Here is a 67,037-nt window from a genome sequence, read left to right as displayed (position 1 = left end):
GGGTCTCGATTGACTCCTGTGTTCAAGAGGACTGTAAAACAACCATAAAAACAATCTTGTGTTGTTATGTGGTGGTGGTTTTGCTGTTGTCTAGCATCTACCCGTAATTGGCTTTATCAAAATGCACCAGAAACGAGCATGAGTTTGTCGGATTAGTGAACTGTTTGAAAAAACTTTAATGTATTTGTGGTTGACAGGTTGTTATTATTTCTATATTGTGTTCTTCTTTTTCTCAGGTGGGCTGTCTTCTGAAACATATGAATCGGGAGCGTCACATCTTTCTTCCTGAGACATCCCTCTTGAAAATGGTGTGGCGTTTAGCTGAATGGAAACGTGGCAGTGTCCTGTTTTTCATAGCTTCGATGCGCGAAGTGGGGATTTCAGCAGAGAATTTATTGATTGATTAATTAATTAGTTATTTAAGCTCACCTCACTCCTTAGTGTTATTTAGGGGGATGGGGGGGGGGGGTGGTGGTTGGCCTGGATCTTGTTAGTGAACTTTCTTTCTGGCAACTCGCATCAGAAATTCCAGGTTTGCTTTCAAGGCAATAGACGGTTTTTGAAAATAATTCTGTTAGGATTATCAGCAGTCGGAGGTGTAAAAATCCCTGTACTGCAGTCAGGTTTTTCAAAACATCTCGAGCAGCTCTACGCCTCTGACGGGCTGTATCCCACAATCGGGACAAACGACCAACTTGGATGTGTATGCCATGCGCACAATATGATACCCCTTGCCTTTAAAAATCAGCGGTCACGAGTTCATCAGAGTTCAGAATTTGTTGTGTAAAAGATAGCCGCTGTCAGCTAGCCATTCGTGGCTCAGGTGATTATATTTAATACAAATTTAAAAAAAGGTTTCTTATGTAGCGCACGCCGCACAGCATACACATCACAGTCAGTCGCTTGTCTGATCGCAGGATAGCGTGAAACATGCTCCGGGAGACTGCCAATAATCCTTACATAGTTATTTAAAGAAATTGTGTATTGGTACAGCATGTTATGCATGTACTAAGATAGCTATTTGTAAATATTTGGTAGATATTTATGGTGGTGTCCCGAATTGCTCCCTCCCAATTTGCCCCATCCCATATGGTCCCCAATTATTCTTGCATTTTGCTGTGAGTAACATAAAGGCATTTGTCTGAAGCGCATTTCCAAAAAGACCCCCCGCGGGTTAGGGGGAAGAATTTACCCGATGCTCCCCAGCATGTCGTAAGAGGCGACTAACGGATTCTGTTTCTCCTTTTACCCTTGTTAAGTGTTCTTATATAGTCAATGTTTGTACAGATTTTAGTCAAGCAGTATGGAAGAAATGTTAAGTCCTTTGTACTGGAAACTTGCATTCTCCCAGTAAGGTAGTATATTGTACTACGTTGCAAGCCCCTGGAGCATTTTTTTTATTAGTGCTTTTGTGAACAAGAAACAATTAACAAGTGGCTCTATCCCATCTCCCCCCCTTTCCCTGTCGCGATATAACCTTCGTTAAACACCAATTAAAGAAAGAATTTCCAAAAAGCATAGTTACCATTTGTTTTTTTAAATCTGAATCCGTGACTGTTGTTCTTGAATACTCTTTCGTTTAGGTTTCCAAAAATGCTGATATAAAGGGGAAGGATAGTTGAAACTGTAACCGTTTACATTTTGCTCCCAGATTTGCAGTTGTTGTTTTACTAGGAGTTTGGACGGGCTCGGTGTTCTTGTGGATAAGACATCGGCCTCCTATTCAGAAGGTCATGAGTCAAAATCGCGGCCGCCTGGTAGGTTAAAGGTGGAGAATTTTCTGATCTCCAAGGTCATTGCTTATGTGCAGACCTGCTAGTGCCTTATCCTCCTTCGTGTGTACACGCAATCACAAGACCAAGTGCGCACGGAAAAGATCCTGTAACCCATGTCAGAGTTTGGTGGGTTATAGAAACACAAAAATACCCTGCATGCTTCCCCCGAAAGCGGCGTATGGCTGCCTGAATGGTGGGGTAAAAACGGTCATACACGTAAAAATCCACTCGTGCAAATTTGTGAGTGAACGTGGGAGTTTCAGCCCATGAGCGAAGAAGAAGAAGAACTATGAGTTTTACTCTTTTAAAAAAATTATTTTCAAATTCGAAGATTGCCACAACAGTAGTCTATCTCATCCGACTTGAACCCTTCAGACTCCCTGTACATGTACTTGCAGTTTAAACTCATATTTTGTCTGAGAATAGTTTTCAAATGCAAAGTCCTTCAGAAAAACTGCGAGATAAAAATCTGGAGTGCTAATATCGTGTTGGTGTATCGTGTCAGTGGCCGAGTGGTAACGCACTTGCGCTCGGAAGCGAGAGGTTGCGAGTTCGACCCTGGGTCAGGGCGTTAGCAATTTTCTGCCCCCTTTCCTAACCTAGGTGGTGGGTTCAAGTCTTTCGGATGAGACGAAAAACCGAGGTCCCTTCGTGTACACTACATTGGGGTGTGCACGTTAAAGATCCCACGATTGACAAAAGGGTCTTTCCTGGCAAAATTGTATAGGCATAGATAAATTTTCATAAAAATGTCCACCAAAATACCCGTGTGACTTGGAATAATAGGCCGTGAAAAGCAGGATATGCGCCGAAATGGCTGCGATCTGCTGGCCGATGTGAATGCGTGATGTATTGTGTAAAACAATATTACATCTCACACGGCATAAATAAATCCCTGTGCCTTGAATATGTGCGCGATATAAATTGCATAAAATAAAATTAAAATAAAATCCCCGAGCTTAGAACTGTACCCACAGAATACGCGCAATATAAGCCTCATATTGATTGGTATGTAAGAAATGTTAAAGTCCTTTGTACTGGAAACTTGCATTCTCCCAGTAAGGTAGTATATTGTACTACGTTGCAAGCCCCTGGAGCAATTTTGATTAGTGCTTTTGTGAACAAGAAACAATTAACAAGTGGCTCTATCCCACCCCCCCCCCCCCCCCCCCCCCCCCCCTCTTTCCCCGTCGCGATATAACCTTGAACGGTTGAAAACGACGTTAAACACCAAATATAGAAAGAAAGAATAATCTTTGAACAGCATTTGGTTGGAAAATGAAAGTCTTCACAAAGCTATCTTCTTCTATTTGTGTGGGTTATATAAATAGGATTTAACATAACAATGTGGTACTGGTATGGGTTTTGTAAAGTGATTACTCAACTTCTGTGAATTGTACCTTCGTGGTGATCATGCTACACACTGGGTAATTCAAGCACAGAAAATAATATTTCTTAATAATTTGGCCTTATAAATGTACTCCGTGACTGTATTTGTATATGGTGAAAAGGAGAAGATATAAAATTTGTGAAATAGGACTTCGTATTTGGTTTTGTCATAATGAATGTTGTGTGTGTGTGTGTGTGTGTGTGTGTGTGTGTGTGTGTGTGTGTGTGCGTGTGTGTGTGTGTGTGTGTGTGTGTGTGTGAGAGCATGCATGCGTGCTTATGTGTGAGTGCACAATTGTGTGTGTGTATTAATCCAGCAGAAACAGCTTCTCTTCCATACATTTGAATCATTTATATTGATACCACATGGAGACTATTCTGAACACACAAGCGTGGTTTTTCTCTACAGTGCTTTTCCTAAAGTTAAATATTGAATTTTTGAATTTAAAAGTTTTTGGCACACCACTTTAAGATAATGCTCAAGGAAAATAAATAGTCTTCTTTTTTCATTAACGCTTTTTCTCACAGTGATGTGTCAATATCTCAGACGCAAATCCAGAGTCATGCACCGTTTTATGCTTGGGAAGCGCACTATACTCACTTTGGTAACGGTCACTGTTAGAAACATGCATACCAATCAATCAATTAAGCGAAAATGAATGATAAGATTCGATTATGTCTTCTTTTTGTGCACAGGCGGTTATATACAAACGTGCATAGTGTCAAAAGAAATCACACACACACACACACACACTGAAAGTATGAAGAAGCCCCTCCAACTTTTGGTTGAGTTTGACTGCATTACCTTGAGGAGACTGACGACACTTCACAATGGAAAAAATAATAACTTTTACATTTCAGTGATTTGTTTTAAGTACAAAAGTACAAGTGAAAGTAGAAATAAATTAATGTGACACTATCCCGTAATCACATATCAGGGTCAACTATAATCAGTCCATTGGTTTACAAAACTTTATTCAATTTGTTATCATGACAGAAACAATGCATTGTTTTTTTAAGATAACTCAAGCATAAATGCTTATTTTAAGTCATCCTGGTATGTACATAACAAAGTTTAGCATGATGGCGGACTAGATACATTTACTCATTTCAGACAACGAAAACAAACAGACAAACCTGATGCGCAAGCAATCAAAAAAGGGAGGGGGTGGTAGTACAGAACTTGGTGGGGGTAAAAACAAGAAACAAAAAGAAATGGGGTACGAGAGAACAGAATTCAGCATAAGGGGAAAAAAAAGGACGACGAAGACTTGGAGCGCCAGAAATGTTGGAAGAGTGGGTCACGTCACAATAATATTAAATGCACAGAAGACACACACGCAAAGTTAATACATTTTGTGATCGGCGAAAATGGCACTAAATTACATAACGATTGGGCCATAATCGATAAGTCGAAACAAGGACACAAAACACGAGAGAAATTACGAAGAACAATTGGTCAGGCAGCATTTGTCTCATGACAGTGTCAAATGAACATTACATGAATAAAATGTAGAGGCTCATGTACGGAACATGCCTGGTTGTCTTAATAAATTCTTGTACAGTTATGAATATGGTCTGATTGACATTCCGGGAATATTGCGGGATGCCTTTCAATAATATTTCAATAAACTTATAATCAGTTATCAATTGACAATAATCGTACATCTCTACACAAGGGTCAATGCAACAAATAGTGCTCAGCAGTCTCCCTTGGGTAACCGCACTCACATTTGGGGCATTCCTTGAGGTGCCGCTGACATAAATCAAAATTCAAATCACTCATACCAATACGCAGTCTGCAATTATGGACTTTTTCAAATCTATCTCCAAAATAATAATGACATGGTACTTTAAAATCAACGTTGATTGCAGTAAAGTAATTGACTGACAATTAGGGTTGTATGTGGGGTGCCTAAAATTTGAACTTTTCTTATTCCCGAATATTTTTTGTGGGCGCAGAAGCACGGGGCAAATGGTATTGTTTTTTTCTGGAGGGGGATCAGACAATATAAAACCAATTAGAGGCCGAGTTGCCTGACAGAAAGGCCAATTCTAGCCCCAGTCCATGCCGGTTACATGTAATTAGCTATGCACACATTTGAGATCGATACCCAACCTTACTGAGCATCAGTTCTTTGCGTTATTTTAATTTTCTTGTTTTTCTTTAAAATAAAAAAGGGAATGGTTTTATTGATGTCATTTTATTATGTCATTATCTAGTCAGCATAAATGACTTTTGTGGATACAGGAGAAAGTGTTAAAATGTGAAGATTTCAAGTGTGGTTTGTGGTCATCTGCTCAGTTGACCACTTAAAATGTTGTTTCATTTGATGATACGTTTTGTTTGGTGTTCCCGCTTGAATGTGACAGTAAGTTGTACAATGTTACTCTGTGTGTGTGTGTGTGTGTGTGTGTGTGTGTGTGTGTGTGTGTGTGTGTGTGTGTGTCATGTGTGTGTGTGTGTGTGTGTGTGCGTGCGTGAGTGTGTTTGTGTGTGTTGGTGTGTGTGTGTGTTTGGTAACCGGCTTTGTACAGCGGGACCACCTTATTTTGTCATGTATTTTTTATTCATTCTGGAGCTTTATTAGATAAACTGCCCATTTCAATCACAACTCTGGTCTGGTCTTATTGTCAGTGTTGCATAAATGATTGTATGTGAGCTTGTGAACATACAAAGAAAAAAGAAAGAAACATTCTGTGTCGAAATATCTTGACTAAAAATCAGGCGGAAGACTACACCTGTTGCATTTCCTATTATGCTCAGGCAATTATAACTGAGGGCGGAAGCGACAATGATTCGTTTTCCCCCCAGATAACATTAATTTGTAGAGACGGAAAAGGAACACGCACATTCTGGAACTGATTTGTGTAAATAACTGAGAGGGTGTTTTGTCTGTTTTGTGAAACGGTCCTCACACATTTGCAAAGTTCCACAGTTAGGCAGCTGAATTAAAGCATTACATAATGCATAGTGTAAACTCTAGGCCTACTTCAAGGTCTTATTACTTCAAGATGCATACACGTGCTGTTGTATCTGTTAGTGCTTGCCGGACACCAGTGCTGATTAAAATGGCTTAGATTGTTACTAATTTGAAACTACAGTATGTCCTTTTACGCGTTGTGGCAACTGAATTTTGTTGGTACCGATGATTTATACAAAGACTTTTATCACAGGTTTCTTCCATATCAAACATTTATACTTACCTTCAAGTTCGAGTTTACCTTTACTTTCACGAGGAGAGTCTGTGTGTGTGTGTGTGTGTGTGTGTGTGTGTGTGTGTGTGTGTGTGTGTGCGCGTGCGTGTGTGCGCGTGCGTGTGTGCACGTGCGTGTGTGCACGCTTAAATATTCTTGATTTTTGAACATAAGCAGTTTATCTGTCATGGAGTTGTGTGTGTTTTCATGTCTGCGTGTTCTTTTCCCCCTCCTTCCTCCTCTCGGCAGTCCGGCTTCAGTCATTTTATTCCTCCCCTCAAAGCAGACAGCAGCATTGTGTTAATGTTCAGAACTTTGCCAGGTTTTTTGTTTGTTTGTTGTGCTTCTTTAATTTAGGTTTGTTGTTTGTTTAAAACACTCAAACATACGCACACATCCACACGCACACTTTTACTTTTTAAGTTATAATAAGTATTGCATTCAGCCACGGTTTTTTTTTCTCAGTTGATATTCTGATTTTTGCCATTTTTTTGTGTAATTTGTTTTTGTTGTGCTTGTTTGATGTAGGTTTGGTGTTGTTTGTCGTTGTTTGTTTAACACACACTCAAACACACACTAACCAGACACACACACACACACACACCACCACCACCACCACCACAAGAATAGGTTTACACTCACTTTTTCCTCCACGTTTTAATTTTGGCAATATCATTAACCCAGGATTGCAAAGCAGGGATCATTTGTCAATTTCATAACAACGTACATACAATTTCAGCTGGTCACTTCAATAAAATGTGCATCATCACAGGTTTCTGCTGGAATGACAGTGTCTTATCTGTCAACACAAAATACACACACACAAAATGAGTGTGATGCTGTATGCCTCCTAACAGATCCTAACTTCACCCTCCAAACCTCCCTGCAGATGTATGTTCTGTGCACAAAAATAACCTTTTAAAATATACAAAATGCAGACAACATTTCTACATTTGTAGTTGTGCTGCAGACCTGTTTACCCCCATAAGTGTTTTGGAGTAATGCTCAGCCCCAAAAATAGTAATCCTGGTACAAAAATAGTAATCATCCAGCATTCGTCGCCAATTACAACGCACATGACAACTGTGTCTGCGAAACGCAATCATGCACATATATCAGGCATGGGAATTGAAAATTGTATAAAAGGCGGAAAATTTATAACTGAAGACGCGAAGCATCAAGTCGACGGCGCGAAGCGCCTAGCCTTACTAGGGGGGTCCGGGGGCATGCCCCCCCGGAAAAAAAATTTCTCCAAAGAACCCAGATGGTGCAATCTGGTGTCATCTGAGCTCCAAGTTTGCCATTAAATTCTGTTTTTAGAATCAGATTTTTTAGTACAAAAATGTACCAATTTTTGCTTTTTTGAAGAAAAAAAATATATACATGTATTATATGGTTTAAATTTGTAAAAAAATTGATCTTCTTGAGACAAACAGGAAAATGTAACTTGTAACACAATCTGTGCAATCTGGTTTACTTTCAAGACATAAAAGTTCAATAACTGAGGCGGGCGGTAGCAGTGCGTGAACAAAGTACGGACAGTTTTCGCGGGCTTTTGCGCAAAGGCCAAAGTAACCGGTGCTTTTTTTGTGTGCCTCCCCCCTTTATTTTTTCGGCGGACACTTTTGCATTTTCGGCGGAACAAAAAAAAAATTCGGCGGAAATCCGCCGTTCGGCGGACAATTCCCATGCCTGATATATCCATCATTCACAAACAAAACACATCAGTCAGTTTTTGTAGTCATCATAATGTCAAAGAAGATTACATCAAAAGCACATGCATCACTGATTCTTTTTCTTTTGCTCGTAGTAGGCCTTTTTCAGTGTGTCAAGCGCTTCTCTACTGTACTTGCGCTTGCTGAAGGTACTGAACTTGTCAAATTCAGGTGCACGGAGCCCCTGGGGCTTTTAGTCATACCTCAGGCAGCTATCTATTAGAAGAACTACCAAGTTTCATTGACTTGCACCCAAAGAGTCAAGAACTGCGATTTTTTTACGAATCAATTTCGTACTCGGACCCGGCTGGTCTTGACCTATTTTTGGATCTAAATTTAGATCAGGTAGATCACCACATCATGCACAAAAAGACACGTCACTAGCAAACTATGTCAGACATCATCATGAGTTTGTATAAAACAAAATGGAGGCCGGAATCACTCAGTTGAATCGAACTCCGACCAAACACCACGTAATAACTAGGTTAATTTATGCACTCGCGTGAACAAGAAACTGTCGAGCTTCACAGATGTCGTCGTTGGGTAGTTTTACTACCATAGGAGGATTTTTGAACTGTAAATGCACTCAGCTGCAACAAAAACGCAAAACGAAGGCTGTAAGCTGCACTGTGCCTTTAAGTAGCTCAACACAATGATCGCAGCCCAGGGTGCTAACACAGTTTGGAAGGTCAAGGTTTTATAGTATGCTTCACTAACGGGATCTTATAAAAAAAGCTAAAACATTTACCACTGAAGAAAAACCATCTCTGAACAATTCAAAATTGTCACACTACTAGTTTTACATTTTAAGGATCTTGCCTAGTGCACATCTTTTTATTATGAAACATTTGTATTGTAAACAAAAGAAAACACAATGTCTTGTGATCTGTAAATGTTCTTAATACAGGGAACTTTATACATTGTTCAAGTGAAGTACTGTACAGCCTATTTAGCTTGTTCATTTTCTCCCTATAATCTGCTACAATTCAATAAACTGCTGTAAACTTGTGTGCCCTAAAGTAGATTTATGTCCTTCTGTGTGGGCACCTTCTTCTTCTTCTTCCTCTTCAGTGTTCAGTGTTTGCATTTGGATGTGTGCTCTCTGGCCAAGTCTTGTTGCACAGGGGTACGGGTGGCAAGAAAAGGCCACCCTCTCAGAACGTGTTGCAGAGTCTGTTCTTCCTACCCTAGCCACAGTCGCACGCTGTAGGTGCAAAACCTATCCTTTTGATGTGTACCTTCAGACAGCAGTGTTCTGTGCAAAGGCGAAAGATGGCTGTCTGTTCTGCGTGAGTAAGATGGGGCTATGGTCTTGAATGAGCTGGTAGCTGTCTGTCTTTAAAAAAAAAAAAAAAATAGACATCAAAGAAGCTGCAGCACCAGCCAAGTGTTGACTGTTTTCTTTATGCGTAACCTGGTCCTGGCAGTAGCTGTTGTCCATCTGTAAACAAGCAAGATCATTATTATAATATATTGATGGTGTATTTGTTTTACCCAAAAGACGATTAAAATAACATTTAATTTTTGTTTTAGTTATGTGGCATACATGCAGTGGAACGATCATATCTTGTGATATCTTCCCTCTGAGAAAAAAACTACTATTCAAAATGTACTTTTACATACTTTTTTGTTAACTTAGGCTTTTGAAGATCCACATCCAATCCTGCCACAATGTAGGCACAATCATAGGCTAAAATTGTCAGGGTTATTTACCATCGAACTGTCCTCAACATTCTATGCTGACACACACACATGCACACACACACTGGCACAGACACATAACTTGACTTCACTTAGGAAGGTTATGTGATGCTTAAATCATTTGTCTTGCCACTAGTTCATCACAAGTAACCACTGTGTTTATTGCTGGTATGTGCTTAAATGGAGGGATAGTCTTATCCCATGGTAAAACATTTTTTTTTTAAAAAGCCTGGCAGGTGATGTGAGATGTGAGCCAAATTGTGTTCACGAAAAGCAGCCGGCCTTTAATAACACAAAGCTGCCTCTGTACACAATTCTGCTTTTACACATGCTATCCCTTAACTTGGATTCATACCAAAAATCAAGCCTGGTTTCATAGGAAACAGTCAGAATGTTGATTCAGCATTTAGAATGATAATCTTATTTCATGTACACGCCTTGGCAAATCTGACAATTAAGTAAGCAGAAGTTTTCTTCACGGGACGGATTTGCTCATTTTATTATGTAGCAATGCACTTCACTTGGTCACATACACCCCCCCCCCCCCCCCTCTGTGCACAGTGATAGTTTTAAACAAGGAATTCTGTAAACACAGGGGTGGTCAAATACACCCCCCCCTTCCCTCTGTGCACAGTGATAGTTTTAAACAAGGAATTCTGTAAACACAGGGGTGGTCAAATACACCCCCCCCCTTCCCTCTGTGCACAGTGATTGTTTTAAACAAGGAATTCTGTAAACACAGGGGTGGTCAAATACACCCCACCCCCCCCCCCCCTTCCCTCTGTGCACAGTGATAGTTTTAAACAAGGAATTCTGTAAACACAGGGGTGGTCAAATACACCCCCCCTTCCCTCTGTGCACAGTGATAGTTTCAAACAAGGAATTCTGTAAACACAGGGGTGGTCAAATACACCCCCCCCCCCTTCCCTCTGTGCACAGTGATAGTTTTAAACAAGGAATTCTGTAAACACAGGGGTGGTCAAATACACCCCCCCCCCCTTTCCCTCTGTGCACAGTGATAGTTTTAAACAAGGAATTCTGTAAACACAGGGGTGGTCAAATACACCCCCCCCCCCTTCCCTCTGTGCACAGTGATAGTTTTAAACAAGGAATTCTGCTGTAAACACAGGGGTGGTCAAATCCACCCCCCCCCCCTTCTCTCTGTGCACAGTGATAGTTTTAAACAAGGAATTCTGTAAACACAGGGGTGGTCAAATACACCCCCCCCCTTCCCTCTGTGAACAGTGATAGTTTTAAACAAGGAATTCTGTAAACACAGGGGTGGTCAAATACACCCCCCCCCCTTCCCTCTGTGCACAGTGATAGTTTTAAACAAGGAATTCTGTAAACACAGGGGTGGTCAAATACACCCCCCCCTTCCCTCTGTGCACAGTGATAGTTTTAAACAAGGAATTCTGTAAACACAGGGGTGGTCAAATACACCCCCCCCCCTTCCCTCTGTGAACAGTGATAGTTTTAAACAAGGAATTCTGTAAACACAGGGGTGGTCAAATACACCCCCCCCCTTCCCTCTGTGCACAGTGATAGTTTTAAACAAGGAATTCTGTAAACACAGGGGTGGTCAAATACACCCCCCCCCTTCCCTCTGTGCACAGTGATAGTTTTAAACAAGGAATTCTGTAAACACAGGGGTGGTCAAATACACCCCCCCCCCCCCTCCTTCCCTCTGTGCATAGTGATAGTTTTAAACAAGGAATTCTGTAAACGCAGGGGTGGTCAAATACACCCCCCCCCCTTCCCTCTGTGCACAGTGATAGTTTTAAACAAGGAATTCTGTAAACACAGGGGTGGGACTCTCTTGTGATGAAAAAGGAGGAAATCCCTTTTTTTCCAGGGGGTTCGGGGGCATGTTACCCCAAATTTTGGTTAAATGGTACATTAAAATCTGTGCAATCTGACAAAAAAGACATTCTCCACACTCCCCAACCTCCCCCCCCCCCCCCCCCCCTCAAAATTACTATTAGTTATCAGGAGTTTTCAGTCAGCACAATTTAACTCTCAAGCCTCCAGTGTTCTGTTTCATCTCCACGTCACTCCAAATCATTCAGTCAACAAGTCATAGATATTGTAATGAAATGTGACGCGGAAAAATAGATTACTCCAGCAGAATTCGTAAGTTGTGTCCGCGGAAATCCGCGGAAAAGTCCCACCCCTGAAACAGCACTGCATGGTGCCTTTTCCAGAAATAAATTCATCAAAAAATGTCAACTCACAACAGCAAGAGTCAGTGTGTCGATTGTTCATATGTGACAAAGTTGAGGGATGAGCTTATCCTATCTTAAAGCCTGGCCAGAACTGAGACGGTGACGAGAAGTAGTGTGCCTATAATGACACAATGCTTTCTTCGTAACCAATTAGATTCAACATCTCAGATCTGGTCAGGCCTATACAAATGCCATCTCTCAACTTGGTCCATACAAAAATCATGAACCTGGCTTAATTCTGTACAGAGTGGGAATTTGTTTTTCTCTTTTTCGAAATCCAAAATAAGCAAAATCAGGTCTTAAAATCAATCAATCAATATGAGGTTTATATCGCGCGTATTCCGTGGGTACAGTTCTAAGAGCAGGGATTTATTTTATCTTTTTATTTTATGCAATTTATATCGTGCACATATTCAAGGCGCAGGGATTTATTTATGCCGTGTGAGATGGATTTTTTTTTACACAATACATCACGCATTCACATCGGCCAGAAGATCGCAGCCATTTCAGCGCATATCCTACTTTTCACGGCCTATTATTCCAAGTCACACGGGTATTTTGGTGGACATTTTTATCTATGCCTATACAATTTTGCCAGGAAAGACCCTTTTGTCAATCGTGAGATCTTTAACGTGCACACCCCAATGTAGTGTACATGAAGGGACCTCGGTTTTTCGTCTCATCCGAAAGACTAGCACTTGAACCCACCACCTAGGTTAGGGAAGGTGGGAGAAAATTGCTAACGCCCTGACCCAGGGTCGAACTCGCAACCTCTCGCTTCCGAGCGCAATTGCGTTACCACTCGGCCACCCAGTCCAAGTCCAAATGGAGCAAGTCTTAAAATGGGAGTGAATTTACAGATGTTATGAACAAGAAGTCTGCGAAAACAGGGTCATTAATAGGAAGGAGTCTTAGATTGGGGTGTCTTAAAAGGGGCAGGGGTGGAGGCCACTGTAATGACCATGAAATAATCAAAATAATACTATCAGTCATCTTATTCTCTACCAAATTTCTAGAGGTCAAGACAATGATACAGATTATTTACTTGTGTCACTGTTAGTGTCATTCTATGAATAACAGACCGATAGAAAGAGAGCTCTGTGTCTTGTACCTGGGTTCGTGCTCAGTTGCTTGAAAATTGACTTGTCAGAGGTTCTTCTTCAGCCTTACACCAGCCTACAGCGGTAGCTTCTACTTCACCAAACTTTGTTCTGAAACAAAACAAATAAAACACATCTTCAGGGTCAAGCATATGTATCAAATCATGATCACACAATTAAACCTTCTTCTTTGGTCAGTACTATTGAAGATTTGTTAATTGTTTCTTGTTCACAAAAGCACTAATCAAAAAATTGCTCCAGGGGCTTGCAACGCAGTACAATATATTACCTTACTGGGAGAATGCAAGTTTCCAGTACAAAGGACTTAACATTTCTTACATACTGCTTGACTAAAATCTTTACAAACATTGACTATATTCTATACAAGAAACACTTAACAAGGGTAAAAGGAGAAACAGAATCCGTTAGTCGCCTCTTACGACATGCTGGGGGGCATCGGGTAAATTCTTCCCCCTAACCCGCGGGGGGTTGTACAAGATAATGAAATAGAGTGAATTTTGAAGTGCATTCATAATTAAAGCCCAATCATGTGGTTTAACCTACCTAGTCTTGAAAAGCCTGTCCGAGGAAACAGATCAAGCACCCTTCCGCAGACCTTCCTGACGGAAGAGTCTTGGTTGTAACCGCTCACTTTCTAAAGTAGTCCATAAGCAGTTCCATGTGCCTATGTTATCACTGTAACCAGCTCCTTTGTGTACCTGTGATCTGGATGAGCTGCAACACATAAAACTTTCATATGAACACTATGTCAAGTATACCAGTTAGCATCCATCAAACACTGACTGACTGAGGAGCATCACAAGATCTGTTCTAAGGAGGTAACAACTATTGTCACAAAGTGTTTATGATACAGCTGCAGGCACATGGCACTGAGTGGTCAATTGGTGAGGGGGGGGGGGGGGCAGAAGTTCTGCTCAGTCTTGTCTGCTGATACTACACTTTGTGGTGGTGTAAGGCAGGGAATCACACCCCAACCACTGGCCCCGCCCACCTGGTGTCGAGTGCCTGTGGATACATCAGTCCCAGTCATGGCTGGCCCCCGGTTGACAACTGCCATGTACGTCATGTACGGGTACATTTACTTTGCAGTACAGATTAGTTTTCAATAGCAATGACATCATGGACGCACACCTGCCCAACGCAGACAAGGACAGCAAAATCAGGGACCAAACGTGATAAAGAGTAACTAATCGTCACAAACATCAAAATGCTTTGCATTTCTTGACCAGATAACAATCATTTCTGGGCAATTGAAGATTATTATTCCACCTACAGGCTATCACCCCCATGGCTGTTACTTGTAACACATTTCATTTCTTAAAATATGTTTTGTAAAGTAATACTGTAGTTAATAGATTTCTCTGAAAGGCACATTCCTTCTCATGAAAACAATTTGGCTCACCGTCTAAGATCTGGTCAGGCTTTAAAATGGGATAAGACATGATCTCTTAACTTGTTCACATACCCACAATGAACGGTCTGGTTGCTCTCTGCGCCAAGTGCGATTGTGTTATGAATAAATGCTGTAAAAGCTACAACTGTACTAGCTCATTTAAAAAAAAAATCACAAAATGTCATTTCACCACAGCAAGCAAACAGTGTGTTTATTTCTGGTATAGAACAGACACACACACACACACATACACCAAAGCAACACAAAAGCCCAAAACATGCCTACCATCTAAATGAGGAATCCAGTTCCAACTGTCTTCTGCCAATATAACACTGCCAGAGACACCATGGTGTAGAAAGTCAGTTTAAAGAGAGACTACCTGAAAGAAAAATGATACAATAATAATAAAACACCCAGTGCAATAGACATACTTGCTCGTTAAAGGCTTACTTTACCATGTAAAAACATTTTGCTTCACAGTCTCAGATCTTGTCAGGCTTTTACTTGGGATAAGATCATCCCTCTACTTGGACGAATAGCAACATAGATCAGCTTGAATGCTCTCTGTGCAGAGTGGTTTTTGTTTGTTTGTTAAAGAATTAGTTTTGTTAACAACACTTGGTACCTTTTTGTGAAAATATTTCATCACACATTTTAACTCACCACAGCAAGCAGTCACTGAATATATAATTTTTTGTATGTGGCCAAGATGAGGGATTCCATGTTAAAGCATAGCCACATTATACTGTAGTGACAAGGCAAGTGGGCCTTTAAATTGTAAACTGATATATTGTGCATTTTGACTTCTTCATAAATTATAACCCTGATGCAGGCAGTCATCAGTACATGTAGTGGTTTAGTCCCTTGAATGAGAAAAGAATGACTTTGCAAGAAAGAAACTTGGAGTCAAAGTCAAAATACCCTTTAAATTAAAAACTATAGATTCCACAGGGTTTGAAGTTAGAAAGCTCTGAAAATAACTCTGCTATTTGAAATTGACTAATACAGTAATAGTATTAACTTATACCGCCATACATGATACACATGTACAGACAAATGAACTAAGGCTTGTGAAGATCCATAATCCTGCTACACAAAGACACAATCATTCAGAGGTTGAAATTGCCAGGGTCATTTTCCATCCCCATGTAGCCTGGATTTAATTACTGGCATGTTTTTCAGTTAAAGAGATGTGTCACTCAGAATGACAGGAGATGGTTCACTCAATGCAGAGCATAATATAACATTGATTTCTTCATGCCATCTGATTTGCAGTTGAATTCACAGGGCGAGAAAAATTCTAGACTGTCCTCAACATTCTATGCTGACTGTAAATTGTAATTATATAATACATCCACCCTAGCTAACTGGTACACTAATCACTTGCTCTGGCTTACTTCTTTTTCCAACATAATAAATCTGTTATTTGTACTTTAGCCTTTTGTGGTAAAATATTCTCATTACCACCAGTTGCACTCACAAGCTATTGCACTAGTGTATTTTGGAAATGATCAAAGGACTTACTTGTGTTCTACAACAGCACCATGTCAGTGTTGCGGGAAGAATGAGGCAGGGCTTGGTAATAACTGAGACCTGCAAGTAAACAGAACATATTTAGAATCCCAGCATGTGTTATAATTTGTGTATATTTATATTATAAGATAATAAGGTCTTACATTGCAATAACAAACACACACACACACATGCACACACTCATTCAATGTGCTCTATGTGCTAAGAATAAGAGTGATTGTTTAATGAATTAACGCTGAAGAAGCTACTAGTTGCTTAAACACATTCATAGCAAAATGTCACTTGATCATATCACCACATCAAGCACACTGTATCTTCATTTCTGGTTGTATACATTGTATGCAAGTGGAGGGATGATCTTATTCCATGTAAAATCCTAGCTCAGCTGATCTCTCTCAACTTGGATTCATACCAAAAATCAGGAGCCTGGGTGTTTCTGTTCAGTGGGCATTTCCCTATTTGTTTTATTTGAATGCATTTCTTAAAAAGAACACTTCCTCTGCATAACCGTCAGGATGTTGGTTCCACCTTTAGGAATGTGTCTTAGTGGACGGACAATCTTATTCCATGTACATGTTCCATTCCTTCGTGCATTATGTGATTCTACTGTATTTTAGTCATAAACAATGACCTTCATTCTAATAAGAAGAGACTATTACCTTTCACCTCGGACGTGTCAACTCATATTTTGCCGCTGAGTCGGTGGACAGTTGCTGGAAACCGAGTCCGTCGTCACACTTCGGGCTTTGGCAACTAAGTTCACTTTGCGGGTCTTTCCCCTTGTAACACCATACTTGTTCGATCACAGTTTCTTTGTTCATCGGCCGAAGCAGGCCCCTCCTTCGCTCCCGTCTCGGCCACAGTTTCCTCAGTGCAGTCGCTGAGTCGGGCATGAGAGCCCGCCCTTGAACGCACTCTCCCCTGTACCGCATAGTTTTAAACCTCCCCACCTTTTTAATCTCCCTGTTTGCCGGAGCTAACCACTATCGGTAACAGTGACTCAACCGCAGGACTCTGAGACGTTCGCAAGAACCCAGTCCTCTTCGGAAGAAGATGATCAAAGATGCATTGCCGACGCCGGCCATGTTGAATTAGTGAAAACCGAAACGTGGAAGCGAAACTAACTTATCTTCGGGAATCAATTAGGAAAACTATATGTGTAGTAGGTAGAAAAATGGCATTTAATGAGACAGATAAAACTCGGATCAAATGAGAAAGAAAGAACTATCCAAACTTGCAAGCACAGCCGCGGTAGTCCTAAGTACGTACTGAAGTTCCCGATCCATGTTTTAGTCTAACCAGCGCTGTCTCTAGTCTATAGATGCGCAACAGGATAAGAGATACCCTGAGGTTATAAGTGATACTCCCACATACGTTGCACAAGCATAGTTTAACGTTACCTTATGTACGGTCCAACCGGTGTGCAATGGGTGGAGGGAGAGAGAGAGAGAGAGAGAGAGAGAGAGAGAGAGAGAGAGAGAGAGAGAGAGAGAGAGATTAACATACTACGATCGGAGAGAGCAAGGAAGGGAGAGAAAGGGAGGAGAGAGAGAGAGGGACGGAGATATATATATATATAGAGAGAGAGAGAGAGAGGGGGTATTTTGGCCTATTCATTTAAACTATGAGGCTATAAAATATCGTCCAAACAAAACTCATATTAAACTGATCCATTAAGGCGTTTCTGAACACAGGCATTTCACTGTTGGAGCTGTTGGAGAAATGTGTTACTGAGACGACGAAATTGTCACCGATTTTATTGTTAAACGTTTGACAAAGAGAACAATCGGCAGCTTGTTTCCGTGTAGCCTACACTATACTTTTTAGAGTTACGATTGCTCACATTTGTCCCATGAGAGTTCGTTGCAACTGACCAAAGCATGTGATAGTATGTGTCTGTATTTGTTTTCTTTGTGCTTTATTTTTCTCTTTGAGAGAAAAAGGGACTCGGTGATAGTGAGTACTGTCCCCGAGAAAGGCTGATTTGAACCCGTCATTTCTTGCAGATTCCAACACTCCACTCAAAACGGTCTACTACTTAAAATCTAGTTTTCTAGTCATTCAAAATAGAGAGAGAGAGAGAGAGAGAGAGAGAGAGAGAGAGAGAGAGAGAGAGAGAGAGAGAGAGAGAGAGAGAGAGAGAGAGAGAGAGAGAGAGAGAGAGAGAGAGAGAGAGAGAGAGAGAGAGAGAAAGAGAGATAGAGAGAGAGAATTTTCTAAATCTCACCTTTTGCAAAAAAATCCGATATTGCAAAGTTCCAAAGACAAGTACTGTCAATGGCCCGACACAAGTTCAGCTTCAAACGTTCAAATGTGTTTCACTGCTTCTAACTCTCAGCCTGGAACCATTGCTTATATATTTATTTGTTGAATGAACATTCTTCGTCACAAGAAAGTCACTGGGTGATGACAAAACAATCGTCACATGAAAGTCATTCAATTCTGACAGAGCAATTGCAAAGAAACAAATCTTCGATCAGAAATGTCGCGAGTGTAGAACCCCAATGTCTTTTGTCCACGAAGCGACGTTGCATTGTTTCACAATCTCGTGTCATTTATTCTTTTAAACTTTGTACAAGGGGTGTGGACTTTTTATCCCAAAACACGCACAAACCACCCACGCTAGCTGCAAATGAATCAAAATGTAACATTCACTCTTGACACGCAGTGCATGTTCCGAGCCAACCTCGTGTGTGTTTGCTAACCATCAACTAAGTTTGACTCTCACAGATGAGTCAAAACTTTGGCGCCAGCAGCACTAATGAGGTTGAAAGTCCGCTGTGGCTGGCCTACGCACGGATGGAGATCGAAGCGGCGTATTTAGGCAGCGTGAGCTGAGTGCTACTTGCTGACCGTCCTAATGTGTGACGAAGAGATATCGTCTGCATCCTTCCTTTAATTAACCCAGCATTTAAGCTAAGCACTGCCTGACTCAATGTCCCACTTTCACGTCCTCTTTAAATTGGAAAACATCCGCGCAGTTAAGAGGAGACGATACTCATGAGATATGAAGTTTCCTTGTGGTTCAAAGTTTCAAGTGGACTCAGTTTGCCTGTTACAAAAACTGTTAATTGCGTTCGCAAAACCCCCTTACATCCCGGGAGGACAGAAAAGGTTGATCGTGGTCCGATATAATTATTCAATTGGTCTGTCTAATCTTTGATGTCAGTTTGTCGGGTCACAATTCTGCTGAGCAATAATTGATTTTCCTGGTTTGGTGTATGGGGGAGCTTCCTTCTCGGATGTCCACCTTTAGCAAATATTGCAGTTCGTTATTCTTTGTGTAACACTGAATCAGTCGTCAGGTTTTGTCAGAAAAACTGCGATTTTCCACTCGACAAGCTGTTTGGAATTTGAGAAAAATTCAGCTTGCATGCTGCAGGTTTCAACGACCAGTCAATGCCACCTTTTGAGTCGTCTTAGAGGATGAGGGCTGTACGACACGAATAGAATCAAAGTGACTGATAAGTATCAGCTATGCCAGGTTTACTTCCTTTTTGATGGCCGCAGGAGCGGTCATCTATTGCAATGGGTTCGGAGATCTGACATGTCTCGTTTTGTTACCGTTCTCACGAGATCAGTTACAGTGTTGTTTTTTCTCTCTTTCTCTCTCTCTCTGTATCAGTGTATGTATGTCTTTGTCTGTGTCTCCCTCTGAGTCTCTCCGCTTCTGTCTTTCTATGTCTGTCTCTGTTTATGAGTGTGTGTGTCTCTCTCGCTCTCGCTCTCGCTCTCTCCCATCCGACTCCTGGCACACAGGTCAAAGCAGAGGTTAACTTGAGTGCACGTGTACCTGGCAGGAGGGGGGTGATTCAGGTCAGAAGTGGGGTAAATCACTTTGGTCTTCAGTCTTTGTGTTATAGCTTTCAGTGGAGAAGATGCCAACATGAAATTGCACTATGCTCTACTATTTATTGATGGCCGCCCTCTTTCTTCAATTAGCTGAGGGCGGTGAACATGTGTCGTTGTTTGCCGTTCTCATGGTAACATAAGTAATCAATTTATCCACTTGATTATATTCACAACAGGGACCTATCACTCTTCTTTGCATGTTTTTATGCCTACGGATTTTCAAATACTCTGCAACACATGTAACCCAAATTGAACATGTGCCCGTACAATACCGTGCCGCTTCTTTTATGAAAACATTGCATCGGCCATGTTGATTTTAATCAACCAATTTTCTTGTTGTCCACCGAGACGTGTCCACTGTGTTAGCGCTGTGCTTCTAAACTGCAGAGCAAGGACGGAAAGGTCCTGAGAAGCAACAACTAAGACCGAGGACCCGCTCAGGAAGAAATCACTCCCGGTCACTGTCGCCAGGCCTGTGATGTTCCCTGACCTACTTCTCCGGTCCACACCAGCGAAGAACAGAGTTTCCTTTGTCACTGCACGAGTCGTTGACGCGTGGCTTTCAAGTTCGTCACCCTCAGAAGGCCAGTTTGGCTGGGTCGTGTTGATACTCCACAGAGAACTCGTTGTTTGATTTCAATATAAAACACATAAGCCTTTGTGTGATGGTGGTTATTTCTGGTTAAAGATGTTATATGTGTCCGGTCATCACGTGAAGCTGAAATTCAAATAGCGTGTTGTCATTAGTTTGAAATTTTGCGTCCAATGATCGAAAAGCTTCTGTGGTGTGTATGGAACACAATGGCTGCGGTGTTGTTGCACGTAAAAACAATACACACTCACACCTACGAAAAAACGTATAAACCGACTAACCGTAAACTAGTGACAGCAGAGGCAATATCCTTTTGCTTCAATTGTCGCAGTTACCGATTTATTTTCCAAGTGCACAAAGTACATTCAGTGTGGGTAATTCCGTCATTTGTTTCCGCACAACGCATGAAAAGCCGTTGACATTGCTATTCCCCCTAGAAAACACATATACCTTTGTGGTTTTAAACTAAATGTTGTAGGCGGCGGAAATTGCATAACTTAAATTCAAATGACTTGTCATCAGTTTGACATTTTGTGTCAAACGATCGAGAAGCTTCTTTAGTATGTATTGAACACAGTGGCTGCTGTGTTGCAAGCTGTTTTCGAGAAAAGTGTTTACCATCTGCAGCGTAACCTCACAAGAGCCGAGTCAGTGTCCTTTTGATTTAAATTGTCACAGTAACCGATATATTCTTCCAAGTGCGTTGAGTTCATTTAGAATTGAAAATAATTCCGTCATATGTGTCCGTAAAGAACCTGAATATCTCACAACTCTGCCAAAAACACATAAACACGGATTTTGAACCGATTTGCGTGGGATAAAGCGGTACTAAACGAACCCAAAAAGTATTGACCAAAGACAACTTGGCGCATTTCAAACTGCTCTGCACTGAGCGGCTGCGCCTCGACCTATCACAATCTCCTCGTCCTAACAATAACAATACAACAACCCTGTTGCTATACAGTTCCTGCATAATGGTGCTGCAGTATTTTAATTCCTCTTTGCGGTGGCGCGCAGAATCCTGATACAAGCTAGCAGAAGCACACGATGCATACGTAGAAAGCCAGCCAATCATCGTTGACGAAAAGATTGCATACAGACCACTTCATGACTGCGACGCTGCAAGGACGGTGCTATGGGACGTAAAGCTGGAATGGGGGATAGGGGGAGAGGTGGAGGAGAGGGGGGGAGGGGGAGGGGGTGTGTCTGACAGAGATAAACCTGAATATACAAAAGGAAAGAAAGGAGGAACGCAAAACTGAAGGAGGCAAGAAAATACAGACAGACGGACCGGACAGATAGACGGACAGACAGAGAGAGAGAGACAGGCAGACAGACAGACTGATTGATGAACGGGTATACAGACAAACTGACGTACAGACAGACAGACAGACAGAAGGGCGGATATACAGACAGAGACACGGACGGTCGGACTGTCGGACAGACGGACGGATGGACGGACGGACGGACGGACGGACGGATGGATGGACGGACGGGTGGACGGACGGACGGACGGACGGACGGACGGACGAACGGACAGACGGACGGACAGAGAGAGAGAGAGAGAGAGAGAGAGTGAGAGAGAGAGAGAGAGAGAGAGAGAGAGAGAGAGAGAGAGAGAGAGAGAGAGAGAGAGAGACATGACAGGCAGAAAGACAGCCAGACAGAAAAGGCAGATGAATATGGCGGTTAGGGAGGGTCCGTATTTGACAGTAAACACAGATGGATAATAGAACGAAGAGCTGATGAGCTGGCGTGGTGTTTTTAAAGAAAGAACAATATAATTTGTTATTTGTTATCTTTAACAGATGACATAATGAACCAGTTGGACGTACCCATGCTCACAACTGAATTAGCGAAAAGGAACAGATATCGTATTACACAGATGAAAATAAACGTGCCTGATTGCAAACTATTCTCCTATCGCCAGTCTTTGTCCGTTCGCATTTTTACATTTAGTCAAGTTTTGACTAAATGTTTTAACGTTGAGGGGGGAATCGAGACGAGGGTGTGGTGTATGTGTGAGTGTGCGTGTGTGTGTGTAGAGCGATTGAGAGTAAACTACTGGACCGATCTTTATGAAATTTGACATGAGAGTTCCTGGGTATGACATCCCCGAACGTTTTTTTCATTTTTTCGATAAATGTCTTTGATGACGTCATATCCGGCTTTTTGTAAAAGTTGAGGCGGCACTGTCCCACCCTCATTTTTCAATCAAATTGATTGAAATTTTGGCCAAGCAATCTTCGACGAAGGCCGGACTTCGGTATTGCATTTCAGCTTGGTGGCTTAATAATTAATAAATGACTTAATGACTTAAAAATGTGAAAATTGTAATTAAAATTATTTTTTTATAAAACGATCCCAATTTACGTTCATCTTATTCTTCGTCATTTTCTGATTCTAAAAACATATAAATATGTTATATTCGGATTAAAAACAAGGTCTGAAAATTAAAAATATAAAAATTATTATCAAAATCAAATTTCCGAAATCGATTTAAAAACACTTTCATCTTATTCCTTATCGGTTCCTGATTCCAAAAACATATAGATATGATATGTTTGGATTAAAAACACGCTCAGAAAGTTAAAACGAAGAAAGGTACAGAAAAGCGTGCTATCCTTCTCAGCGCAACTACCACCCCGCTCTTCTTGTCAATTTCACTGCCTTTGTCACGAGCGGTGGACTGACGATGCTACGAGTATACGGTCTTGCTGAAAAATTGCATTGCGTTCAGTTTCATTCTGTGAGTTCGACAGCTTGACTAAATGTTGTATTATCGCCTTACGCGACTTGTTAGAAACTGTGATCATTATGATGTGGTATTCCCTGTGTCTATTGTCCGTAAAAATCAAACAAATATTTGTTTACTGTACCACTGAAGAAAAATGCTGGCTTGTACTATTTGAAGGTAATGGCACAGTTTCAAGAAGACAGTTTTCATTCTTATAAATAACAACACTTGTTGAGAATCCAGATAGGCTTTTGCAAGACAAATCTGAATCACAAGAAAACAGTAGTGAACAAGTCGCGCAAGGCGAAAATACAATATTTAGTCAAGTAGCTGTCGAACTCACAGAATGAAACTGAACGCAATGCAACGCAGCAAGACCGTATACTCGTGGTCCACCGCTCACGGCATAGGCAGTGAAATTGACAAGAAGAGCGGGGTAGTGGTTACGCTATGCTGCATAGCACGCTTTTCTGTACCTCTCTTCGTTTTAACTTTCTGAGCGTGTTTTTAATCCAAACATATCATATCTATATATTTTTGGAATCAGGAACCGACAAGGAATAAGATGAAAGTGTTTTTAAATTGATTTCGAAAAAAAAATTTTGATAATAATGTTTATATATTTAATTTTCAGAGCTTGTTTTTAATCCGAATATAACATATTTATATGTTTTTGGAATCAGCAAATGATGGAGAATAAGATAAACGTAAATTTGGATCGTTTTATAAATTTTTTTTTTTTTACAATTTTCAGATTTTTAATGACCAAAGTCATTAATTAATTTTTAAGCCACCAAGCTGAAATGCAATACCGAACCCCGGGCTTCGGCGAAGAGTACTTGACCAAAATTTCAACCAATTTGGTTGAAAAATGAGGGCGTGACAGTGCCGCCTCAACTTTCACGAAAAGCCGGATATGACGTCATCAAAGACATTTATCAAAAAAATGAAAAAAACGTTCGGGGATTTCATACCCAGGAACTCTCATGTCAAATTTCATAAAGATCGGTCCAGTAGTTTAGTCTGAATCGCTCTACACACACACACACACACACGCACACACACACACACACACACGCACGCACATACACCACGACCCTCGTTTCGATTCCCCCTCGATGTTAAAATATTTAGTCAAAACTTGACTAAATATAAAAAAAACACCAAAAAACATACATATTCCTACTCAGTTAACTTACTTTCCCAGAAGTTCCCTATAGTGCCGCAATCAACAGCGAGTGAAAACAACACTTTTGGGTTAAAATCTCGCTTGAGTAGAAGTTTTCATCATTATCTCCAACTTTCACAGCTTCCGTACTTGACCCCGCGTGTGTTGCGCGCGCCAAGGTCCCGGCGCCTGCGCGGAGCCAGTGTCGTCACTAATAAATTATCGGCAGACATGTCCGGAAATGGATCCATTCGCACGCTGCAAGAGTCTCGAAGTGGGCACAAAATGTGACTGTGTTGACAGTGATAAGACTCCTGTGTTTTCTTACCAAGTGGTGCGATAATACCTAAGCAGTAACACTAAAGATACTTACCTTTCTGAGAAAAGCATCTCGGCTGCTCAGTGTAAACTGTAGATGCGTCCAGGTTGTTGACATGTGATAATTCCTCCGAAAGCGGCGTACGGCTGCCTAAATGGCGGGGTAAAAACGGTCCTATACGTAAAAAGAGTCCACTCGTGTTAAAACATTCGTGAACGTGGGAGTTTCAGCCCATGAGCAAAGAAGAAGACATACGTGATAAGAGCATCATACACTGAAATACAAAAAATCAACAGGCTGCCTGTTTTAGTGCAGATAATTAATCTTATTCTAAATTCATTTCCCAAGTGCATGTGTGTGTGTGTGTGTGTGTGTGTGTGTGTGCGTGCCGTGGGTGTGTGTGTCCCGGTGTGCGAGTCAGTGTGTGAACGCTCTTGCGTAGGCGGCACGTGCGTGTGTGTGCAGTGTGTGTGCGTGTGTTTTACTGTGTGTGTGTCACGTGTGTGACAGTGCTTGTATGTCAGTGTCAGTGTGAACGCTCGTGTGTAGGTACGTGCATGCGTGAGTGTGTGAGTGAGTGTGTGTGTACGTGCGTGCGCGTGCATGCGTGTGTGAGTGAGTGTGTGTAAGTGAGTGTGTGTGTTTGTGTGTGTGTGAACGCGCGTACATAGGCGTGTGAGTGAATATCCGGTGTGCGCAGACTTGCGCCGATTTTCGTTTTGCCTGCACACAAAAACAGAACAGGACTATTTCCGTCAGCCCGCGTCGCCGGAGTCTGTCACCGAGACTGTCGTCTGCGCTGAAAGCGTTGAGCGCCGCGCCAGTCTGTCTGTCGTGCAAGCATTGTCTCCACCTGGACACTCTAAACTGTCGTCTGCTAATGACCCTTTGTCCAAAACACTTCCACACTGGACGGGAAATCCCACGTTTTTTCCCACGACGTCTAAGAAAATGTCTGGAAAACAACAGTACTATCGTCAAAACTTTTGCTATTTTAGGCTATTCCGGAGGATATTTGTTATTATGTTAGCTGAGGAGATGGGGATTGGGGTTGGGTGGGGGGGGGGGGGGGGTGGGGATGGGGTTGGGGATGAAACAGAAAACGAGAAAAGAAAAAGGGCCGTTGATAATAGGAGAAAGAAAGAGAATTGATAAGGAAAAGTGAAACAATGGCAAGACAAAAGGAAAGACAAAAGGAAAGATAAACAAAGCAACAATTTATAACAACAACAAACAAAAAACAAACAGACAAACAAACAAAACCCAGAAAGAAAGAAAAAGAGTGAGAAAAAGGTTGATATATCTGAAAGGAAGGAAGCTCAAAATAAAGGGTTGGTAGTGGTATAAAGTTGGACACTCCGTGTCTTAAATGAGAGAGAGAGAGAGAGAGAGAGAGAGAGAGAGAGAGAGAGAGAGAGAGAGAGAGAGAGAGAGAGAGAGAGAGAGAGAGAGAGAGAGAGAGAGAGAGAGAGAAAGAGAGAGAGAGAAAGAAAGAGAGAGAGAGAGAAAGAAAGAGAGAGAGAAAGAAAGAAAGAGAGAGAGAAAGAAAGAGAGAAAGAGAGAAATGAATCCGCAACTGTCTTAATGTATTGAAGCTACACATATTCGTTGTCATTCAGACTGCACACCGTCTTTCTCTGGATTGGGCACACTTTAGTTATGACTGAAGGTGTCCGACTGAGGAAAAAGAATAGTACCACAATCATCGATACAATAGTTTGGGAAAACCAAACAAAAAACTTTTCCCTCATCCGATTCTTTTAGGGGTGGATCGCGAAAGATTTCTTCGAAATTGAAGAGTGAGAAACATTTTTTTTTCTTCTCCAAAGTAATCAAGCTATCCACACCAACAGACGCTTCCTAGATGGGAATCTCGCAATGCCACGCGGTGAACGCGTTATTACGCCACTCACGACACTTCATCACAAGTGGTATCCAAGTAACTCAAGTGCCACAGAGATTCCATGGATGCGGATGAAACTTGTCCGTTCAGTTTCGTTTGTAGGTTTTGCTATAGCTTGTTTTGTGTAAGGAAATTATATAAATCATATATAGATATGTATGTGTGTGTGTGTGTGTGTGTGTGTGTGTGTGTGTGTGCGTGCTTTTTGTGTGGTATATTTCCAGATATACTAGCGCTTGTTTCTTGGAAACAAACTCCACGTCGATTTTGTTGTTGATACCTAAAACACATACACACACGCCCACAAACACAAACAAACAAAATTGGCGATGTGTCCGTAATCATACTTGAAATTCTTTACTGATCAAGACTCAAGGATGGTACAATTTTACAAGAAACCGAAAGTCATAAACATCTTGGTATTATTCAGAATAACGGTAAGTGGGAGTTACATATTAAATCTGTTATAGCAAAATGCTGTACACTAGTAGCTTTTTTACGATCTTGTAAATATAGATTAGGCAGAAAAGCTTTAGAAATAATGTACAAATCCTTCATATTGCCACATTTTTACGATACTGATGTTCTCTGGGATAACTGCCCTAAGGAGTTAGCCACCAAAGTATCCATTTAGATGCAATTCGAACCATTGTGGAAGCAGCCCGCGGTCTAGTCTGTCCGGGTCAACAGGAGAGGACGTTTTAAATTAAAAAAAATCCAATCAACTTTTGCAGTGTTCTTTCTTTCTTTATTTGGTGTTTAACGTCGTTTTCAACCATTCAAGGTTATATCGCGACGGGGAAAGGGGGAAGATGGGATAGGGGAAAGGGGGGAGATGGGATAGAGCCACTTGTTAATTGTTTCTTGTTCACAAAAGCACCAATCAAACAAGAAGAGCAAACGCTCGATCGAGTCACTTTCGCAGTTCTGAATATTATATGAGGCATCAGATGGACAGGAAGAAATTGCTATTCACAACACAATACAGATGTAAATAATTTGATGTAAAGAATAATCCTATAAAGTTTGAATCAAATCCGATGAATAGTTTCAGAGATATGATATTTCAATTTTTTTCCTTCAAGACATACCTGTGACCTTGAAAAAGGTCAAAGGTCACCAAAGCAGACGTCAAAGTGTAGAGGTCACTGGGAGTCACGTTCACATAAAATTTGAGCCCGGTCACTTTTATAGTTTCCGAGAAAAGCCCAACGTTAAGTTGTGTGTTGCCGAACAGAAAAGGCTAGTTATCTCCCTTGTTTTTCTGATAACGTTCGTAAAAGGCTACAGATGTAAATACTTTGATGTAAAGAATAATCCTACAAAGTTTCAATCACATCCGATGAACTTTGTCAAAGATATAAAATGTGTAATTTTTCCTTTGACGCTGACCTGTGACCTTGAAAAAGGTCAAAGGTCAACGAAACCATCGTTAAAGTGTAGAGGTCATTGGAGGTCACGACTAAACAAAATATGAGCCGGATCGCTTTGATAGTTTCCGAGAAAAGTCCAACGTTAAGGTGGTGTCTACGGACGGCCGGCCGGCCGGCCGGCCGGCCGGCCGGCCGGCCGGCCGGACAGACTAACACTGACCGATTACATAGAGTCACTTTTTCTCAAGTGACTCAAAAATTGCTCCAGGGGCTTGCAACGTAGTACAATATATGACCTTACTGGGAGAATGCAAGTTTCCAGTACAAAGGACTTGACATTTCTTACATACTGCTTGACTAAAATCTTTACAAACATTGACCATATTCTATACAAGAAACACTTAACAAGGGTAAAAGGAGAAACAGAATCCGTTAGTCGCCTCTTACGACATGCTGGGGAGCATCGGGCAAATTCTTTCTCGTCCCAACCAATATGGGACTCCCCCTAACCCGCGGGGGGTACTTTTGCAGTGTCTTAAGATTAAAAGTTGTGAAGGACGATTAGTACTATCTTGTATTAAAAGGGTTAAGCACTACTGTCAATAGTGTTTGTTGTACCCAGGTAAAATTTTCAGCGATGTGACCAAAAATGGGTAAATAACCCCGGAGGAGCCTCAGCGACGCATGACGCTGACCTAAGCCAGCCAGGTGTGCCGCGTGAGCACGTTTTTCACACCAATTCAGTAAAATTGCAGTCCTCGGTCCGATTCTGTCCAATGAACTTTTCAGTAGCCAATAGGGGGTGCTTTCAAAGTACAAACACCACATGACTTATATCTACAATCACAGAGAACGTTTTTCTGACAAAAGACTACAGTTGAATTTAAATTAATTTTCATAATCTTCTTCTTCTGCGTTCGTGGGCTGAAACTCCCACGTACACTCGTGGGTTTTTTGCACGAGTGGAATTTTACGTGTATGACCGTTTTTTACCCCGCCATTTAGGCAGCCATACGCCTTTATCGGAGGAAGCATGCTGGGTATTTTCGTGTTTCTAGAACCCACCGAACTCTGACATGGATTACAGGATCTTTTTCGTGCGCACTTGGTCTTGTGCTTGCGTGTACACACAGGGGTGTTCGGACACCGAGGAGAGTCTGCACACAAAGTTGACTCTGAGAAATAAATCTCTCGCCGAACGTCTTTCTTTTTCTTTATTTGGTGTTCAACGTCGTTTTCAACCACGAAGGTTATATCGCGACGGGGAAAGGGGGGGGGGGGGGGGGGAGATGGGATAGAGCCACTTGTTAATTGTTTCTTGTTCACAAAAGCACTAATCAAAAAATTGCTCCAGGGGCTTGCAACGTAGTACAATATATTACCTAACTGGGAGAATGCAAGTTTCCAGTACAAAGGACTTAACATTTCTTACATAGGCCTACTGCTTGACTAAAATCTTTACAAACATTGACTATATTCTATACAAGAAACACTTAACAAGGGTAAAAGGAGAAACAGAATCCGTTAGTCGCCTCTTACGACATGCTGGCCCGGGGAGCATCGGGTACATTCTTCCCCCTAACCCGCGGGGGGTCTCGCCGAACGCGGTGGGGACGAACTCACGCTGACAGCGGCCAACTGGATACAAATCCAGCGCGCTACCGACTGAGCTACATCCCCGCCCATTTTCATAATAAGGATTCATGAATATGTGGTTATAAATTCATTAATCATTACAAATATTAATTTAATTTTAATTGTAGTCTTCAGTAAAAAATAAATCGTTCTATTAAATTGTAGATATGAGTCATGTGTATCATTGTGCCAAATATCATGCATTTCTGATGTATGATGTCGCTGTAAAACTGTTTCCTAGAAATCCACTATGGTGGCTGTGTCCATTAATAGTCACAATTTTGTCATTCATTTTTATAAGTCGCTTCAATAACTACCAAGAAAACTAGTTTATTCCATGTATTCTCCAAGTTTAATTTTAGTGCTGCACATTGTGTTCTGATGAAATGAACAGTGTTGCGAGGTTTGATACGTGCATTGCTGCATACTTGCAAGTAAAGTAACAACCCAATACTGCGTTCCTTGAGAAAACAGCAAATTTAAAGCTGTGGTCTATTTATGACTTTCCGGGGCTACGAGGTTGAAAAATAGGGAAGCAATCATGTACAGAATTATGTACAGCAAACGCTACCCGAAACCCCACCTATACGGCGTGTATGACCTTGAGAGCTTCCGTCAACGCTTGAATTTTGCAGGGATAACATCCGGTTTGCTCTCTCAAGACTGATCATATTTTATCTTCAAGAGAGATCAAAGGGAAAAAATTAACGCCCCGGCGAAAATTGGAACTCACGACCTCGAGACTTCGTGTCTCATGTCCTAACCACTAGGCTACTGCGCCTATCGAGAAAAAGAAGGAAAAACATTGATATGAAGTCATGTTATGTTATTCTTGAAGCAGCATGATTTATATCTCTATCCGCCCATTGTTCAGAAGTGAGTACATGTATAACTATTTCTTAGATGTCTGTTTTCAACTGCACAGAGCTTTGGAGAGATTCAATTACTGTTCTTGTCATTTTTCTTGCATGTTGTAAATAGAGATATCGCAGCTATTTGCATGGTGAATGTCGTGTAACATGACGGTGTAAACATGTACTGCGATTCCGTGAAACATGTTTGCAAATAAAGGCAAATTTTAATAGCAATTTTTACGTTTTTGCAACGCATGAATGGTAATTCAAGCGTAGAATGATATAAAATTATCTATTTTTTTTATCTTTGAAAACACTGGTGAAGTGGCCTAGCGGTTAAGACATCGGCCCCGACATTTCGAGGCCCCGAGGCCTTGAGTTCGAATCCCTGCCAAGTCGTTTATTTTTTCTGCTCGATCCTTCTCGACAAATATGCTCAGCTCTGAGAGAGCAAACCGGATGTTACCACTGCAAAATTCAAGCGTTGACTGAAGCTCTCAAGGTCATACACGCCGTATAGATGGGGTTTCGGGTAGCGTTTGCTGTACATGATTTTATCCCTATTTTTCAACCTCGTAGCCCCGGAAAGTCATAAATAGACCACAGCTTTAAGCTGAAGAATAGGTACAATATCGACAGCCCATTCTGTCACGACCAGTGACACAATGCACTTCAAAGATGACAGTTTTGAAACAAACAAACAAACACAAACAAACCTACAAGCAAAAAGAAAAACGCTCAAAATAACGAAAATATTTTGCAGTGAACTTCGAAAATAGTTTTGAAACAAACAACCACAAAAACAAACCTACAGGCAAAAGAAAACACACGCACATAACGTTCAAACCCATATGAGGTCAGTCTGGTGAGGCGCCCGGGTACACGGTACGATGCTGTCAAGGTGGCTCAACTTCTTTCTTTATTTGGTGTTTAACGTCGTTTTCAACCACGAAGGTTATATCGCGACGAGTGGCTCAACTGATAAAGAGAGAAATGGGGAAGGGGAAAGGTTACTCGTTATCGTAGCGACTGTTAACACCTGAAACTGCCATGCGTCGCTCAGAATCACATAGCCCGCTCAGAGAAAAGTCGCTCTGGATTGGTCTATGCAACGGGCTCAGGGGCGGACGAGGGGGGGGGGGGGGGGGGGGGGTTGGTTTCCGGACCCCCCCCTCCCCCCAGCCAAAAAATAAAAATATTTTTTTGTGTTTTTTGGGGTTGAGTTTCAATTTTGGGGGTATTAATCAGTGACAAAATCTGCTGCCTGAAACTGGTAATGATCATCCTCAGAATGCACCAGATTGCACCATTTTGCATCCTTTTTTTCAAAATTTTTCGGGGGGCATGCCCCCGGACCCCCCTAGCAAGCTTCGTGCCTTCACACCCATGTCTTCACAACATACTTTTGGAAACCCCCCCCCCCCCCCCCATAAAATGAACTGATCCGCCCCTGGGGCTCACAACGAGGTAAATCGCTTCACGATGGCGACGAAGAAAGCCCGATTGCTGCAAGATATGAAAAAAAAGTTGTACTTCTTAAACTAGTAGACGATTCGGTCAGTGAAATCGTCAGAGAGAATGTAGTTATGATGGGAAATTTAGCTGGGGTATAGTCCCAGAACCTTGAAAAGCGGTGGATCCCTCGGGTCACGTCGAAAACCACGCCGAGAAGAAGATCCCCCCGCGGGTTAGGGGGAAGAATTTACCCGATGCTCCCCAGCATGTCGTAAGAGGCGACTAACGGATTCTGTTTCTCCTTTTACGTTAAGTGTTTCTTGTATAGAATATAGTCAATTTTTGTAAAGATTTTAGTCAAGCATTATGTAAGAAATGTTAAGTCCTTTGTACTGGAAACTTGCATTCTCCCAGTGTCACGTTTTAAAGTCAAAGGAATGACCTAAAACGGTCAATTACTGCTAACTGACTAACTACACCACGGTCCACTCTCGCAGTCACAACAAAAAGTTAGAAACAACAAAAGTATAAGTTCTAGACGTCTGTTTACATACACTAACTCGCCACCTCCCTCTTCTCGTGAAGCCAAAAGTGTTTTTACGACCAAGTCGTAAAATAACAATAAAGACAACTGACAAAAGCCAGTTAAAGTTTATGAAATAATAAGAACACGCTGAACCGTGTAAAGTTAGAAAACACTTAGCTGCTCTGTAAAAAGTCTTAGCCTGTACAGGCGTTAACACTCCACGTTGTCACAACTCAAAGTTCTTCATAAAGGGTTAGAAAGATGACAAGGGGAGGGCGTTTACGCATGGGTGCACTCAACTCTCGGTGTAGCCAGGGTCCATTCGATGAAACGCAGTGGAGCATACATGTGAAAGTTCGAGCAACACCAGTAACACTAACAGCCGTAGAACAAAGGACAGCAACAGTGTAGCCCGTCTTCAACGGCAAACAGGTAGCAGCCAGGTAGCAAACGTCCAGCAAACGTACAGCAACACCTCCAGCAACAAGCGGCGTCAACCAGCAACAAGCTGAAACAAGAGCAATTGGTGTAGTGACCATGCCAACAATCCCCCTTTTACCACCTTTAAACATATATATCTAACTTCCCCCTTCAGCGAGCACGTGGTACCTGCAAGGATAGACTTTTAATAACAACTCAAGACATTTTCTCCGCCTCTCCATATCTGCAAAAACCATATACAGATTACAATTTAGCGTTATAATGAGCAAGTTATACGATATCATGGAGAAACAAAACAAAGTTTACATTTCACAGACATTGACCGGTCACCAGCGTAAAGTAACGACTAATTACCTCAACAGCTCGTAAAATGTAGCTCTCCCAAGCAAACCACTTGAATATTTGAATATTGGGCTCCCGCTCGTCAGCGAAAGTATGTAACCAAATCCCTCCCGTGCTAAGCCCTTCTGCGTTCTGAACTGACGCCAGAAGCCCGTTGGTCGACCTAAACCAGTCTTGCAACGCGTTGGAATCCTCCAAATCTTAGTCACGGGAACAAACCAGACCTCTGTCTGCAAAAGCATGTAGAAAAAGAAAGACAGAAGGACTGGGAAGAAAGACCATATGATCTCCCTGACCATTCAGCAGTCGCCTATCCCAGGACAAGTGATCTCTCTGACCAATCACTGGTCGCCTACCATACAACCGTATGAGCATGCTTGAAACACGTGTTCTAAACCGTGAGCGAAGAATCACCCCAAATGAGCCCGCACGGTTTCCACGTGAATTTCGTGAAGGCCTAGCAGAATCTTTCCGCAATGCGGCTGCCAGCAACAGGCGCATTACGTTGCAATTTGAGAAAGGCGCCCAACAAAGAGTTTCTTTCTCAAACGTGTCACTGAAATCGTGACACCCAGTAAGGTAATAGGCCTACGTTGCAAGCCCCTGGAGCAAATTTTTGATTAGTGCTTTTGTGAACAAGAAACAACTGACAAGTGGCTCTATCACATCTCCCCCTTTCCCCGTCGCGATATAACCTTCGTGGTTGAAAACGACGTTAAACACCAAATAAAGGAAGAAAGAAACGCCGAGAAGATCGAAACACGCTACACGGCATCGCAGTGTAAACACGGCCGCCATCTTGAGACGAGTTGCCCAGCCATGCGTTGCTCAGAATCACAATAGCCCGCTCAGAGAAAAGTCGCTCTGGATTGGTCTATGCAACGGGCTCACAACGAGGCAAATCGCTTCACGATGGCGACGAAGAAAGCACGATTGCTGCGAGATATGAAAAAAGTTGTACTTCTCAAACTAGTAGACGATTCGGTCAGTGAAATCGTCAGAGAGAATGTAGTTATGATGGGAAATTTAGCTGGGGTAGTCCCTGAACCTTGAAAAGCGGGGGATCCCTCGGGTCACGTCGAAAACCACGCCGAGAAGATCGAAACACGCTACACGGCATCGCAGTGTAAACACCGCCGCCATCTTGCATAACGCGGCGGGCGGTGGGTGAGCATATACCAAAGCCGCTCGCCGAGTGCTTCGCGAGCACTTTCCTGCTCTGCTCTAAGAAACGGCTTTTTGTCATTCGCACTGCGAGCGACCCGTGGCGAACCGCTCTGGGCAACTGGATCCCCCGCTTTTCAAGGTTCAGGGACTACCCCAGCTAAATTTCCCATCATAACTACATTCTCTCTGACGATTTCACTGACCGAATCGTCTACTAGTTTAAGAAGTACAACTTTTTTCATATCTCGCAGCAATCGTGCTTTCTTCGTCGCCATCGCCGTGAAGCGATTTGCCTCGTTGTGAGCCCGTTGCATAGACCAGTCCAGAGCGACTTTGTGATAACGCGGCGGGCGGTGGAGCACTCGGCGAGCGCTTTCCTGCACTGCCTTAAGAAACGGTTTTTTGTCATTCGCACTGCGAGCGACCCGTGGCGAACCGCTCTGGGCAACTCAGTCGTCTCTGCAGAGCGAGATGGGGAGACAGAGAGACAGAGACAGAGACTCCGAGACAAAGACGGAGAGAGACAAAAACACAGAGAGACTCACAGAGACAGAAACTTGACAGAGACAGAGACGGAGAGACAGAGTGAGACAGCGAGAGACCGTGACACACACGAGTCATTCTCCAAAGCTGGTGAATTCTTAGGTCGGTCACTTAAAAACGAAATTTTTACAGAAGCAAATGTGGTTAGACCTTTTCCCCTGTTTATGTGGATAAAGATGTGTTTGAAGAAGCACCCACAGCAACATGAATGAACATATTTGTATTTTGATATTTAATATAGTGTAATAATGTCAGTAAATCAACAAAAATGGCGTCAGAAAAATGGGAACAGGCTCGGTACATATATTGGAAGCTACGGTCCATTGACACGATAAATTCATTATGCATGATTTGTTGAAAAGTCACTTTGTGAAACGATAAAGGTTCATTCCTGTGCAATTGTTGTTATTTTCTTTGTGTTTGAGACCCCCAAAAATGAAGTTGAAAACAGCCTTTCGTACGCATCGCATGTTGTCACGCTCACTTAGATTTTTCCGACCTCTGTAACCAAATGAATTTCTTTATAATCACTATTTTTTTTACGATCAAGTCAACAAGTGTAGCTTGAAGATGCAGAAAATGCATTCATTCAACCGAGGACACACTTTGGACGAATTTGATGTCTCAGAGAGTGTTTTGTGTCACACGTGATGGCTTCGTAACGGCCGTTTTCATTATAAGCTAGCATCAATTCAACTGAATGAAAACATAAATTTTTATGTTTGCACCTTTGTTAATCACCTAGGCATGCAGATGCGTGACGTTTTTTTCACAATTTGTCGTGAATAATGACGTAATTCATGAAAAAAGAAGGTGTAGTTGACATTTTGGACGGCTGCGTTCGTAACGCCCTCTGCTACTGGCGAGATGCAGACCCCGATTGCTTAAGCACCTGGGAATCTTACATGACAAGGTTGGTATTATTTTGTTGCTCATTCATTTATAAGCATGTTTGTAAAAAAAAAACACCCAATTAAAACCACGCAAGTGTGAATTCCATGAAGTTCTTCAGCCCCACCGGGTTTCGCTTGTCAGTCCTGTAATCTCATGAAGTGAGCGTAACGGCATCTTCGGAATCTTGCGATTTAAAATAAAACCTTTTCTTAAAACAAAGGTGTATGCTCACCTAGATTGCTCACTTATGACATTGTATTGCATTCTCAAAAGCGAATATTATGAATCTGATGCTTTATCCAGTGACCAAGTTTTGTGCGCACCAGTGACAACAAGAGACGTGTTGTGTACGTGTTGTGAATGATGTCTCCGGTAGAAGGCTAATTATCCCCCGGACAATTCCCCCTTGTACATCTGCCCTCTGAACAATTTCCCCTATGACAATTGCCCCCCAGACAAATGCCCCAAACCATGGGCAGACAGTTGCCCCCCTCCCCCCCCCCCCCCCGACAACTGCCCCCCGAATACCCCCTCCCTCCCCAGAATCGTGTTTGTGTTTGTGTGTGTGTATTTGTGTGCGTATGTGTGTGTGTGTGTGTGTGCGTGCGTGTGTGTGAGTGTATGCGTCTGTGTTTGTTTCTCTGTGTGTTGTTCTGTGTTTTGTGTGTGTGAGTGTGTGTAAGTGAGTGCGCGTGTGAATACGTGCGTGCGTGTTTGTGTGTGTGTTTTTGTCCCTGTGTGTCTATATATGTGTCTGTTTGCACGTGCGTGCGTGAAATGTTAACGCGTGCATGCGTGTGTTTTCGAAATGTGTATCTGTGTGCGTGCGTACGTGCGTGCGTATATATGCGTACAGGACGCGGTTCAAGCACCGTTTGGAGAGACCTGCATTATAGTCTGCTTATTCAGTGACGCACAAACCCAAACCTCTGTGTGTGTGTGTATGTGTGTGTGTGTGTGTGTGCGTGTGTGTGTGTATGTGTGTGTGTGCGTGTCTGTATGTTTGTTTCATATTTGCACTAGTTGCTATTGCTTTTAAATCAAAGGTGTTTATTAAATTCAAAACCCCCTATCAATCCACCTTAATCCCAAGCACTATCTGTGTGGGAGCAATATAGCCCCTCAATTAGGAATTTCACCATTGCTGTTGATAGCAAAAATGATATCTTGTTAGAAAGAACACAAATTGGGTCTTCTTACTTATAATTACTCTTCAAACTTTAAGGTTTTAACATGCTGGAATTGCTTGACAGGTGGCTATGGTGGACCTCAGGGTGTCCGTACGGCAGTTACTGAAGAAACAGAGAACTTCCTCCTCATCCGAGGTGCCCACGTCACCCACTGAAAGTAAAATCACTGTCCAAACTGATGGATCTTCTGCTGCTGCTAAACGACAACAGCGTTTCAGGAACAACATTAAAAAAAAAACCGAAGAGTTGGAGGCTGTATCAAGAGTCTGGGAGAGAAAGGGCAAGAAAAAGTAAAGCGAAAAGAACGCCGGAGAAGAGAGAGGCTGACAGGGTTGCTACGTGTTTTCGTACAGCGAAATGTACAGAAACAATGATAGCGTTGGGACTTCAAATCAATAACCCCAAGAAAAATACACCTAGACAGACAGTTCTCAACAAAAGGCAGAAAGATGCAGAGCGGCAACAAAAGTACAGGGCCAAAATGTCACACCAAAAAAAGGCTGCGATTGCTTTGAAACGGAAGAAGAAGAGAGAAACCACCATTTTCTATATCACTACACAATATTATCCTCTTAGTTGCCTTTTGCTTGAAGCTTTATTGTTGTATATCCGGCACATTATATTGTCTGTTGTTCTTTCGGATTTTTCAAAGTATGGTGTTTGTTTTTGCATGATCTGAATATTGTTGATCACAGTAAAATTGATATAATTATACATTTTCTGGGGTGTTTTTTTATGTCTGATTGTCAAATACGTATTCAACACCTCGTCAAATTCAAGGTTGTTACAACGTTTTTACATTTACGCAGGATCTCTCTCTCTCTCTCTCTCTCTCTCTCTCTCTCTCTCTCTCTCTCTCTCTTATTCCCCTTTTTCTGTCCACAAACCTTTTCTGTCACCAATATAAATGTGTGCACATGTATATTGTATGTACGTGCCAAGGTATATTTGTAAAAAAAAAAATAAAATAAAAATTAAATAATTTTTTATTTTTTTATTAAAAAATTATTTTTTTGTTTATATTTTTTTATTTCTTTCTTTTTAAACAACTCCTCATACATGCTTGTCAAGCTATAATTAGTACAACATATAATCATTCAATATGACTGCATTATTAACAAATTTGTGTCACGATGATGCGCACGTAAGGAGACGGGTATACCCCCCTATCAGATACCTGTATTTTGTAAGGAAACGTATTTCTTGCTTTTTCGTTTCTTGCAAACTGTCATTCTGATAACAAAGAACCTTTGAATCAATAATTCAACTCAAATTAGTCAAGTTTTATTTTTGGGCCTTATTCCCACTTTTGTTAACCAGTTTTGGAGAATGACTCACACACACACACTCACACACACACACGTGTGAAACGATCCCACCGCGGACATCAAGAGAAACTTGGTAAACAAAGGGAAACAACTCCTGCTTATAAATCCAAGAGAAGGTCACTCACATTCACATTCCGGTTTGAAAAGCGTCGTTGGCAGCGGTTTTATTTCTTGCATCCCAAATCTGCTCGTTCTCACGTAAGTGGTAGCTACGTAGTTTTCTTTTGTGTGTGTGTGTGTGCAAGTGCGCATACCTAGGAGAAGGTAGTTTATTCTGTTATTACACTTTAGCAGCAAATCGTCCTACATGCATCGTAGTACTAGAACTTCTAGTAGAAGTCGGAAATAAATTTATAAAATCGAGAAGCAAGGGTCCATGTGGCATGTCAAAACACGATCAAATTTCGAACGTTTTTCAAGTAAACTGACCCTTTAAGTCTTGTTCCCGACGGGCTGCAACTATAGTGCCAATCTACTGCTAGGACACACGCAGAACTCAATCAATTAACAAGAACAATGATATGTCAAACATCATTCAGTGTATACAACTATGCAAAGGATTTGCCGCTTATAATTTGTTATGGAATGGTATGTGTCCAAGTTTAAGTGGAAGATCGATGATTTTATCCCATGCAGGGATGGCCAAATCGTCCGCCCGGCCGCCAGGGGCGAGTACAAAAATCCGCCGGGCTAAGTAGGAACCGGCTGGCCAGTGAAAATTCTGGTCAAGTGCAAAACTGTTGGTTTTACTATCGGGTTTCAAAGTCATATAAACACTGCAGATGAGAAACTTGCATGAATAATATTGCAAAATAGCAAAACAAGGCCTGGGAAAGCCTATTCATCGCTGACCACATTTTAGTTGTTTGTCATACCACTGCTATTTTAATTGTGCAAAGAAATCTGACAGTCATAATTTATGTGATTTGGTATACCAGGCCAGTGAAATTTCTGGCGGGCTAGTGACTTTCATGAAGTTACTCGCCTGGCAGGCGAGTTATTGCTTTTAGATTTGGCCATCCGTGCCATGTAAAAGCCTGGTCACATTTGAGATAGTGAGCAGAATATTACTTTCTTTCTGTGATTAGGTGTAATACAATTAGTTTAGAAAGCTAAGATGAATACATGTGTAGGTTTGTGTCAAATCAGTGAAGTGTACAGCTAGAAATCTTGCATCTTACATTCATGATGCGTTTTGTTTGGTTGTGAAACACTTGGGTCTGTAGAAGTCATGCACTTGCATTTGTGGTCTCATTCGGATTCCTAAACATGTCACGATTTCTCATGCTGTTATTTTGTTTGTGCAGATCTGAGTGCAGAGCAGAGATGCAAACAATCATGTTAACACTGCAATCAGCTGCGCACAGATGGCTTCACAAAACAGTGCTGGGAGACCAGATCTCCATGTGCGTCTTCTTCTTTGGTGGATTCTTTGTCTTGTGGTATGAACTATGTCACATAGCTTCTAATTTCCACACAGAGTGGACAGTCAACTACACCTTGAACGTTGTGCTGGCCATTTTTGTTGCTGTCAACATCTACAGTAACTGGCTGATGGTGTTTTTGACAGACGTTGCAGGGAAGGAGATTGTCTTCCCCACAGGCTCTGCCCCTGAGGGCTGGTACTACTGTGACGGCTGTGTCGCTAACCGCCCACCCAGGGCACACCACTGCCCGCTGTGCAAAGTCTGTATCCTCAAACACGATCACCACTGCTGGTTTGCAGGCTCGTGCATCGGCTATGCCAACCATCGCTACTTCTTCGCCTTGGTCATCCACATGACCGTGGCGGCCATCTACTGCAATATCTACAACTGGAGCTTTGTGTGGAGCGTGAAGGGAGACATCTCGTTTTTCAACATCGTATCCTTCCTACTCCCCCACGTGGCAGCCGTCATGGGCCAAGAGACGTGGTACTCCTTCTTCATCACCACACTCTCCATGGTCGGCTTTGCCCTGGCAGTCATCTTCAGCTGGTTGCTGCAGATTCAGGTGGTTCAGATCCTCCACGGCCAGACGAGGTACGAGAGAAAGAAGGGGATCACACAGTATGACCAAGGGGTGTGGGCCAACCTGGAGGAGGTTCTGGGTCATCACAAGTTTCTGGTGCTTCTTTGTCCCTGGCTGCCATCACGTCTGCCTGGTGACGGTGTCAGGTTCTACTCGCAACAACAGAAAGCAAACTGAGCCAGTTATTTATGGTTTTACACCTGACGTACTTATAATTATAGTTGATGGTTCAGGGCGGGGATGTAGCTCAGTCGGTAGCGTGCTGGATTTGTATCCAGTTGGCCGCTGTCAGCGTGAGTTCATCCCCACGTTCGGCGAGAGATTTATTTCTCAGAGTCAACTTTGTGTGCAGACTCTCCTCGGTGTCTGAACACCCCCGTGTGTACACGCAAGCACAAGACCAAGTGCGCACGAAAAAGATCCTGTAATCCATGTCAGAGTTCGGTGGGTTATAGAAACACGAAAATGCCCAGCATGCTTCCTCCGAAAACGGCGTATGGCTGCCTAAATGGCGGGGTAAAAAATGGTCATACACGTAAAATTCCACTCGTGCAAAAAACACGAGTGTACATGGGAGTTTCAGCCCACGAACGCAGAAGAAGAAGTTGATGGTTCACATTTGTGTTGCAAAATCACTTCCTCCTTCAAGTTTACTTGATGCTGCACAAAATTCCATGCATGTTAATTGTGTGTATGTTTATAGTAGTTTTTTAAATTATTACCGCAGGGGAATGCTATAGTCCAGCAGTTTTAGGTTAAAGCAAAGTGAAAAGAACGTTTTAGATATAAAACATTTAAAAAAAGGAGGACAGTGGAAAAAATGGGAAAAGGAAACGCTCGTTAACTTCCAGTTCCATTAAAAAAGTGCTCCAAAAGAAATCTTCCAGATTATTTACAGAAAGCTGGAAAACAAAACTATTGCTGCCATAACTTGCATAGTACATCAGTAGCAGCATTTGTGTTTCATTCAGGATTTAGATCATATGAATCAAAGTGAATCTCATGATCATTCTTGGTGTCTTTGTGCCTTTCTGAGAACGTTTGTACGTGTATGCAATTTAATTGCTTATTATATGATTTGCTTAATATTGAGATTTTACACACCTTGGTCCAGGTAATCAGAAAAGTGATATACTGTAGCTCAGGTAGAAAACTATCGCACAGCGGCGGTTGCAATGTTATGCATCAAGCTTTGATGTCATTATGTCAGACTCAGAGTTTAATTTATTTCTCCATGGCATTGTATTGATAGGCTAGCATTTCATGCCAGGTGTGTAGTGCCTGAAACAGTGAGAGACAGAGATAGTGACAGTCACTGAGTCAGGGATGGCCAAATCTCAAAATTTCAAGAAAGTTACTAGCCCGCCAGAAATTTTGCTGGCCCAGTACATACCACAGTTGCTTCTTCTGCAGTGTTCATATGGCTTTGAAACTCGATATTACAACCAAAAGTGTTGCATTTGATCGGAATTGTCACTGACCAGCCGGGCAAGCTGCCAGGCGGTTTCTGCTAGCCCTGCAGAATTTTTACTCGCCCCTGGTGATCGAGCGGACGATTTGGTCATCCCTGACAAAGGTCTACTTGTTTTGAATCTTTGATCCTTGTCAGTTGTGTTTAAAATAGCGAACAAAACATTACTGCTCAAATGTAGTTGGATTGCAATTGCAAAGAATATTTATTGGCATCTTTGATTAAACTTTGTAAAGTACAAACATGTTTTTATCTAAATCCATTTAGCAGATATGTTAACTATGCAGCTCTATATCCAATGCATTGCAGTGATAGATTGATCTTGTATGCAGGTGTCCAGTGTGTGTGTGTGTGTGTGTGTGTGTGTGTGTGAGAGAGAGAGAGAGAGAAAGAAAAAGAGAGAGAAAGAGTGAGTTAGTATATGTGTCGTTTGTAAAGCCAGCGAACTGCCTTTTTGAAAATCTATTCTTGCAAATCACTTAACTGTACACGCCTCACTGAACAACTCATGTGTTCTTCCATTCTTCTTGCAAGTGTACAGTTTTAGTCTGGTTTACTTTGATCACACAGTATCATTATTTCAATGCTGTAAACCTGACAGGAACTGAACTGTCCATTGATTTCAGGTGTGTGCTAGCTGTTGAATTCTATTACATTGGTGACTCTATTTTTCTCTCTACCTAGTTTGACTTACAAATTTATGTCAAGTCGTTATGTTTATTAACTTGCAATTTTTTCACTCAATGCAAGAAATATTGATTCTACGTGATCACTTGTAAGATGTTTTATGTTTTTTTGGTGCTACTTCTCTTGGCAATGACGTTTAAATGCATAATTCATTTTGAAAATAAAAGATCAGTGTCACTTACACTTGCATCAGTGAATGATGGTATGCAAACATGGTAATGAGAGAGAGAGAGAGAGAGAGAGAGAGAGAGAGAGAGAGAGAGAGAGAGAGAGAGAGAGAGAGAGAGAATTGACAATGAAAATTCTTTATTCAACAAGGGTAATAGAGTATAAACAGTGATCTGCTTTTTTACATCTGGCCCTCGCCCTAACGAGGGACTAGTGTAAAATAGCTAAGGAAAAAACAAGTAAAGAAAACAAGAGAGAGAGAGAGAGAACAGTAAATGTGCTGACTGTTTACATTTAAATACATGTACAAAGATACATAAAAGACTGACTAACCAAACATTTTACTCTCACGAGCTTTACCCCCCCCACACACAGACTCAATCAATGCAAAGAGAGCAAAAAGGCTGAAAACAACAGTGAGACCCAACACACACACACACACACACACACACATCTCGATAGATATAATAATCTGATTTATACTGTCATTTGATTGAACTCAGCGAAGGTCTAGTTAGACTAAGGCATGCACAATATTGGTGTTTACTAAAAGATTGACAAAGAATGAAAGATTGGATGAAACAGTCTGAATAAAATCATAAACACACAAAATATTAAACCAAGCCCTGTACACACACACACACACCGTCAAAATCAGGCTGTGGGAAGGAAAGTAATGCTCGAGTTTTCTTTGATGTATAACAGACAAAGACACACACACACACACAAAACACAGCGGACTCTGATAAGTGATCTATCATTAATCATGATTATTTGAGAGCAGACAGTCTAAGGGAAACTACTCCTTCATCGTTATGTTGAGCGCAAAGTAAGAATCCGGGGCAGAGTTGGAATAATCGGGATTTCCCGAAACCTCATTTGATTTCCAACAAAGCGCCGCATTTCCGGAAACGAGCTGCCTCGTTCTAGAAATGGCAACCCTTCGACTGGCACAAAAAAGTATACCCTTTTCACAGGTCATGAATAGGGTATATGAAAAAGCAAGGTCTTATACAGGGGAAGTCTTGAATTGGGGGGGGGGGGGGGGGGGGGTACAGGCTGTGTAACAATTCTCTCAGTGACACTCAGCGCATGCAGCTAGCTAGTTGCTGCTGTCTCGATCTATTTTGAACACAATGATTTTTTTTCTCAGAGTAGAGTGTTAGTTTGTTACAACAGGCTGAAATCATCTTTAATTTGAATCAACATTTTGCAACAATCAATCACATCAATATAGCGCACAGACTTGCACATCACGTTTTAAGAGCCTAGATTACAGTGACAAGAGCCTACTCAGTAAAGGGACGTAATGCTGTCTCTGCAGCCCAGAGAGACTGTGTGAGTTTAATATATATAATCAGTTGAGACTGAGTAAAGAATTATTACAATCGATAGTTACCAGTGAAAAGTAATATCGGAACACTCTTGTTGTGTTTTTATTGTTGTAAAATGTAAGATCTGAAACGTTAACAATTACGTAAAATTGGTGCGTTTTGGTCGAGTGGGATGGGTCGTTGAACTGTGTTGTTACAGCCCGCCGAAGTTATCAAAAGCGTTTTTGCTTTTTGTAATTCGGTTGGTTTGGTGCGTTATACGTGACAATGCATCTGCTTTTTCAAGACTAAGCATTGATCACTTTAAAACACAAGGATCATCATAGGCCATCATGACTTGAATCATTTTACATCGCATTCTAAGAAAGAGCAGAATTCTCACTATGCGCGCGGTACATTTCTAGAATCGCGTAGCGCAAAGTTGGAATTCCTACAATGGTGGCCATTGTTGGAATTCCAACAAAGCGCAGGTCATTTCCGGAAAAGCGCCGATGACGAGATGGGTCGCAACAGTTACAAGGAGAGGTAACTCGCAATGACATTTCCGGTCAGGAAAGCGTCGCTGGTTGCACACTTTCATTTTGCGGTCGACAACTTGGTACACCTATTTTGTTCCGTTCGGTAGAAGCATTGTTATTGCTAAGAAAACGGTTCTATTACAGAGTAGTTAAAGTCTTATTCTGCACATATATCAATAGACAGAGAACATATATGCAGCAGTAATCATGTTGCGTTTGATCAAGTTTTGTAAAACAAGATAACAATAAAAATGTACTCCCCCAAAACATGAAGATCAGGTTCAAACCTTTACATTTGGCAATATGAACCCGAGTGATCTAAAGTTTCCTGTTAATTACGTCGACATTCTTGCAGAAAATACCCTCAAATGCTACAGACATGCGTCAAGCTTTAGTTGTTAAATTTTCTTATTGAGACAAAACAGAACTTTCAGTTTTTGAAATCATTGCCGATAAATAAAATGATTTGATTAGAATGCTTACAAGGTTGGTGCTTTTTTTGGTTTAAAAGTGGTTGTATCCTCTTTCTGCAGATCTGAGCAAGCCATCCAGAGCAATCCATGATGTTGGCACTGAAGTCAGCTTTTCATCACTGGCGCCACAAGAGAGCTCTTGGAGACCAGATCTCCATGAGTATTTTCTTCTTTGGCGGAATCTTCCTCATCTGGTATGAGCTGATCCACATCCCATCTTTCTACCACACAGAATGGTCGCTCGCGTACACCCTGCACCTTCTCCTCTTCATTTTCCTTGCTGTCAACATCTACGGTAACTGGTTGATGGTGTTTCTGACCGACGTCACAGGGAAAGGGATGGTGTACCCCACAGGTTCTTTACCCCATGGCTGGCACTTCTGCGATGAATGCCGCGCCAACCGACCTCCGAGATCCCACCACTGCCGCCTGTGCAGAGCCTGCGTCTTGAAGCACGACCACCACTGCTGGTTCCCAGGCACGTGCATCGGCTATGACAACCACCGCTACTTTTTGGCTCTGTGTGTTTACATCACCGTTGCGGCCTTGTATGGCAACATCTACAACTGGAGCTTTGTGTGGAGCGTGAAAGGGGAATACACTCTCCTCAACCTGCTCTCACTGATTTTTCCCCTGTTGACAGTAGCGCTTGGCCACGAGACATGGTACACCTTCTGCATCACTACCCTAACCATGTTCGGAATCGCTCTGATGAACATCTTCACCTGGGTGCTGGTGCTTCAGGTGCTTCAAATCCTCCACGGGCAGACCAGGTATGAGAGAACTCAGAGAATTACAAAGTATGACCGAGGGTTGTGGGCCAACCTAGAGGAGGTCCTCGGTTATCGCAAGTTCCTTGTGCTGCTCTGCCCTTGGCTTAGGTCAAGCCTGCCCGGCGATGGCGTCAGTTTTCACTCACATGGGCAGAAAGCAAGCTGAGGTTTACCCACAATTGTAACTGTAAATAAGGGCTGACCTTGATGGGGTCAGGACACTCTGCCCCCCACTAAGAGGCAGTGAAAAAAGCATGTGTGATACGATCAGCCATCAAAGCCTGGGCGCATACAGTAACCTTTATTCAGGGGACACAAGTCCGATATTAAAACAATGAGGTTATCATACTTGCTTTGGATTCGTGATGACTCAGACATACCTTACACAGTGTATTCTACTATTCTAGAACGGGTCTTCAGCCTATCCCCTCTTCCGTTAAATGTGGAAACTTACTTTTTGCTACAATTGTGTGTCCCCCACTTTCAAAGTACACTGTCTTCATTCAGAATCCTGAAACTATGTGATTTTCTAGTCACGTTTGACTCTGACATTTTTTTGGAACTGCCTTGTGAAACCAAGCATAGCATATCCGACATGATGTACAGCTCAGGTGCTTTTATTTTAGTTCAAAAATTATTGTAAACTGGTTTATATAATTTATGAGCTTATATTTAAAAACTCTGTCTCAGCGAGATCCAGTACAGGGTGACAGCCTCAAGACTCCCTTTAATTGCTGCTTTACCTCATACTGTATTGTCTGAGGATGGTTTTTGTATGCAAAGCCTCTCAGAAAAACCAACAGGTAAAAATCTAGAGGGCTAAAATCAGGTTAGTGTGGCAACCACTCAGTGCCAAACCTTTTGAGTCAATCCTGTAATTTTGAATACATTTCGGATAGAGCATTAAAGTTAGACCATTTCTAACAAGCAAACTTGAAACTATGTGCAATTATTATCCCAAATCTCAAGCCAATGTAAAAGTAATTCGCTAAACACATTTAGAAGTTAATCGCATTTTAGTTGGTGGCATTTTTTTTGAGTAACCCTACACATGAAAACAGGATTAATAAATGGGAAATATGATGAGTTTATCATGTGAATAGTCAGTTCCATTGTGCAGAGACAGTTGAGTGTTGCTGTATACTTTACGTTATGATTTATGATCATTCTTTTGTGTTCATGACAACAAAAAGGGGTATTCTCAGGTCATTCGATCAGGTGCATAACTGTTTTTGAGTCACTTGAGAAAAAGTGACTCTATGTAATCGGTCAGTGTTAGTCTGTCCGGCCGGCCGTCCGGCCGGCCGTCCGTAGACACCACCTTAACGTTGGACTTTTCTCGGAAACTATCAAAGCGATCGGGCTCATATTTTGTTTAGTCGTGACCTCCAATGACCTCTACACTTTAACGATGGTTTCGTTGACCTTTGACCTTTTTCAAGGTCACAGGTCAGCGTCAAAGGAAAAATTAGACATTTTATATCTTTGACAAAGTTCATCGGATGTGATTGAAACTTTGTAGGATTATTCTTTACATCAAAGTATTTACATCTGTAGCCTTTTACGAACGTTATCAGAAAAACAAGGGAGATAACTAGCCTTTTCTGTTCGGCAACACACAACTTAACGTTGGGCTTTTCTCGGAAACTATAAAAGTGACCGGGCTCAAATTTTATGTGAACGTGACTCATTGTGTTGTGAATAGCAATTTCTTCCTGTCCATCTGATGCCTCATATAATATTCAGAACTACGAAAGTGACTCGATCGAGCGTTTGCTCTTCTTGTTTGTATCTAGAATGATGACACATCGATCATGATATAAAACTAATACATGTACCTACTTTATTGTTTTGATGACTCAGGTAGATACAGAGGTTGTATGCAGCAGTTCAGCTTAATGATAGGTGCTGGAGTGTGTGAGAGAGAGAGAGAGAGAGAGAGAGAGAGAGAGAGAGAGAGAGAGAGAGAGAGAGAGAGAGAGAGAGAGAGAGAGAGAGAGAGAGAGACAGACAGACAGACAGACAGACAGACAGACAGACAGACAGACAGACAGACAGACAGACAGACAGACAGACAGACAGACAGACAGACAGACAGACAGACAGACAGACAGACAGAGACAGAGACAGAGACAGAGAGAGAGAGATCAAATCAAATCAAATCAAAACAAATTTTATTTTTTCGAGGGTTGTGGCATAAACAATACAACAAGCTTTTTTTCAACCAGCCCTCGCCCAGAGAGGGGACTAATCTAATCACATATTTAAACGGACATTCACGTAGAAAAAAGGTAGAGAAAAACATATGAATATTAACACATTACATATTATGCACAAATATTAAGCGTCATATATGTCACGTAGTGAAAACAATGCTGAATACACATGCATGAGTAAATGTGTTATCAAAACTGTGAGTGTTTTTTGTGTGGATATAATGAACACTGATGCTTTGGACAAATGAAAATAAACCTAAAACAAAGTCTTCCATCACTGTGACGTTTCGTAATTTAACATAAAATACAACGAAAGGTGGTTTTTGAAAGTATTGAGACTCATTGGGACTCTCAAAAATTCCGGGAGAGAATTCCACAGGACGCTACCAGAATAGGCTAAACTTGACTTGAAGAGATCTATCCTTGGAATTGGGACGTTACACTTTCGGTTTGGTTTGAATTGAAAGTTTGCAACGAAAGTATGTGGTGCACGGCTGGAAAGTATTTTGTTAAGGAGCACGCCTTCATTTAATTTAAATCTTTCTCTTAATGGGAGAATCTTGAGTTTCTTTTAATCATCAAATACAAGACTGGATTGTTTCAGTAAAAGGAGAGAGAGAGAGAGAGAGAGAGAGAGAGAGAGAGAGAGAGAGAGAGAGAGAGAGAGAGAGAGAGAGAGAGAGAGAGAGAGAGAGAGAGAGAATCTGTCCCCTCATGCCATAGTTTACATCGTTGTTGGGTGTTTTTGTTTTTTTTTACTTTGTTCTCATCCTGCAGAGAAGTGCTATTATTTCAGTCTATGGGTGTGTGTATGTTTTCGTGTTACATTTATATAGAAAAACGCTTGAATCACCATTTTTCAATTACCCATGCATTGTGACCTTTTTTAGGCATATATATGAAATATTTCTGATTTTCGTTTGCAATAACTCGGAGTGAATTTTGCTAAGTTTTTTTTTTCAACACGGATGTCTCAAACAATTGTGATACATGTATATATTGCTAGATCAGTCTTTTACACAAAAATGGTTGTCATCATATTTGTCTCTCAATTAAATTGCATAATTTCTCAAAAGTAGAGTTCCTTGGCACAGTCTGCATCACCAGTGTATACATGCCATTTTTTAATTATTCAAATGTGATGTGTGTATTTTTATTTAATGCTGAATTAAGGTAGCATGCCATGAACTTTTGAAATGAAACTTTGTGACAAAAAACAACAACAACAAAACGTTGACAGCTTCCAGTTTTCATTGACAGTGACAAAGTTACCAGTACATGTACTCTCTTGTCTGAAGTCCAGTTTATTTCATAGATAAGATTTATTTAAATTATACATCATATTATATATTCTAAATATGAAACGTTTTTGTCTTGCACAATTACACTGTGTCAACAGTGAATGCAGTCTTATGTGCAATGTTACTGCAGAATCTAACATGACAGTTTTGGCAAATTCAATTTACTTTGAAGAAAAAACAAAATGCTGTGAATTATATATTTTTTACTCATGAAAAATTATTGTTAGGTTCTTGATTTTTCTTCAGCCGGCTTTGGGCAGAACAATTTGTTTTCAAATTATACACATTTGAGGTGCTTCAGAGGTCATTTTTTTTCTTTACCTATGGGCTATTTAAATTTTGACAGTGTATGCTAAACCTCTTCATTTTGTTGTCCTGCATTGTATTAGTAAAGTGAATAATCTGATAACTATATATGTTTTGCCTTTGATGGGTGTGTGTGTGTGTAAATTTGTGAGAGAGAGAGAGAGAGAGAGAGAGAGAGAGAGAGAGAGAGAGAGAGAGAGAGAGAGAGAGAGAAATAGAGTGTGTGTTTGTGTGTGTGTATATGTATGTGTGAGTGTGAATATGTAACATAATGTGTCCTGGTGCATTACACTAGACACTTTCTTTCTTTCTTTATTTGGTGTTTAACGTCGTTTTCAACCACAAAGGTTATATCGCGACAGGGAAAGGGGGGGAGATGGGATAGAGCCACTTGTTAATTGTTTCTTGTTCACAAAAGCACTCATCAAAAAATTGCTCCAGGGGCTTGCAACGTTGTACAATATATTACCTTACTGGGAGAATGCAAGTTTCCAGTACAAAGAACTTAACATAACACTAGACACAGAGGTGTTGAAAGGCCAAACATATACAATGCGTCTCGCAAAATAAAAGCACCAAATCAGAAACATAATCCCAATCATATACGTATATAATTAAAGTATTTGTACAGTTAAACTCACCGCCAGAGAAATGAATATAACATGTATGCCAAAGTTGTGCAAGTCAGGTTGTAATATAAGGGAAACAACTCCTTCACAAAATCACAATGAGAAGAGAAAATGAGCGGTTATCTCCCGTACTCCATAAACTTGACCTTGTTTTCGCACTATTCCGTATTATCGGCACATAAAACCGAAGCGAGGTTTTTGCTTTGAGAACAGTATCTGTCGAGATAAATAAATAAATAGATAAATAAACAAAGAAGAATAAACAAGATATAAATAAATAAATCAAATACAGGGGCGGACGAGGGGGGGGGTTTCTGGGGTTTCCGGAAACCCCCCCCAGCCAAATTTTTTTTTTTTAAATTGTGTTTTTTTTGGGTATTAATCAGTGACAAAATCTGCTGCCTGAAACTGGTAATGATCATCCTCAGAATGCACCAGATTGCACCATTTTGCATCCTTTTTTTCAAAATTTTCCGGGGGGGCATGCCCCCGGACCCCCCTACAAAGCTAGGCGCTTTGCGCCGTCGGCTCGGCGCTTCGCGCCTTCACACCCATATCTTCACAATAATATACTTTTGGAACCCCCCCCCCCCCATAAAATGAACTGATCCGCCCCTGAAATACTAAGAAAAAACCCCAACGGATCGATGGGAATTTGCAAGATAGCGCACAGAACAAGGAAGGGGCGTTTAACCGGGAAATTGGCAGGGACATTGTGTAATGTCTGTTCGATGTACATTTTGATCCAGCTGCGCCAGTAATTTTGCAATTTTGTGGGGTCGCAAAAGCACAAACTAACAACAAAAACCGAAAGTGGTTGTTTTGCAAGATTCTGGACAAAATGTTATCATGCCATCACCAAAAAACTGAGCATTAGGTGAAACTGAAAGTGCCTGTGAAAAGGACAAAAACGTAATTATACCGGTAATACATGTAGTTGTAGCTGTCTGTGCCCCCCCCCCCCCCCTACACACACCGAAAAAAGGATTTATTTCGCCTAACCAAAAGTTCAATCAGTCTTGCCAAGTATGCTAAATGATCATGCGTAGTAAACAAAATGGAGGTCTGTTCCATATCGAAAAAAGAACAAAATGAAAGAAAGGACGAATAATTCTGTCGATGCAAAAGCCAGATTGAATGAAAAGAAAGAAAGAAAGACAGAATGACGAATTCAGTATGAGAAACAAAGGAAGGAAACAGATTTTATTTTATTTTATTTAATTTGATTTGAGACTAAGAAACAAAGAAGAAATACCTTATTGTGAAAGAAAGAAAGACAGAACAAATAACGAAAAAAAAAGAAAAAAGAAAGAACGATAAGAACGAACGAAAAACGAAAGGAAGAAAACAAGAAAGAAAGAAAGAAAGACATAGTGAAAGAACAAACACCTCGACCTGCGTCATATCTATATATATATACGACCAGTGTCTGTCTGTCTGTCTGTCTGTCTGTCTGTCTGTCTGTTCGCGATGCAAAGTTCTCGGTGGATCTTTTTCAAATTTGAACACCGTATTCAGCTACACCCCGAACACAACCTTATCGATGAGATATTTCAACACGTGCTCTCAGCGCGCAGCGCTGTGCGCGCTGAACCGATTTTGTTTTTGTTTTTGTCGGGATCCACTACCAGTAACTCTTCCTTATCTTCTCCAGTGTTTTCAGCCGCGATTATCTCCCTTCTTCCGTGTGGCGTCAATCCATATTCCCGTTACTACGTTACTATCACTGCACGTTACTATTTTTAGAAGGTCTCCAGTGTTTTGCGCGTTTATCTCCTTTCCTTCGTGCCTGGTATTCGGCTCTATTCGGCTCTATTCGGTAATCTATTGTAGATTCGAGAAAGATAATTTGAAGGATGATTTAGACAGCGTGGCTTCCCAGCTTAAGGTAGATATGGCAGGTGATGAGGAGGACTTTGAAATTCAAGGCAAGACTGTTGAGAAGGTTTTTAGCAAGTTGAATGTAAAGAAAGCAGTTGGTCCTGATAACATCGGTGGACGTGTTTTGAGATCATGTGCCTGTCAGTTGTCCGTTGTTTTTAGCCGTTTGTTTAGTTGGTCTCTGAAAGATTGCACTGTGCCTAGACTCTGGAAAAACTCTACGATCTGCCCTGTCCCCAAGAACAACAAGCCCAAAACCCTGAATGACTATCGCCCTGTAGCTCTCACCTCTATTGTTATGAAGTGCTTTGAACGCATTGTCCTCTATAGACTGCTCCATCAGGTCAAGCCCCATCAGGATCCCTTCCAGTTTGCATACAAGCAGAACAGATGCACAGATGACGCCACACTCACACTCTTACACAACGCATACACACACTTAGAAAAACCTGGCTCTTTTGTACGCATTCTTTTCATAGACTTCTCTTCTGCCTTCAACACTATCCAACCCTGCCTCATGGCCCGGAAACTTCTCCTCTACAGCGTGACTCCAAGGCTTATCCTGTGGATTATCAACTTTCTCGTTAACAGAACCCAGTCAGTCCGCTTTCAGACAGCTCTCTCTTCCCTTAGGTCCACCTCCATAGGCTCTCCACAGGGTACAGTTATTTCCCCTGTGTTGTTCACACTCTAAACTAACGACTGCAGTGGCACTGACTCCACCCTTCTTATCAAATATTCAGATGATACAGCGCTAGAAGATCTCTCCAATAGTGACGCAACTTACTTTGCAGTTCTAAGTAGAATGTTTCAACGCCTGGTGTAAAGACAACTTTTTAGACCTAAATGTGACAAAGACCAAAGAACTTCTGATAGACTTTAGAAGAAACCCTGCCCCTGTCCCTGACCTGATGATTGATGGTGTGACTGTTGAGCGTGTGACTGAATATAAGTATCTTGGCACAGTTATCGATGATAAGCTGTCCTTCAATGCAAACACCACCCTCATACACAAAAAATGTCAGTCACGCATCTACTGCCTTCAGAAACTTAGGAAGTTGAATGTGAACTCTTCTATCCTTCAAACTTTCTACCGCTCTTTCATCGAGTCTGTCATCACTTTTGGTTTTGTGTCCAGGAGTGGTATTCAAGAAGAAAAAGAATTTGAGGTGGTTTCAGATTCTGAAGCCGTTTTAGCTACTACGCTTTAACTTCCGATTTTAACTGGCATTCACGAGTCCCCCTCCGAACGCTGTTAGCTAACAAGGTTGTCTATTTATAAACCACGGGGTTTCCCTCACTTCCTGTTCAGTGCGCACGGGCAGTAGGTCTTATCCGCCTTCATTGCTTTTATTCCGCGAACGAACACGTGTGCATTACATTTACTTTAGTCGACATGTACGGAACATCCATCGGACAAGCGAAAGCGCAGGCACACGAGGAAGAGATGGAGGGGAAGAGGAAACGAAGTGCTAACTGGACTGACAGCGAAACGCGGACAAATACGAGATACTGCTCGCGAAAGATTTCAACCGATGCTCGATCATACCGGCTTGTGGTGAAAACGTGCTCGCGTCTTCTTTAATGCATTACAGTGTCCAATTTCTTCTACTGATTCCGTGGCCGAACGGTTCTCACATTCGCCTGATGCGCGATTGAGTCGGGTTCAAATCACCATCTGTCCGTAATTTTTTTTACTCTTTGGTATTTGTTTATTTTTGTTTATTTTCTTCATGTGCAAAAGAGTACGTTATAATAGCAAATTGATTTAAAAAAATTTTTTTTAGGCAGGAATGGTTTTTTTTTGTTGTTTTGGTTACCATGATATTAATTTATTGAACTTAAACAAATAAATATTTGATTTTAAAAAAATATGAAGAAGGATGCTCCCCGCTTAAAAAAACAAAGGTAAAAGAGAAGACCAAAAAAAAAACTTTCTGTACAAATCTACATCGTCATATTTATCCACAGGATGAATGCGATCCCGGAAAATTCTTCTCAGATTTCTTCTCTCGGCATATTCCAACATCATGAAGGCCGCCATCTTGAATCACGAAGATAACACGGTGTTAGCGATTGTAGAGACGAGGGGTAGGTCCTGTAACTTTGAAGGCGTCACGTGACTTTGGCGGGTCACAACGGGCTTTCGTGAATGCCGATTAGCGCGACTTACAGCTCAAACAGCGCCACCATGCGGCCAAGTGGCGCTAAAGAGGTTTCTTGAATACCAGTCCTGGTATGGAGGTCTGAGTGTGAAGAACAGGAATGTCTTAGTGCGAATGGTGAATGTCAGTAGCAAGGTGATTGGCAGGCAGCAAGCAAGTGTGGAGTCACTGTATGAAAAGCGTGTGGTGAGAAAGAGTAGGCGGATAGCTTCAGATAGGTCCCATGTCCTAGCCCACCTCTATGAACTCCTTCCCTCTGGCCGTAGACTTCGCACGCACAAAGCTAGGACACTCAGGCTGCAAAACAGCTTCATCCCCAAATCCATCACCCTTAGCAACATGTAAACACATCCACATACCCGACTCAGCCCCTCTTCTGCCAGTGCAATCAGTAGTAATGTACATGTATGTATTGGTTTTATGTACAACCGTATATTTCCTGCGATATATTGTATGTTATGATATTTTGCAATGATGTTTAGCCATAGTTCGTTATACGCGTAGGTGTGCGAGAATATGTAAGCGCAGTGCTTTAAAGATGTCCATGTTATATAGTGCTATATGTTTTATGTAAAATCAATGTCTTGTTTGTATTATTGTTATGTACCACCCCTGAATTTCTCTATGAGATAATAAAGTATTCTTATTCTTATTCTTATTCTTACTTCTTCCCGGCGAAGCCGGTACCCGGCGAAGCGGGTAATCATCTAGTTGTACATATAGCGCCAGCGCTACGGCGTCAGACCAAGAAAAAACAAGTCGCGCAAGGCAAAAATACAACATTTAGTCAAGCTCAGTCGAACTCACTCGTCGCGATATAACCTTCGTGGTTGAAAACGACGTTAAACACCAAATAAAGAAAGAAAGAAAGTCGAACTCACAGAATGAAACTGAACGCATTGCATTTTTTTCCGCAAGACCGTACACTCGTAGCATCGTCTGTCCACCGCTCGGGGCAAAGGCAGTGAAATTAACAATCCAGAAAAGCGCGGTAGCGGTTGCGCTGAAGAGGATAGCACGCTTTTCTATATCTCTATTCTTTTTAACTTTCCGAGCGTGTTTTTAATCCAAACATATCATATCTATATGTTTTTGGAATCAGGAACCGACAAGGAATAAGATAAAATTGTTTTTAAATCGATTTCGGAAATTTAATTTTGATCATAATTGTTATATTTTTAATTTTCACAGCTTGTTTTTAATCCGAATATAACATATTTATATGTCACACACTTTCCTTCTTTGCCACTACTAAAGCAAACGTGTGCACGATTGTATGTTACACGCTTTGGAGCATGTGCAAGAACGGATTCAAACTCGAAATCGTCCCCCCAAAAACCCCAAAATGCACACACGACTTTTATTTCTCCTGCTGTTATCGTTTCTTCTCTTTACAAATTCTTCAACGCTCAGAATACTGAAAACGGCATCCCAGACGACAGTACTGTTTCCATACGCGAATTTAGCTGCCCTTGGAAAGTGGCTCGCTCAGGAGGCCTGTTAGTCTGACACTATAAGGACAGAGTTCTGAACATAGATGACAAAGATCTCGGAAAGAACAAACATTTCGCGGATGCAGACACAGAAAGACGTCATGAAGATTGCGATGCTTCAAAAGATACAGACTGTGACGATGACTGTGACGTCATTCACATATACCGAGACGTCATTTATAGTTGTTCGGTCACTTTCGTCAAAAAGTAGATCTCTCCACAATGGCTGCTCCTGTGTTTAGGTTTATCAAGCGTGAGTACGCAAAACGTGTTTGTTCTCTCCTCTGTTGAAGCTGTGAGACATAATCGCCATTACGAGCTAGTCGTGTGACAGAGAGTTTTCTTGCACACTCGACTGCTGCTGTTTCACTCCGGCTAAAGCCGTCGTGAAACATCTACAGTCTCGTGTGCAAGAAAACTCGCTGTCACACGACTAGCTCGTAATAGCGGGTAATGTTTTTGGAATCAGAAATTGATGAAGAATAAGATGAACGTAAATTTGGATCGTTTTATAAAAAAAATGTTTAATTACAATTTTCAGATTTGTAATGACCAAAGTCATTAATTAATTTTTAGGCCACCAAAGCTGAAATGCAATAACAAAGTCTGGCCTTCGTCAAAGATTGTTTTACAAAAATGTCAATCAATTTGATTGAAAAATGAGGGTGTGGCAGTGCCGCCTCAACTTTTACAAAAAGCCGGATATGACGTCATCAAAGACATTTATCGAAAAAATGAAAAAAACGTCTGGGATATCATACCCAGGAACTTTCATGTAAAATTTCATAAAGATCGGTCCAGTAGTTTACTCTGAATCGCTCTACACACACACACACACACACACACACACACACACACACACAGACACACACACACACACACACAAACACATACACCACGACCCTCGTCTCGATTCCCCCTCTATGTTAAAACATTTAGTCAAAACTTGACTAAATGTAAAAACACCCAAAAAAAAGCAAGAAAGAATGAAAGACAGAGAAGAAGAACATTTGACATCCACTGAAAAAAACCCAACTCGATGTGCATGATTGTGTTGCATTCTAATTTTACAAAGCGCTCACGCATCGGCACCAGATCAAGAAAGAACGAAAGAAAGAATGAAATTATAAGAAAAATAAATTTGACGCAGTGACAAAAACAAATACAAATTAGAAACACCTCGATCTGGTTTACATTTTACATAGCGCCAGCGTTTGGGCGCCAGGTCAAGAAAGAAAGAAAGAAAAATAGACACAGTGACAGGATTAAATACAAAACAAACACCTCGGTGAGCATGTGTTACATTCTACTTGGGTGGGACCAGCGTTTCGGCGCCAGGTCAAGACAGAAAGAAAGAAAGAAAGAAAGAAAGAAAGAAAAATGGACACACTGGCAGGAATAAATACAAAACAAACACCTCGGTGTCTACTTGGGACCAGCGTTTGGGCGCCAGGTCAAGAAAGAAAGATTGACAGGAATAAATACCGAAGACTGAAACACCTGTGTTACAATCTACGTGTAGCGACAGCTGCGCTTCGGCGACAGGTCCAGGTCCCACACCCGGGTTGTGAAAACGGCCAACTTTTCGGGTAGCCAGTTCACCCGGGGTGACTGCCCTTCACCAGCTTGCTGTCTGTCAGGGTGTCTGCGTTGCCAGCCTTCTGTCTACCCGGGTGTGCCTCCTGCCACCCGTTTATTATGTACCAGTGACTTTACGGCTCATGCATCCGACTGACTGAATTTGTCAATTAGGTGTCTCTAGTCGGGTCTGTTAGTTATTACTGTCTTGGTATTTTTTTTTACGATGGATGAAAAGTCTTTTGTATTCCCCGTCCTCTTATTCCTGGTTTATTATTGTCATGACCAGCATCATGAATGTTTGTGTTGTGTAATATTTGTGTCACGTAAAACAAGCCTTCGCTAGAGTTCGTGCCCTACTTGCTTACTATCAATTATTTCATGTTATTTATTTTGAATCAAATTTTGTTTAAAACAAAAGTCTTTCAAGTCCTACTTGGTGTTTACTGTGTTTTTTTTCTAATTAATGTAAGCCTATTTGTGAGATCATAATCATGCAGTCACTAAGCTATACACATAAATGATGCGTTCCTGCTGGATTGAATGTTCGACGATCAGTTTCTCCCTCCATCTTGCCGTCCTTTGGGCAACCATCTTTCATGTGTGTAGTTCCATACTTCTTAAATTAATCTGTTTAATTTCAAGCCACGAGCTAGGTGAAGTGACAGTCTGTCGGGTGTTCATTCCTTTCTGTTCGGTGGTTTGTGAAAGGAGGATTCCGCTGTGTTTTGATAGTTTACGCGTAGACTCAACCCATAACAAACCTAACAGTTTTGAAAAATGATTTTTGAATTTGAAAAAAAGGCTACACCCTGTGAATAAATAACCAAACCCAAACAAAACCAAGAGAGGCTAAGTTTATTGTTTTGAAAAATGATTTTTGAATTTGAAAAAAAGGCTACACCCTGTGAATAAATAACCAAACCCAAACAAAACCAAGAGAGGCTAAGTTTATTGAACTTCCACCTATCGGCCTTTACACCCGTTTATTATCGACCAGTGATTCTTTCGCTTGCGGCTTCGTGGCAGGCGGAAGAAAAAATCAGCCAGATAAGTTTTCGTTATTAATTGTTTGTCTGTGCACTTAAAAGACCGTTGGGTCGATATATTTGTGAATGTATTGTTATGTCAATAACAAACGTTCCAACAACCTACCTTTCTTGTTTTTTTAAATTCTTTACAGTGAACAAACAAGATACACAACAGACAACAAGTTATGATAATGGTACTGTTGCTTATCTCTTAGTTATTGCTTCTTCTAAAATGGACAAAGCAAAATGCTTTTGAAGAAAAAACAAAAATTTGTGTTCACAATCACCCCTGGGCATAGCAGAATTCACAATTGCTTCATATACGAAAGAAAGAACATATTTATTGATTGAACAGTGGATGTCCCTTCTTGAGCCATGTGACGTAAATGTTATTTGTACTTGTGACCAAAAAGTGACATTTTATATATATACATCGACAGCCATTGTTCAACTCGGCCGCTGGTGCAGTCTCGGAGAAACACAGACTGTCTCGATCTGTGTAAAATGTCATATTTGGTGAAAAATCCAAATAACGTTTGACATGCATATCTACTTCGAAGTTTTATTTGTCGATGGTAGTGTCACGTGAAGTGATAGCGAAACGAACCACCTCCAGCTGTTGACAACTTGATATCACGCCAGAACACTCTTGTCTAATTTACACCGTCACGTTCAGGGCCACATTCGCTGAATTTTTAGAAGAGACTGATCCTGTGGCCCTCTTGGATCTCTGTGTGTGTTTGTTCGTTTGGGTTGCTTGCTTCAACAATGACACAACTCAAAAGGACCCTCCCAGCTGAGGTAACGTTGGTACCGTTTACTGCATCATTAGTTCAAAGTTTACCAATCCTAACTGACCTGGAAAAGGCACAACAACTTTGTCCCTCCCTTCCTCTCCCTTCCCCTTCCGAGTATTTTTTTGGGAGAGAATTAGTGTCCTACAGGCATGGTTTGTCAGCCTCGGACAGGACTGGGTTAATATGATATTTAAAAAAATAAAAAAAATTAAAAAAGGAGGAAAGGAATAGGGTAGGGCCGAGCAAGCCAGCCCCCTTCCGAGTAAATTAGGAGCCCACTCTTTTCAGACGACTTTTCACCTGGGCAGACATGACTACTTAGTGGCAGGCCACCTCACGCTCGCTCCATTCTTTGGCCAACAAAGGCACTGACCAGAACTGGACAGTGACCGTGAGTAAGACGTTTGTGTAAATAATACAGGTGAGGAAATGTAAGCTCATTGACTTGAAAATGGACTCGACAGGAGCCTCCGTATAGTCTAGCAAGGAGCGGAAAATCCAACTTGATCATTTGAAAATGGACTCAATGCCGGAGTGTGAAAGTAATTATAGTCGGTCCGGCGGCGACGAAAATTGAGCCGATGGGGATGCGACAGAGGCAGCGGGTAGTGGGTGTGGTGGCTATAACTTTCCGTAGGGGAATCTCTTTTGGTTTTAGGGAGGAGGCTGGAAGTCAAAATAGGTGGACTGTCATGGAGAGTTCTGGGTGAAATAGGGGCACACAATTAAAGGTAGGGGAGGTGGGGTTGCGCTGGTGGGGGAAAGAGGTTGGGATGGGGCTGCGGTTGAAGCTAACGATGATCGTGAAATCAAGTGGACGTACATTATAATGTAGTTTGTGTAGAGTCGATCGTATAGTGTCAACAAGTAGCGAAGACTTAAGTGCTGGTTGTTACTGTAATGATAGGTTTCGCACAACAGTGTGCAACAACAGCTGTCATCAGTTTAGCCTTTCACGTCGATGTTTGGAGCATTACCATTCCAACAGAATGTAAGAAAGATGCACTTTGGTGAACAAAATGCTTCACACAACCAAGGTATGCAATGTGTAATCTATCAACAAGCACAACAAAAACTTAAGATGCATCAACAAACACAAAAACAGCATCAACAGCAGCAGCAACGAAGGCGGCAACAACTACAACAGCAAGGAGACAGACACACAGGCAGACAAACAGACAGACAGATAGACAGAGACAGAGACACGGAGACAGACACACAGCTAGACACAGCTCTCTCCCTACCCCCACCCACCACCACCCCACCCTACCCCCACCCACCACCACCCCACCCCACCCCCACCCACCACCACCCCACCCTACCCCGACCCCCTAAACAACTCCATCACACAACATCATCACATAACCAACAATGCCCAAAGTGCATCGTGTCAACACTGACCAGCACCGGTCATCAACGACGCACGGTCAACGCTCATCACAACTCTCACGCCCTGTTAAGACAAGGTGACAGAACCACCAAATCACTCTTTCGCAACGTCCTGTCACTGTCCAGGCAACGCCGGACCCCGCACGCGCCAGACTTGCTGACGACTGACCAGCCACCCCAGCAAACTCGGATGGCGACTGCTCACAGCAGGTCCACCCGTAAGTGGCCAGCGCCCACCCGTAACTGGACAACGGGAGCACAGGTGAGGAAATGTAAGCTCATTGACTTGAAAATGGACTCGACAGGAGCCTCCGTGTATAGGGGACAGCGAGGAACACTGGCTGGGTAGAGCAGGGTGAAGAACACGAAGGCTTGTATGTTGAAAATGCTGTCATTATTGTTGTGACACAAGCCTGGGCGTTTTTTTCCGTCTCACTTGCAGATTTGCAATGAGCAGAGCGTTCACGTCCGACCTTGAACATTCGGTTCACTAATATGCATGGATAAAAAACAAAATCAAAAATGCGTAGTCATTGGAACGTTGAATGATATAGTAGTATACAACCCCCCTCTCCCCCAACCTTCCACTTTAAGATCTTCACAAATCTGAAAAAAAAACCAGGATCTAAAAAGGGAGGAAGTCTTATATCGGGGGTCTTACAAAAAAAAGGGGGGGGGGGGGCACTTTAGACAAAAAGAAACAGTCACTAGAACGTCAACTTACAGGTCTTTGAGTAGACAAAACAAACACAACATAATGAGACAATGAACTAAACTTGCACTGACATACATGGACAATGGCGTTCTGTCCTTGCCTGACTTAATGTTCCTGTTTGTTCATTTTGTTTCAGTACCATCATGGCAACGATTTGCTTTAATTCATATTTTGTTTCCTCTCCTGAGGTTGTGTGGCTGTTGCTGTCATTTCAGTGGTGATGGTGGTAGCAGCAGTGTATATATTATGATGGTTCCAAGATTTAGAAATGTAATACAGGTCTACGGAAACTTTTGTAAATCGAAATAATGTTATATCTCAAACGAAAGTGTACACTTGAAGCGTTCCACGTCTTATTGTTTCCGAGTTCTCACTGGAACACGCCTCTGCTTAGATCTGCATGTACGACAAATATCTCATGTTACACGATCACAACCAAACCAATGCACTTTCTTTCTGCAGTAAGAGATCGTATTACAAGGTGACAAAAGAGCTCCCTTATTTCTCCAGATTAGGGGTGAGGGTGGCCTAATGGTCCATTTGTCGACTGAGACCCAGGCAGGATTAACGTGAAACTGGTACCCCGCTTTCAGCTGACATAATATGATAGATTAGACGCTCATGGCCCAGCCAAACCATGGCGGTGCAACTCACAACCGGCACAAAAGATGCCACGAAGAATCTGCCTGCCTTTTCTTGCCTTTCTTTCAGGCAAACAGGTCGCATTTCTCTCGTCTTTTCGCGAGAGCGAGAGCGGGGTAAGAGTTTAACGAAGTGGGCGTGGCTCCCCGCCGCCCTGCGCACGCGCGGACAATGAGGAGGCTCATTAGCGCCAGATGGAGCATACTAATTACTCAGCGTGACGTCACTCCCGCGCTAACCTCGCGTGACAGCGCTCTGCTGGCACGACTAATGAGGGGGTTGTCTCCCTCGCTGTTACTCTTCTGCGCCGGGTCTCTACCTCCTGGCTGTTCCTCGCCCCTCCCCCCGCTCATCTTTCCGATCTGTTGTCAGCGAGTTCTGTTGTTTGGCGTTCACCCCTCTGTTCCGCTTTCAGTGCTGAGCCGGGACAGTTTGTAATCAGCGGCATCATCATCATTTCTCGCTTGATGACTTGTGGCCAAACATTGTCCTCCAGGCTTAGGTGCTAGTCCTCCCGCGCAGTCCTCCCTTGACCCCTGCCCTTTTCCTTTGATGTCTTTGGCGTTTCTCTTTTGTTCTACAATGTTGTTCGGCTATAGTTGCAAGCAAGGAAATCAGCATTTCAAAGGCCATGATAATTCATGACCCATTTTAGTTGGAAATAGTAGTAATAAGGTGTGTGTTTCTTCCACAATTCGCTGTGATTGGAGTACTTGTAAAAAATCTGTTTACAAAATATTCCCAGAAAAACAAGAAGAAACCCGCAGTCATACATATCGCGTTCGGCTTTTGTCATGCATAAACATTTTTGTATAAATAAGCAGTAGAAAAAAAAGGCCAATGAGCTATTTGAACATTCAACATTTATGTCTAAACTAAAATGAATACCCGCTTCGCCGGGTACCCGGCGAAGAGCCGAAAGATACCCGGCTTCGCCGGGAAGAAGTAGAGCCGAATACCCTCCGGCTTCGCCGGGAAGAAGTAGAGGAATACCCGGCTTCGCCGGGATGAAAGCGTTGTGGACAGTGACCTTCTAAAAATAGTAACGGGAATATGGATTGACGCCACACAAAGGAAGGGAGATAAACGCAAAACACTGGAGAAGATAAGGAAGAGTTACTGGGAATGGATCTGGGAAAATGAACAGAAAAACCAAAATCGGTTCAGCGCTGCGCGCTGAGAGCACGTATTGAAAATTCTCATCGACCAGGTTGTGTCCGGGGTCTACCTGAATATGCCCACCAAATTTGAAGCAGATCCATCGAGAACTTTGGCCGTGCATCGCGAACACACACACACACACAGACACACACACACACACACACACACACACACACACACACACACACACACACACACACACACACACACACACACACACACACACACACACACAGAGACAGACACAAGTCGTATATATATATATAGATGTTACACCGACAAATTCTATGAAGCATTTACACCCCCACCCCACCCCCTCTTGCACCCCCCTCCCTTGCTTCTCCCGAAACTGAAACATGAACACGAAGTCTCCACAGAAGTTATATGGATGTCTTAACTGCCGAACGCTTGGAGACTCAGACGAGCATTACCATTAATAATCAAAAATGGTCTTTTGTGTCGAGGCACTGTATCAGATGGTTGAAACAGAAACATGAAATCCGAACCTGGTGAGAAGCTTGCCGTGGTGTTTTTTATTGTTCTTTGTTACTGAATTTATTCTTTGTAACTGAAGCAAATGCCATTAGTCAACAATGAGTGGTCGTGTAATCTCATTGTCGGTAATTTGCCGAATAGCAGTAACTTTTGTTGTTGCCATAATGACTTAATTTATGAGTCCATGAAAAGTTATTATTTGATATTTTTACATGTTTATTAATTTCGCAGACTGTTAGAGTTACAGGGGCTTTTCATGGGAGTCTTGTCGTGTTTTCTTAATATATATAATAATTATATATATTTTTTTTTTATCTCAGCGTTGATCGTTATCGGACATGGTCGTATTTATTCAATCTCTGGAATGGCGTGCCGTAGATGCTTTGGGTTTTGTTAACGGAACTATGAGCGTACAGTCTTCACAGCCATTTTCATGAAGTATTTTCAAAACTGTTATTCACTAAAATGGCAACAGACGGCATACAAGGAATTCAACACTGCATGCACCCAACCACGCAATGACGTCGGCGGTGGTAGTACAGTCGCATGACGTCATCTCCGTAATTCTCAAAATCCACCATACAATCCCCGAAAAGACCATGATTGGCATGCAAAAGTCCGGAGTAAAGGCTATGACTTTCGCCAGGGATTAAAAGCGTCAAACTTGGTTCTCGCCCTGCAGGGATTTCCTCAGTGATATCAGTACTTCTCCCCTCTCACATTGTCCGCACTACAATTTTCGCCATCCACAATTACACGTAACTTGTACACAACCAGGACAGGGGGCTGGGAGGGGCAATGCTCAAATGAGAGAGAGAGAGAGAGAGAGAGAGAGAGAGAGAGAGAGAGAGAGAGAGAGAGAGAGAGAGAGAGAGAGAGAGAGACAGACAGACAGACAGACAGAGAAAGAGAGACAGACAGAGAAAGAGAGACAGAGACAGAGAGAGACAGAGACAGAGACAGAGAGAAACAGACACAGAGAGGAGGGGCTGAAACCGAACTTTTTCTAGTTTCAGGGCAAATGCGGCATTTTGCAAATCCTTTAATTTTGCCCATTGTCCATCTGATAGCGATGACTGGGACAGACCGAGCCTTCATCTGTTACAGATTCTGTCCAAAAGTTGTTTTGTCCGGAAAATCTCTTTTCGGGGGGTTCAGTGACAAATCTGTTCCACTGGTTTTCTCCCACCGATGTTTTTGTGTGCGTGTGTGGTGTAGGTGTCGGTGGTGGTGTTATCTTGATGATGGTGGGGGGCTGTGTGTGTTGGTGTTGCCCCCTATATGTCTTGCTTGCACCTGTTCCCTTTTGTCTCAGAAAAAGAAAAGGGAAGCGAGATACCCGAGAAAACAAAATTGAAACCAGATAACAACAACAAAGGAGAAGATTAAGACGGGAAGAAAAAAGGGTATAAAAAAGATTTCACCTCCGAAGAAACTGCAAAAATAAAAACACTCCCCCGTTCCTACTTCACCCCAACCGTCATTCTCCAACGCCTCCGAGAAAGACAAACAAACAAACAAACAAACAAACAGAAATGAAAGACAAGTCGCGTAAGGCGAAAATACAATATTTAGTCAAGTAGCTGTCGAACTCACAGAATGAAACTGAACGCAATGCCATTTTACTCGTAGCATCGTCAGGCCACCGCTCATGGCAAAGGCAGTGAAATTGACAAGAAGAGCGGGTTAGTAGTTGCGCTAAGAAGGATAGCACGCTTTTCTGTACCTCTCTTTGTTTTAACTTTCTGAGCGTGTTTTTAATCCAAACATATCATATCTATATGTTTTTGGAATCAGGAACCGACAAGGAATAAGATGAAAGTGTTTTTAAATTGATTTGGAAAATTTAATTTTGATAATAATTTTTATATATTTAATTTTCAGAGCTTGTTTTTAATCCGAATATAACATATGTATATGTTTTTGGAATCAGCAAATGATGGAGAATAAGATAAACGTAAATTTGGATCGTTTTATAAATTTTTATTTTTTTTTACAATTTTCCGATTTTTAATGACCAAAGTCATTAATTAATTTTTAAGCCACCAAGCTGAAATGCAATACCGAACCCCGGGCTTCGTCGAAGAATACTTGACCAAAATTTGAACCAATTTGGTTGAAAAATGAGGGCGTGACAGTGCCGCCTCAACTTTCACGAAAAGCCGGATATGACGTCATCAAAGACATTTCAAAAAAATGAAAAAAAAGTTCGGGGATTTCATACCCAGGAACTCTCATGTCAAATTTCATAAAGATCGGTCCAGTAGTTTAGTCTGAATCGCTCTACACACACACACACACACACACACACACACACACACACACGCACATACACCACGACCCTCGTTTCGATTCCCCCTCGATGTTAAAATATTTAGTCAAAACTTGACTAAATATAAAAAAAGATGAAAAAAAAAGAGGCAGGGAAATGTTAACATGCATGATGTCAATTTCTCAAAAATCAGGGGAATGTGCTGAAGCAACGGCACTAAAAATGGAATAACTAAATCAATTAACTGAAATAACCGTGTTGCAAAAACATGTATGCCTGTTAAGATAATAACAGTACGTGAAGATGATGCCCCATGGATGACTGAACATATTTTACAATTACGAAACGCAAAAAATTGTATACATCAAGTTGCTAAGCGCTTAAATACACCTGAGCAGTGGGCATTATTCCGCCTGACTAGAAATCAGTATACAGATGAAATTCGTAAAAGAAAAAGAGATTATTTTCTAGAACTTGATGAGAGGATAAATTGTAAACAGAACTTCGGAAGCAAAAATTGGTGGCAACTTGTTAATTCCTTCTTGAAGAAAAAAGGTGTTGCATGTAACGAAATTCCACCGCTAGAAGATAATGGAAAAATTATTGATAACACTTGTGAAAAAACGATTTTGTTTAATAATTATTTTGAAAGCCAGTCTAAAGTTGAAAATCCAGACGATCCCCTGCCCGAGGCAAATTGGTGTAATACATCTTTATCGACTTTTGAATTAACAGAAGCTGAAGTTGTCCAAGTGTTAAGGAATTTAAATTTATCCAAGGCCGTGGGCCCTGACGGAATACATAATAAATTGCTTGTAGATGGATTACCTGTTATCGTTCCACCGCTTACAGTTCTCTTTAACAGATCCTTGTCTGAGGGTGTTTTTCCAGTTGTCTGGAAAACTGCTCACATTACGCCCATTTTTAAGAAAGGCGATAGGAGTGCTTGTTCCAACTACCGTCCAATCTCTTTGCTGAGTTGTATTGGGAAGGTGCTTGAAAAATGTATACAAATCCGTGTGTTTGGTTATTTGAAAAATTATGATTTGATTACACACTGCCAATCTGGTTTTATTGCTGGTGATTCGACTGTTTATCAACTATTGAGTATATATGATGATTTTTGTGTTGCACTTGATAAAAACATTATGTCACAGGCAATA

The 67,037-nt window shown here is 41.7% G+C and overlaps 2 protein-coding genes and 2 long non-coding RNA genes across 4 annotated transcripts; 3 read left to right on the top strand and 1 right to left on the bottom strand.

The window, feature by feature from the left end:
- Positions 1-7,000: 7,000 nt before the first annotated feature.
- On the bottom strand, positions 7,001-17,534 carry LOC138964949 (uncharacterized). The gene is made up of 6 exons (XR_011455254.1): positions 16,710-17,534; positions 16,042-16,110; positions 14,803-14,896; positions 13,668-13,838; positions 13,115-13,214; positions 7,001-9,518 (listed from the first exon to the last, which is right to left on the bottom strand). It is a non-coding gene; the product is annotated as an uncharacterized lncRNA (long non-coding RNA).
- A 17,909-nt stretch (positions 17,535-35,443) lies between these two features.
- Positions 35,444-37,452, top strand: LOC138964945 (uncharacterized). Its single transcript, XR_011455253.1, has 2 exons — positions 35,444-35,870; positions 37,105-37,452. It is a non-coding gene; the product is annotated as an uncharacterized lncRNA (long non-coding RNA).
- Positions 37,453-38,427: 975 nt separating this feature from the next.
- Positions 38,428-42,718, top strand: LOC138964944 (probable palmitoyltransferase ZDHHC24). The gene is made up of 2 exons (XM_070337024.1): positions 38,428-38,567; positions 39,677-42,718. The coding sequence occupies exon 2, from the start codon at positions 39,696-39,698 to the stop codon at positions 40,554-40,556; it is 861 nt and encodes a 286-aa protein (XP_070193125.1). The 5' UTR covers positions 38,428-38,567; positions 39,677-39,695; the 3' UTR covers positions 40,557-42,718.
- Positions 42,719-45,095: 2,377 nt separating this feature from the next.
- On the top strand, positions 45,096-47,864 carry LOC138964943 (probable palmitoyltransferase ZDHHC24). The gene has a single exon (XM_070337022.1). It carries the CDS (start codon positions 45,118-45,120, stop codon positions 45,967-45,969), a length of 852 nt encoding a protein of 283 aa, XP_070193123.1. The 5' UTR covers positions 45,096-45,117; the 3' UTR covers positions 45,970-47,864.
- Positions 47,865-67,037: the final 19,173 nt, after the last annotated feature.

This window comes from Littorina saxatilis, linkage group LG4, assembly GCF_037325665.1.
Source record: "Littorina saxatilis isolate snail1 linkage group LG4, US_GU_Lsax_2.0, whole genome shotgun sequence".
NCBI lineage: Eukaryota > Metazoa > Mollusca > Gastropoda > Littorinimorpha > Littorinidae > Littorina > Littorina saxatilis.
This window is presented reverse-complemented; position numbering and strand designations above follow the sequence as displayed.

Coding starts and splice junctions, on each gene's coding strand:
- LOC138964943 (XM_070337022.1), top strand. CDS start 45,118: ATGATGTTGGCACTGAAGTCAGCTTTTCATCACTGGCGCCACAAGAGA.
- LOC138964944 (XM_070337024.1), top strand. CDS start 39,696: ATGCAAACAATCATGTTAACACTGCAATCAGCTGCGCACAGATGGCTT.